Below are 67495 nucleotides of genomic sequence, written 5' to 3'. Positions count from 1 at the left end.
GCGGCAGGGAAAGCCTCCCAATGGTGAAGTACCCCGCCTGTCCCCGCAGCTGCGGATACAAGCCATCAGGGAAGGCTACCCGCACTAATAGCAAGGCTACACGCACAAGGCACTAAATAATTCAGTGTCACCTGAAGGAATGAGCAAGGCGGGAATACTCCCGCCCAAATGAGCCAGTCCGTATGCTTCTGGAAGATCTTTTGTACTATACCTGCCAAGGTATGGACAAAATAGACAAGATCTTACCAAAGCAGCCCATGAACCAATCACAGGGTGACAGCTCACCGACAACAGTACGAGGAGGAGCATGCTCTAGTACTGTTTGTCACTATTAGCCGCTGCCTACTCACCAACCCTTGTCGTGGCACGCACATAGCCTGCAGTTGGTGGAAAGGGAACAGTACACAGCCGCCATTGTCACTATCAGCCGCTGCCTACCTACCAACCAGCATGGCACGTGCGTAGCCCATAGTTGGTAGAACAGGAATATTATACAGCTGGCTGTACCTGCTTGGAAACCTACCTTCGGCTATAAATACTCCAACACCTTGGAACGGTATGATCATCTGGTATTTTAACTTCACTAGCTATTTCTCTCAATATACACTTATATTCAGAGCAATCTAGTCTGATTCTCACGCCGGAGGGTGGTCACAAGGAGGAACCCCCCCTTCTCAGTGACGAGCTCACGGTGTTTGTTTTGCAGGTCATCTGAATAACATCCTTCTTTGCCGGACCTAACCCTCGTGGGAAACATCTATTTAACCCCCAGATTATCCGTAATCTGCCCGGGGTCGATTAGTGTTTCTTCATCTTGTTAAATATATAAACTATAAAGCATACCAAATAAACTATTTATAAAGTAAATGAGTCAAAAGTATCACCTCTAGCCAACAAAAAATGTTAACCTATATGAATTTGAAGATTAATTAATCATTTCATGATCCATTTAAGTGAGTATTTAGCATAATCCAATTAATTGGTTTTATAATCTGATCACCATACTCAAGTATGGCCCACGAAAAAATGGATGATGTGTAAGCCATCATGAATCCAAACTTCATACGATCTCCAACGTCATGCATTCCCTTTGAAAGATCCAAATTTGCTTCTTTTCCATCTTGTAGGCCCGAGTCACCCCTCCATGATATTTCATTATTTACCAATTTACCGACTGCAAACAAAAATAATAATAATGTCAAATTAGAGTGTGTTCTAAAATCAACCCCTCATATAGTTGAACTACTTGTTTAGAATTTCTCGTATTGGTCACCTATATATATTATACATAAGTATTTATATTTTACAAAAAGTTCAAAAATCAACCCCAATATGATTAAAGCCCCTGATTAAAGTAAAACGACGATTCATTGTTAGAAACATTTGTGTCCACGAATCGATACTTGGTTCTTACCAATACTATTTTACATATACGATAGGTACACTTGCCTATTTTGTGTGTGTTTTAGTCTTAGTAGAACTCATTTTTATAAATTTAAAACACGATGTTGTGCAAAAGCTAAATATCCAACCCATTACATTTTATAAGCACGCGTAGCACACATCATTAAACAAGTTATTGGGGGACGGGAGGTATGCATAAGTCAGATTCATGGCACACATTATCAACCTGATTGTGAAAGACGGCTTACGTGATTAGGCCACCCCAATTGAGCGGATAAGAAACGCGATTCGATATATCCGACATTCTCCGAAAAGACTATACGCATTTAAAAGATGTGTTAAAGAAGAAAGGATTAGAAGTAAAGCATTATTATGTTTGGATATGCCCACCATATGGAATTCTACATTTGACATGTTGGACATGGCCGAAAAATTTGAGAAAGCGTTTCAAGCGTTTGATTTGGCACACCCCAAGTTTTAAAAATGATTTGGGTGATGCTCTTCCTAAAACTACAGATTGGAGTTACGCGAGAAAGATAAGAGATTTATTACAATTGTTCAAGCTTAAAACCACCAATGCTTCTGCTACTAAACATGTGACTATTAACATGTTTTATAGTGAAATAATGGATATCTACAGGCATTTAAGAAAAATGAGAGATATAGACCTTGAAAGTAAACTTATGGCTGATAAAATGCGGGATAAGTTTGACAAGTATTGGGGGACTAGTAACAAAGGTTTTAATTACATTATCTACTTTGCCGCTATATTAGATCCTCGGTCGAAATTGCGTGTTTTATCATTTGGATTTGAGGAAGTATATAGGGCTGAAAATAGGAAGGAGACAAATGATGAACTTAAAAAAAGGATTAAGACAACGGCTACATTTATAACAGATAGACTAGAGATAGTGTTTAAGCACTATGAGTATGATTTAAATAGTGAAAGGCCAAGTTCAAGTCAAGCTTCTCAAAAGGCAAGTAAAGTTGCGGGTTCAACAGATGGATCGAGTAGTTTTTTTGCTCAGTTTAAATCGGCTGGCGGTTCTAGCTCGTATGAAACTAAAAAAGAACTTCAGAAGTACCTTGAGGATATAGAGGAGCCTGATTATGAGGGATTTGACATTCTACAATGGTGGAAATCTTCGTCTTCAAAATATCTGATAGTAGCAAAAATGGCGAAGGGTACGTTTACCGTTTACTAATAACTAATTTTTGCCTTTTAAATTAACTTATCATCCATTATAATTATTGTAGATATATTAGCTATCCCGGTTTCTAGTGTGGCTTCGGAGTCCGCTTTTAGTACGGGTGGGAGAGTTGTGGAACCATACAGAAGTTCTTTGACCCATTCACTTGTTGAGGCATTAATATGCACGGGGGATTGGATTGGCACGTCAAGCAAGAAGATAATCAATGAAAGCCGACTGATTTTGACGATATCTGAAAAGGTAAGTTTAGAATACATACACTATGCATGCATGCCCTTTTAGTTCGTTTGTGTTGTATTTATGTTTATTAATATATGAATTTTTTTTTGTAGAAATTTGTGAGAAAGCGGAACCAGGTAACATGAATACAGGGGTCGAATAATCGGTGGTTGTGTGAAGTGGGTTTGAGGACCATTGCTTAAATATTTGAGATTTGAAAAACATGAAGGTTGTTCGTTTTTTTATTATTATTATTGTCGGTTTATTTTGTATTTGATTACAATATCAAGTTATATTGGTCTAGTTATATTGATCTGACGTCTGACTCAGATTGTTTTTACCTTTGCTATATATATATATATATGTCTGTATATTATATATACAAAAACATTAGCCTCACTCCTATCACTTGCATACATTATTTTTCTTGCACCAAAATTCATTCTACAAATTGAAAACTTCTTGTCAAATGAAGTGCAAGTCATCGGTGAATCTAAATCCAAAGCACAAAAAAGGTTTATGGTCACCTGATGAAGATAAAAAATTAAGAGACTACATCCTTAACCATGATCTTGTCTGCTGGAGTTCTGTCCCCATTATTCCCATTAATGCTGGTAATTTAATATTCGAACTACTTAAAGATAACATCTTTTCTAGTGTCTTGATGATCTGCTTAAAGATAACATCTTTTCTAGTGTCTTGACAGTCTGAGTATGTTCTTTTGGCCCGTTAGCTAAAAGATGATAATTAGAAGTATGATATCTTTTAGCTCACTCGTTATCATCTTTTAGTTTTTGTTGTACGAACTCGTTATCATTTTCAAAGAATATTATCATAAAAATATTTACCGGTGTTTTAACTAAGTGTTAAGGTTTGATCAATTTTTTTTAATACAAATTACATATAAGAATATAAGAACAATTAAATGAACCATTCGTTAAGAAAAAAATGTGTCGTCACTCGTCGCCCATGTTCACTGGTTATCAGTTTAAGCGAATGAATTCACTAACATAAACGATGGACAATAACTGAACATAGATAAACTGAAATAGATGAGTGAACACCAACTAGAGGTAAATGTCAACAATAATGTGTTGGGCCTAAAATGCGATTAAAACTATACTCTAAAAAACTTATATCAATATATTAACAAACTTATACCAATAAACATAAACTAACGAACATAAATGGACGTAAACGAACAAACATAACGTAAACAAACAAATGAGACGTGTTCATATACGTCCGTTTAACTAAATGAACAAAATTTTTTGTTCATGTTCGTTCATTTATTAAATAAACGAACATAAATGAGCGGTTCACTAACTTTGGTACCTTTGCTTTAAATTTTAATTGAGAAATTTCTTTATCGGGAATGATTTGCTTAACAGTTAACACAATGTAACTACCAAAAAAGAATAAATAATCATCAAAACTGTGTTAACCAAATGGGTTGGCTTCTAAAAAGAACAACAAAAGAACACAAACGAACTTACAGATAGTTTTAAAACAAATGAACTTACAAATATTTGGAAAAAAAATAAAATAGAATATATCTATAATATATATAAACGAAAACACAAAAATCATAGGTGTCGCGATGTGGTCGCTCCCCCCCTTTTTTGGAGTCACCAGATTTGCTTGGTTTTTAATGGAGGCTCCTCATGCATTTGACCCGAATTCACGGGTATGGGTCTTATCAACCCATATATTTCTTAAACGAGTTATAATATCTCATTAAATTAAAAATTAATTTCACCAAATATTTGATATAATGATCTTATAAGTAGGGACACACTAAAAATTAATATTTGATTTATTTAAAAAAAGATATGTATTATTTATAATTAAAAAACCAACTTGTGGTAAAAAAAAATAAACGGGTCTTTGGTCTCATCAAACCCATATAGCTTTTAAACCGGGTTATAACATCTCATTTATTTGTGAAACAATTTATCATTAAACTATAAGTATATTATTAACTTTATACAATAAAAAAAGATAAAAATTCAGAAAATAAATAAATATTAAAAACAAATAATATAAAACAGCCACCGTAATACAGGGATAAAAACTAGTAATATATATATATATATATATATATAATATATATATATATTATTGTTAATGATAATTTTGGAAACCCCCTCCCTCTAAAAAAAGGAAAATTCACCTTTTTAAATATTTTTAAAACAAGTAACTAAATAATTGTAAGGTTTAAACTAACTAGCCCTAGTATATGTCGGCTGCCCATCCTACATATACATATAATTTATTTTCTTTTTCAATTATCAATAGCTCAATTAATTTCATATTTGCATAGTTCCAGACTTTACAAAGGTATATGTTCATAATTTTTTTATTTGGTTGCTTTCATATGATCAAAATCAAACCAAATATCAAATAAGTTTTGTTCTTTTTAATTCAATATAGATGCCTCCAACTTGAAAAAAGTTATCTGCAATTTGGTTGGATTTTGAGAGGTTTACTGAAGGTAGGAAAAAATCAATTTGCAAGCACTGCTCAAGTGTTTTTAATGCTAACATAGCTATAAACGGAATAGCATCATTGAAAAGGCATTTAGCTAGATGTCCACAACTCCCTGGTAATCAAGAGGTCGAATAAAAAATGGTGGCTATGTATAACTATTGAAAAGATGATGATTGAGTTTCTTTTTTCTTTTTTATCTTTGTGTTTGATTTGAAGTTTGTTATGGATCATATTTGTTTTTTTATCTTTGTGTTTGATTTGAAATTTATTACGGATCATATATGTTCTTCATTAAAAAATTAATCGATTAAGTCCAAGTTTGATGACATTATTTATGTTTTCATGTTGTGTTTAACAATTAGTTGATGTGCATAACAATTAGTCAACGCAAGGTAGATTAACCGAGGTCGATTAACCAGTGGCTGCAAATGTTTTATAATAACTTTGTTGACTGTGGATGTCTTAAATTAGTTCATTAGTTCATTAGTTCAGGAAATAACAATAACTAAACGAATGTTCATTGAGACATTTCATCAAACAGTTGGAGGGTGTAGTGAATCAAACAATAAGTTAAGCCTATATTGATCAATTAAACACCAAAAATGAGAAATCATACTGTTCTAATTAGTTATAGAAGATGAATCTTGAAGAACATTCAACATCAACTTCAAATTAAATTTTTTTTTTTTGTAATCTTGCATGAAGGATTGAAGGTAACTATACCTGATGAAGACTATGTTAATGGACTGACTTATACATGAAATTGAATCCATCATTGCCTTGATTCATACATAACTGGTTCAAAATATTGAAGATTATTTGTCGGGTTCGGTCGTATATGCGAAGCACCGATAAACCGATTGGATGAAGACCGATACCCGATAATTCCCATCGGTTCAGGCGCCGGTCTTTTATTCTCAGTTGGATCGGTCCTCGGGTCGGGTTATACACTTCGCACACCCCTAGGACATAAGACACATAACACTCAACCATTGAGACACTCGCCGATTGATGAATGTACCTTTGTCTTTCGGCCATCAACGCTACTACATGATGCCTGATTAACATTCTGCCACTTTTTACGTTATTTTCACGAAATTAGTAAAATAACGTCAAAGTTAGTGCAATTTCACTTTTGCCCACCTGAGCCCCTCCCCCACACACACACATATATATATATATATATATATATATATATATATTATACGTGCGCACCGCAACCATGACATACATAAAAGCAAAACAAATCAAATAAAATATTAAAAAAATTTCTTTTGTGGCAACCAAACCTCAACATCTTTAGCGGGTGTTTGGGATTGCTTATTTTTACAACTTATAACTTATTAACTTTTTAAAAAGTAATAAAATGTTTAGGATTGTTTTTCGTGTGAGGCTAAACATTTTTACTTATTTGGTTTAATCAAGCATTTTTCAAAACAAATCCAAATCCAAATCCAAATCCAAATCCAAATCCAAATCCAAACACGTATAAGAATCCAATTGGGGTTTGTGTTCCCTGCCCTAGTAAAGAGTTTAGGCAGACTGAATAGCTATTAATTCCATCATCGTCCATCCAGTGGTAGGTTGAATCAATCGGATCACATAATAATATCTATGGGCAGACAGAAGGGAGATGCAGCAAGAAGCAAAGCACGTCCATCCAGCAGCAGGCAAACCTTCTTTCTTTCTTTCTTTCTTTCAATCATCTAATTCGATTATATATTTAACGATTGTTCACATGCAGTTTAGCTGCTTCACTGCTACCTGCGGGTGCCACAGCCGTTGGATTTGGAGGCTATGTCGGCAGTTCACGCCTTCTTGATACTTGTTCTTCTATGCCTACTACTTCAGATGCCCCCCTTATTAATGTAATTCCATACTTTTCTACCATATTCTCTTTATACTTTCACTTCGGTTTGCAACTTACAAATATTCACAATTATTAATATATTCAACTGCATACTCTTTTCTTTTCATCTCCACTTTCAAGATTCTTTCAATAATTAATAGTAATGGCAATGTAGGATATTGACGCTGAATTGGCACATCAATTGAAGAGGCTTTCCAGAAAAGATCCAACTACAAAGGTAATTAATCTTCATATGCTACGCTTTCACCAACCCTTTGTGCTTTATCTTTTTATGTTCTATGCTACATGGTGGCACTTAATGACTCACTTTTGTGTTCTATGGCTCTACAGCTGAAGGCTTTGACAACTTTCTTGACACTGCTTAAGGATAAATCTGCAAAGGATGTATTACCTGCTATTCCGCAATGGGTATGCGTGCTTTTTTTGTATTGTTTGATTGGTCACACATTTACCAATATTTGACTCACAAGTATCCTCAGGCATTTGAATACAAGAAACTCTTGATGGATTATAACCGAGAGGTTCGCCGAGCCACTCACGACACCATGGCCACACTCGTCAGCACTGTTGGGTTAGAACATTTTATATACTATGTTGAATATCTCATGGATATTTGTGTCATTACATTTAAATTAATTGCATGCTACCTTTTATTCAAACTCTATCCCTATGGGGTAGAGGTAAGGCTGCCTACATCTTACCCTCCTCAGACCCTACCATAGCTTTGCTATTGGTGGGATATACTGAGTACGATGATGATGATGATACCTTTTATTCAAACTTAACTCATTTCCAATCTTATTTGTGAAGCATGTTTGTTTCCTGTTTCTAAGCTCTTATCGGTTCTTCCCCCCCCCCTCTTATTCTGTTCATACCAGGAGAGATTTGGCTCCACATTTGAAGTCTTTGATGGGGCCTTGGTGGTTTTCTCAGTTTGATCCAGTTTATGAAGTTTCTCAAGCTGCAAAACGATCATTGGAGGTTTGAAATCACTTGTTATGATACATAAAACTTATTCCAATATAATGAAAAACAAAACAAGTAAAGTTAAGATGCTGATTTTTGACTTTCAAACAGGCTGCTTTTCCTGCACAAGAGAAGAGATTGGATGCTCTAATGTTATGTACCGATGAGGTGTTTATGTATTTAGGAGATAACTTAAAGCTCACTCCACAAAGTATGTCTGATAAAGCAGTTGCTTTGGACGAGCTACAAGAGATGCATCAGCAGGTATAACATTTTCGTTTTTTAATAATAATTTAATACTTTTTGCTTTTGTGAATGTTGGTTATATGGCTGTAGGTTATCTCGTCATCATTGCTAGCATTGGCTACACTTCTTGATATTTTAACAAGCGAAAAACACGGTTCAGAAAACACAAACCCTGAACAAAAAAAAGCGCTTAAAGCAAGAACTGCTGCCATATCTCACGCAGAGAAGTTATTATCTGTTCATAAATGTTTTTTGGTCTTCTTTAACTCTCACAGTTCTGCTATCCGATCCGCTGCATATTCACTCATTGGAAGTTGTGTTAAAAACATCTCTCATGCTCTAACTGAAGCAAACATCAAAACTCTTGCGCCTGTAATACTCGGCGCGTTTCAAGAAAAGGATCCCACTTGCCACTCTTCCATGTGGGAAGCACTACTACTGTTTTCTAGGAAGTTTCCAGAAAGTTGGACAACTTTGAATATTCACAAAGTTTTGGTTAACCCGTTTTGGAACTTTTTAAGAAACGGGTGTTTTGGATCTCAACAAGTATCTTACCCGACTTTAGTTTTGTTTTTGAACTGCGTGCCTTCTAAGGCAATAACGGTTGATAAGTTTTTCTTGGAGTTCTTTAGAAACTTTTGGGCTGGAAAAGTTCATTCCCAGTCTTCAAATGCTGACCTGTCAGCATTCTTTAAGTCATACCGAGAGTGTTTCCTTTGGACATTACAAAGTGCTCAAAGGTGAGTTATAGTTTTGTTTTCTTCTATCTTTTATCTTTGGATTCACTCTGTTGTTGCTTTGATATCAGATATTGTGATGGAGTAGAAGCTATCGCTAAATTCAGGTGTACAATTGTTGATGAGGTGTTATTGAAGCTGATGTGGCATGACTATCTTTTGGTTCCATCTTCTGAAGATAAGTTGAAAAAATTTGACAAGTACCAAGTTGACAATGTACAAGAGTTTGGAAAAAGCATTATTGAGATCCTTTCAGGTTTATTTTCATTGGAACCTAATTTGTTAACAGTTTTTTGCCATACATTTGAAGAGAATTGTCTAGAAGCGTTTCAACAAAGTGAGAATGTTGAAAATCATGAGAATTTGGATAAAATCATCAGATTGTTGCAATTAGTGGATCTAAATGCTGTGCGCAAAGGTGACTCATGGCCCTTATCGCATCTTGTGGGCCCAATGATGTCAAAGTTATTCCAGATGATACAAACCAGTGTAAGTTTCTATGACTTGATTACTATTTTAGTTGTTTAACTCATATTTGTTTATGGGGCATCTATCACATATTTTAGTGAATGAGCTAGTTTTGGCATGCTACGAACAATACAATTTTGGTCAGGGGTCAGTTTTGTGGTCAAACTGAACTAAGTTTCTGTTTAGAAAACTGTTTGGTTTTGGTTTTTTGTTTTTTCGTATGATTTTAGCTTTTGCTTATGGGCCGGTTTTTGGTTTTACATTTTGGCTTAGAGTAATGAATTTTGGGCTTAAAACTTTTGAAAAATTTGGGCTTGAAACTTTTGGCCTAAAACTTTCGTTAACCATCTATTAATGATTCTGGGCATGAAATGTTTGGCCCAAATATTTAATTTGAGAGGCATAACTGAAATCGAACTGTGATTTTTGGTTTTCAAGAAAACATAACCAAACCATTGGTTATTGGTTTGGGTTGGTTATTTCGGTTCGGTTTTGCAGTTTTTTTGGTTTCAGTTTTGGTTAGTCGATTTTTTTACTCACCGAGTCACCTCTATATTTAATATTTAGTAAAGCTTTATAGGTGGCAATTTCGATCCATTTTTTTGTGAATCGGTCACTTTGAGCTGTGTTTTATCCCAAACGAGTCGAATAATTTTTATTCAGCTAATAGGGGGACCCGTCACTAGTTGAAATTCGTCCAACCACCTAAAATGTTCTTTTTGAAAGATTGAGATTGTAATTATATGTTTTAGGTATACTAGTAACACATTAGATATTTATCGAAGCTTTTTAAAAAGTGGACAAAAAATTCGTTTGTGGGGTCAACTGGAACTGTACTAATGACCCGTTTCATTCTGTATTTTGTGATGGCATTAATTTTATGTTTCCTTGTTTGGGATTCATAACCAGTATTGTCTTGAATCATAAAAATATTGACGTTCTTTGTAATGATTTCAGGACTCATCAGACATTGTGAAATTTATGGTTGTTGCGGTTTCCATGTTTGGCCCACGCAAGATCGTAGAAGAAATTACGCGGGAACAAAACGAATCAGCTTGTCTACCAGAGAAGAACAGAGACCTGAGCTTAAATCAGTTTTTGCAACTTTTTAAGGATGTTTTTGTTCCTTGGTGCTTCAAAACAGATGGCAGCTCCACCTTGACCCGATTAGATTTCTTGTTTGCATTACTAGATGCTGAATGCTTTTCTGACCAATGTGAGAGTATAATTTTACATGCAACTGGTAACAAAGATTCTAAGTTTACTTATGTATTGGCACTTGTCATGGAGAAAATGAGAGAGCAAAGTACAAGGATGAAATTGCAGTTGAACCTCTCTCATCATGAGCTTCTAGATTCAACTGCTGTTTCAGTTACTCGTTCTCTCCCCCCCTTTGGATCTTCTGATGCTCGGTTTATCTGGTAAGTTACCAATTATGACATTATTTGTTGTTTCACATGTTATATAATATATATACTCTTAGTTTCTTAACTACCTTTTTTTCTTTTCTCTTCATATATGAATATTATAGTGCTGCCCTTGGAGGTGTGACAGAAGAAGATCAAACTTACTTCGTGAGCGAGAACGCATCGATCAGTATCTTTGAAGAAATCTTCCTGAAGTTAAGATCTTTCATTGGGTCGTCTGACTTCACTTGGGTCAAGGGTGCTATTGAGTTGTTAAACAGTGAGGAAGAGATAACCATCACGGGATGTGAGTCTTCAACACGCGCGGTTGAGATAGCTAGTTTTGCCATGGAAGTGCTTAATGGTAGCTTCTTTAGACTAAAAACTCTAGCATTGCTTCCACAAGTTTTGGCTGCATTGTTTGTGATCGATTGGGAACATAGCTCGTTAGAGGTTTTATGTGAAGGACTTGATGATATGGCACATGCAAAACCCATGGATCGGTTCAATTTCTGTAAATCAGTGCATTCTTTTCGCGGAAAGATTAATAAACTTCTTAAAACTTTCAATCTAGATTGCAGGAGAAAATTGAGCAGTATTCTGGTTCAGACTATCCGCTGTGTTGTATTTAACGAAGATATGTTAGGTATTGAAACGGTTACGTCTTTGGGCTGCGTTTATTTCATGGATGTTGTGGATAATCTTTGTGAAGGTCAAGTTGAGGAACAAACTGTACTGGATGAGCTTCTAAACATGGGTGATTCTTGGCCCTTGTGGGTCACACCTGATATTAAAGATGCACAAAGATCAGCTACTTTGAAAAATGAAAGCAATGCATCTGGTGATCACCGAGTGGCTGCTTTTGTTGACAAGATTATATCCAAAGTGGGCATAGCTAGAGTGATGACATCACATTGTCATCATCGCGCGTGGCTTGCAACCGAGATGCTATGCACATGGAAATGGCCAGGTGGCAGTGTGTTAACCTCGTTTTTACCTTCATTAATACAATACACGACGGGTCAAGATTCTGTTAGTTGTGTCAACCTGTTAGATACCATTGTCAATACTCTCATAGACGGTGCTCTTGTTGAGGGAGTAAACAGTGAAATGAGTTGTTTAAGTATTAATCCAGTCCCACCCGAGAGTATTGAGCAAGTGTTTTTGAGGGCTCTTGTGTCGATACTTGGTACACTTTTCGAGGATAATATTTGGGGAAGAAATAAGGCTTTGGAGATTTTTAATCTGCTTGTGGATAGACTTTTTGTAGGTGAAGCTGTGAATTCCAATTGTTTGAAGATACTTCCTGTTGTTATGAGTGTTATAATTGGACCATTATTTGGAGACGAAGTAAACGATGCTTCAAAGAGAAATGATATACATGATGTCATTGAGGGCTGGCTTCAGAGAAGTCTGTCATTTCCGCCTTTGAACACATGGCTATCCGGACAAGGTACAAGAATTTAATGCACTTTTATCCATTCTTATGTTCCATTTTTTTTCTAGTAGCAGGTTATACTGGTTCGGGTTAGGGCTGTAAACGAGCCGATCTAGGTTGGGCTGGGGTTCGGCTCGCTTATCTTAACGTGCGAAAATGTTGACCTTGAGCCGGTTTATTGGGCTGGGGTTCGGCTCGCTTATCTTAACGTGCGAAAATTTTGACCTTGAGCCGGTTTATTTGTTTTTTTTTAAAGCTAATTTTATATTTTTACACTTATTCATTGATATCTATAAAAAAATAAAAAGAAAAAAAATATAATTTTAAGCAAAATTAATAAACTACAAAATTTGGAACTTATGTTTATTAAAATTTCGGTTATACATAGGGTTATAATTTATATATGCTAAAATTTGGGCTTTAATTTAAGCGAGCCGACGAGCAAGCCAATAGCCAGCTGCACAAGCCTAACGAGCGAGCCAATGAACCAAGCTTACCTTGGCTCAGGCTTGGCTCGTTTATAAAACGAGTTGGCTCTGCTTGTTACAAACGAACCAATTTTGAGCGTGCTTTTTTTAGATTTCTTGAGCGAGCCCCGAGTTGCGAGTTTTTTTAAACAGCCCTAGTGCAGGTTGAAACGGACGGGTTAGGTTGGCTCATAATCAAGTTTTTATCCATTTATTGTAAATAGTTTATGTCTTGAAATGTGATTACAGAAACTATATCATTACAAATTAACAATAGTAAGTAAACTATCTTAAACCTGATTAGCGGGCTGTTGGTTTTAAATACTAACTTTCAACTTGCTTCCCTTTTAGCTATCTTTTTATTTGATCCTTAGGGATATATCATGACCTAAATTGACTTCTACAAAATATTGAATGTGTTTCAGATATGGAAGATTGGTATCTTGTTGTTTCATGCTATCCCTTAAAACGAACGAAACAGTTTAAGCCACAAAGACACATCACCAATGTGGAACGCGGTCTTTTGCTCGAGTTACTCCGTAAACAGCGTCTCGCTTCTACTGCCGACACAGTCAACAAATTACCCGTTGTGCAGACGTTGTTATCCAAGTTAACCGTTGTAGCAGTTGGATACTGTTGGAATGATTTCAACCTAGATGATTGGGAATTTATCTTGTACAAATCAAGATACTGGATCGAATCCGCTGTTGTATTAATGGAAGAGGTAGCAGAGGCTGTAAATGACACCATCACACACGAGCCCACTTCAGATATACCCGAGGAGCTCCAGGTTACACTCTCGGGTTTGGATTCCAATTCCTCTGCTTTAAAACTTGCACAACACGCGCTTATTACGTTTTCTATGTTCTGTGCGCTCATTGCACAAGAAACTGTTGAAACCGAAACCGAAAATGAAATAGAAAACGATCAACATCCGTTAAGAAGCGAAAAGTGGGGCCCGATTAAGGATAAGATTCTACAAGGGATTCTTCGGTTGTTCTTTTCAACGGGTGCAGCTGAAGCGATTGCGGGTTCATATTCTCCTATTGCGGGTTCGGTTGTAGCATCAAGTCGACTTGGTGAGTCTGATTTTTGGGAGTTGGTTTCTTCAAGTGCGGTTGAATCTTCTTCGCATGCACGAGAGCGGGCTATGAAGTCATTTGATTTGTGGGGGCTTAGTAAAGGATCGGTTAGCGCTTTATATGCTATTTTATTTTCTTCCAAACCGGTTGCACTTACGCAGTATGCTGCTTATGCTATTCTTTCAAGCGAACCCGTTGCTGACTCAGCTTTTTTCGCTCAAGAAACTACCTCTTTGTTAAATGAAAGTGAGATTGATGATAAAGATCCGATTTCTTCGTCTTTAGATTCTAAGATTCAGTTGAGGGAGGAGATTTCCGTCTTTCTTGAGAAATCACCGTTTGAGATTATTGAATTGGATTTGGTAGCCCCAGATCGAGTAAGTCCACTCCTTCTAAGCTCAGTACCTTTTATTTATGTGTGAATCTAGGTGTGTAAACAAACCGAAGGAACACGAACCAGGCATGTTCATGTCTGCTTGTTTAACTTTAACCGAACAAAAGATCGAACATGGGCATCTAAACACATGGATTTTCTTGTTTGTGTTCGCTCGTTAAGAACATGAACTGTTCGTTTATGTTAGATCATTAACATTATAAAATGAACGTAAATGAAAACAACGATAATAAATGGAACATAACTGAACATACATGAATGAACATAATTGAGCGAACACCAATCAAAAGCAAACGTGAACATTAATCTGCCTGGCTTAAGCTGTTTATGAACATAAATGAATGAACGAGACATGTGTTCATGTTTGTTCGATTAATTCCATTAGTAAATAAATGAACCTAAACAAACTTCATGTAGAATAGGTCACAAACAGTTCACTGAACATTTGTTTTGTTTAGAAGCATCTATGAATCATTTAATTTGAGTATCATTTTAAGTCAACGGGTCAAACGGGTAAAATGAAAAATAGCTTACAAGGAAACAAGTAGAATGGGTTGAACGGCAAAGTACTTTTTTAATGCAAATATTCCTAAGTCATTTTGTTTTAAAAGTTAAACAATACATGTATTGTAGATGTATGTGAGCTATTAATCATGTACATAGATTTTAACAATACATGTATTTTAATCTTTTGGAGAAACAAAGTGTTTTTGATGTCAAATTTGACTGGTTTCCCAACGACCCGTCCGTTTGCCATCTGTTTCTTTGGAGGCTAATATATTATTAAACTCTACAGGTGCATGTTTTTGTTACTTGGTCATTAATCTCACACCTACTCGCATCACCATCATCTCCTACAAAGGAAAAGTTGATTCAACACATAAAAGACTCATGCAATCCAATGATATTAGATTGCATCTTCCAACACATACCACTGGAATTATGTGCTGCAAGTGTGAAAAAGAAGTTATCTCAGTTGCCACCTGGCATTTCAGAGTTTGCACAATCAGCCACTCAGGCCATCACAAACAACTCTGTCCTATTTGCTGTTGAATCTTTCTGGCCCATTGGGCCAGACAGAATGACATCATTTACTGGTGCAATTTATGGACTCATGTTAAAAACACTTCCTGCTTATGTTAGAGAGTGGTTTAATGATATTCGTGATCACACTTCCTCTTCTGCAATCGAGTCATTTACTAGAACATGGTGTAGCCCTCCTCTAATTGCAGATGAATTATCTCAGGTGTGCTTTTATTTCTCCTTTTATACTTACAATGTTATCTAGCTAGTAAAATATAGCCTGGCGTTGCAGCAGGTTGTTTTTGAAAATCGAAACGTAGATTAAAAAACACTTCGCTGACTTTAAGAATTACGAAAGTGAACTTTAAAACAGCAGAAAAAGTAAAATAGGAAATTTAAAAAGTCCCTAAAGAAAATGAAAAGTTTAAGAAATACAAGCACAACTGTGAAAACCATGAAGGCGAATACTGATAAAAATGGGTTGAAGGCGTGTATTGTTCATAGTATAAGGGTAAAAATGAAACTTTCAATGTTCGATCGGAGTTGGTTCGGTTCGTCACGATACCGATACAGTGCCGATAATCTTATTGCTTACGATATAAAACAAATTCTATTTTGAATACAAATCTGTTTTCAACAAAATTTATACTGATATGTCGAGAGAAAAAAAACATATCTGCGTATTCAGTTTGTTAAAAAAGTTAACGAGTGCAAGTTATTATAGAGAAATCAAAATGAATGATAAATTAGCGGGTTAAAGGCGTATATTACTTTTGGTATAAGGGTGAAAACGAAACTTAAAGAAAACATTATCACTGCGGACGCTTTACTGTTGATATAATTATTTTTATAAATTGGTATGTTTGATAAAAATGATTTATGATTGTCCCCATTTAGAAAGTCAATGCCTGATAAATAATTGTTATTGCAGATCAAGAAAGCCGATCTGTCTGATGAGAATTTTACAGTTAGTGTGAGCAAGTCGGCTAACGAGGTTGTTGCCACATATACAAAAGACGAGTCAAATATGGATTTGGTAGTTCGTCTCCCTGCATCTTATCCGTTACGACCCGTGGATGTGGAATGTACTAGAAGCCTTGGAATCTCTGAAGTGAAGCAAAGGAAATGGTTGCTTTCGATGATGTCATTCGTCCGTAATCAAGTAAGTAGTTAGCGTTTTATGCTTTATATCTGAACAAGTAAATCTTTTAACTAATCTATCTGTTGAGTTTCAGAATGGGGCTTTAGCAGAAGCAATTAGAATATGGAAGAATAATTTTGATAAGGAATTTGAGGGTGTTGAAGAGTGTCCAATATGTTACAGTGTGATTCACACATCAAATCATAGTCTTCCGCGTCGCGCGTGCCGAACCTGCAAGTACAAGTTCCACTCTGCATGCTTATATAAGTGGTTTTTGACTTCTAATAAGTCTAATTGTCCCCTATGCCAGTCTTTATTTTGAGCATCCATCAAAGGTGTTATATGTTTTTGACTTTGGTAGTTTGTTGAGTAAATATTATCTCTTGAATGCGTGTAGAAGGGGTAATACTCTTTTTGCCATAATGAGGAAAACACAGTATTATTACTTTTGAAATTATTGTTAGGAGTAATAGACTTCTAAACTTAGCAGTACCTCGTTCGTCAAGTCAAAATTTTCATCCTCCATGTCTGTCTCTATGCCGCATCGGTCCAATGTCCTTTGTATCTGAAAATCATAAAATACTTTATATTCAAAGTAGAAGTACAATATAATATAATATATTTGAAAGATTAAATAAGCATATGCTCGACCAAGGAGGATGATTTTCGCTTTCACATACTCGTATAACAAATATTTAGTGTTTGGATGTTAGAAGAGCTTAAGAAATACAGGGGATATGTAAGAAAAACTAGACAAAAGGTAGATAAGGCACCATGCGATAAAATAAGAGAGCTTACAATGGCATATTATGTTGTTTTCCTCCTCTAGACCATATCTAGTGCAAGTTGTTAAATGCACATATAAGCGTGCCAACTCAGCTGCTACATCAACTTCCAATAATGCACAATAACAGTTCTCTCTAATCATGACAATGTTCGAATTAGCTTATGATCAGATATGGCCGGATCAACAAAACTAACGAACATCACTAATGAACTAACATGTTTTGTCAATTGTATGAGAAAAGTTGATCTTTGTTACCGAAACTTGAGTTCTTCATCCATCCGTAAGTTGAGTTTGTTCATCATCAAATTTGATACAAACATCATAATCACTAGTTACACTTCCACATCATCATTTTTTATTTTCCTTTCCGACAATCTCATTATTTTGTACCAGCTACTAACAAAAATATAAGTTTTCTTCTTCACGGAAACGAAGCTAGGGTAATAAATAAAGTGATTTTTTTGCAAGTGACACGATTTCCAGTGACCAATTTTTTATTTTCTTTATTATTTTCTTACAAATAACCAAACCATCATCAACCTAAACCATCCTCATCTTTTCTCTCTCTTCTCTCTTCATTCTTTTATATTATAAAATAAATATGAACCCATGGGAACTAAGTAACACAATCTTCCATTTAACAGGTAGCACTCTACGGATAAAAAGCATATTATGATGATGAAGATGGAATTTAGTGTTATCTTCTCTCCATATTCCTATAATTAAGCATCATTATTTTTAATTTAGCTGCAACTTTTTTTCAAGTAATTTTGAGCCACCCATGTGTTAACCCACCCGACACATTTAAAACTGGTTGGACCCATTACCCAACTCGCTCGACTTGTCCATTTTGACACCTCTATACAGGAAAAACAAATAACAACACACTCATTAGTCATTTCTCTAACTCAACATTACGAGTCTCCATAGTCGATTTAAATCACATCCCTACACATAATTATACAAACTTTCACCTCTTAAAGAGCCCGCGCACACACATCAATCTATCTACTTAAAACGGGCATAACTATTAACATTTCGATTATACCAAACATGAACCAAACCGTTACCATTACCTGTATAGATTTCGTTATGCTCTTCATCAAAGTAAAGAGCTGTTATGTCTTCCAATGCTTCTTCAACCATGTTCATTTTAGCCTGCATTGAGCTTCCTTCTTGTTCATCCTTTTAGCCTGCGTTGCTTGAATTAATTATGCATTTCCCAGTCCAGATGTTGCTGATACTTTTCGAACCAGCTGCATCAACAAGCACATGTAAACTTGATGACAAGTATTCCGGATCAACCCGACCCATCTCAACCCTTACCACAAAAACTTGTTTTGAACCTTTACTTGTTTTTTATGCTTAAAGTATAGGGATAATGCATAAAAAAAATTAAAAAATTATTTAAGGTAATCTTTGCTGGTTACCACATCAAAATGACGTGTCAGCATCTTTGATCATGTTGACATGGTGCAAAGAAACTGATCTGCTAGGATTAAACGCACATATGAATCGAACACAAACACGAAACCTTTCCGTCATCTGCCATGACAATGACTAAACGAAAACCTGAATAAAAAAATAGAGATAGAACAACAATAGCACGAGCCTGAACTTAACGACTGTTAACTGAACTTTGTTAAACAGTCAACCTATTTAAACGCAACAGATATACGAACTGTAAATTAGAAACTGAAACTTAAAACTGAAACGATAAAACCTAATAAACACGATTGACACCGGTTTTCCGTTTCTTTAACGCTTCTTCTGTTTTGACGACTGTTCTTAAACAAAAATAGGATCTTGATTCAACTGTTCTTGGCTCGTTGTTCGCTCAAAGATGATCTTAACGAAAATAATTATCACTAGGCTAAACTGCCCAAACCATAGCCGACCCACTAAAAAATAAACCAACAGGTTACTCGGTCAAAAAATTAGTCTGCTTCCCAAAACACAAATTAATCTCTTTCTAAGATGCTACTATAGTTTCTTGACCCAAGAAAATATGTCATATGGCTACTACCAACAACCCAAGAAATATCAATTTCCAAATCCAATCTACTCTAAACAAATCGAGCTTCTGCCTGTTTGTTAACTGATATGATTAAATAAGATTAATTTTCTTAGTCCAGTTATATTGTTGAGCACGACCCCAAAAAAGATCCCTTGTCTAACAATTCATCAATCTTGTTATAAATATATATTATTATGGTTACAATACCTAATATAGATTAGGCTTTTTCTTCAAGTTATTTACTCTTATATATACATCTCATCGTATCTCCTTATAAGACACAATTGATTAATGAAATCTTCATCTTTCTCTCTACATCTCTTTCTCATCTTCTTTGGCTATTAGGCTTGTTTCACAACACGTTATCAGCACGAGATGCTTTTGGAGTTGGAGTTGGATCGCATCATCATAAGTATGAAAAAGCTTATGGAAGGGGAGACCTCTCATCGACTTCGTTCGCCCATTTAGGTAACATTAAATTCAAAACCCAACTATTTATTATTCAGCACATGTATGCTTTTGTTTTAGAACAAAACAAAAGAAATCACATACTATGTTAATAAAAACATCATAAAAACCTTTATATTCAAAGAATCCCTATCCCTTCATATATAAATATAAAAATAAGAATAAAGGGAGTTTGGGGATGCATCGTATTAACGCCCTGCTTGCGGTGCGCGCATATAATGTATATATGTGTGAACCCTCGGGTGGGCAAAAGTAAAATTGCACTAATTTTGACGTTATTTTACTAATCTCGTGAAAATAACGTTAAAAGTGGCGGAAGGTTAATCAGGCATCATGTGGTGGCGTTGATAGCCGAAAGACAAGGGCACATGCACCGATCAGCCGGTGTCCCGATGATTGAGTGCTATGTGCCTTATGTCCAAGGCTTGATGCAAAACTACTATCGAGCCGGGGGTCTCACCGGAAGCAGCCTCTCTATCCCTATGGGATAGAGGTAAGGCTGTCTACATCTTACCCTCCTCAGACCCTACCATAGCATTGCTATTGGTGGGATATACTGAGTACGATGATGATGATGATGATGATGATGATGATGATGATGGGATGCATCGTATTAGTAAGTTGATGATTCTTCTTTGAAGTCTAGTATCATGTGATTACGATTACTTTGTTACAAATAGTGTATTAATAATAATAATAATAATAATTTACCAATTATATAAATATAAAATTTAAATATACTTTGTGTATATGAATTATTAGACTATGATTTATATATTTTCTATCAATTGATACTGCTAGAACATTCATCATTCGCAGCCATATATACATATTTTATTTTTCTTGGTGTTTACAAATTAGTAGATACCTTCTATTAAAATTAAATATATTTAGCATAAATTATCTAACTAATTACCTTGTTTGACTCATTATATACTTTTAGTTTATATGCATAATGAATTTATTGTTCTAGTCTCATCTTACTATGACGAAGGTATTGTTTCTCAATATATGCAAAGATATCTTCAAAGTCTATTTTATTTATTTTATTAATAATTTAGTAATGAATAGTTTGCATAATAACTCCTTATTACTTAAAAGGAATTAATTTACTTTGACGAATAACTGAATGCAAATATAAAATATGTTTGTTAATGTGATTTACTACATTTAATTTCTTGATGGACATGAATCAAAAGTTTATTAAATATTGATCTTATCAATATTTATATTGATGCGAATCTAATTGTGTGGTGATACTTAAATTTGGAACCCTTTTGTTTATGGATCAGTAGAGTTTCTTACTCGCATACTTGTATCTAATTGATTATAGTCATACTGATCTTTGAAGACATAAAATTATTGGTTTAGTTCTCTTAATTTATGTGATTTCGTTAAGGTGGTTATTAATTCAAACAAACTATAACATGGTTATAACTATTGAGTAGCTAGCATTTTTTTTAGTTGCTATCTGACTATAGCTTTACATAGAAAAAACAAAAGATGATCAGGACTATAGTACTCAGATCCTTAATGTTTCTCTTAAAAGTTTTACATGCAAAGTTGTATCTTAACATTAATGTCTACTATGCATCTTAATATTAATGTCTTTTGTCTAGTTAACTATAGTACCCATTCTTTCGGTTTTAAAATTCTTAGTTGTTACATAGTTGATCTGGATACAATATGTAAATGAATATTATTATTGTTATACACCATACTTTAAATGTGCACGAAAATTTTATTTAATAATATTATTAAAACAAACAGCCTTCAGTGGAAACTATAGCAACGCTAATTGTGGTTCATATATTTGTTTATATTCCAAGTTAGAGTGTTATATATTTATAAATAATGTATACTTGCGATTGATGATACCTTGATATGCTGAGACATAAATTATATATATTTACTTATAAGTGATGAACATTTTTAATATAACTAGTATTTATATGGTGACATGAGTGTTATAAAGTTATGTCTTTATGTATAAATATAATATTCAGTAAAATAACTAAATCAAAGTTATGTTTTATTATCACTCTAATGAAAGAGTATAAATATATACATTGATATGAAACTCGAGATATCATTCTCCCTAAATCTCATTGTTGAAGGTTATAAAATATTAACATGATATAAATTACGTGACTCATTCATGCAATTACTTCTCAATACTTGTTATATGAAGAGAAAATTAATCATGAGGAAAAATCGGGGACAATTTTCATTAGTCAAACCTCAAGTATGCTCATAAAGTAGCATACCATTAAAACGTATAAAATGTTTGAAGTGATTTTGTATCAGTATGCTTGATGAATATGGAAAAACCGTGAAATTGGTTTGGTTATACTCCATTCCGTGAAGTGAATGTGACTATATACTGACTGTTGTGATCATTGGCATAATTGAAAAGATTGTAAGGATGATCATACTAGTAATGAGATCGATAACCAGAAGTGGCAAATGGATTGATCACATATGAGAAAAAAATATGGAAATACAAATATGTGAAATCACTTGATTGCTTGAAGCAACAATACAATGTTCTCTCATATTTATAGTCTTGTATTAAAGAAGCATAATACATATACGATCATAAACCTGAAGTTTATGTGAAATTTATTGAAGAACCAAAAGATTCTTCATATTATACATGTAATATTGCTCTTAAGGGAAATCATTTATTTACCAACAGAAGGGTGTGAATCCCTAGATGTTATGGAATTGATAAAATGATACACATATCCTAACATGATACCATTTAGTGTTTTGAAAATCGATGCATCGTCTAAATGGTTATCAAGATCGCAACTTCATGTTTGCATGATCTATGACTTAGCTAATAAGATAACAAGCATATTATTCCATATTGGTATATTTACATTTGGTTATAATAACGAATTTGATTCCCAAGTTAATAATGATAATTGGAATAAGTGTTGAACTTAATAACATATTACGTTCTTACATAAATTGTTTTGTTAAAGACGATCACTCAACGTCTATAATTGGTTGCAAAGGCAACTATCACGAGAGCAAATGTTCATGTTTGTATTTGAGTACACATGATTTTACATGTCTTAAAAACTAATCCACATCAAGCCAACACGTTATGATACTTCCTTCCCATTGTAACTGGTTTTTGGTCAGTAACCAAGTATTTCTCATCTAATGTGTGTTATATACTGAAATTAATCCACCACAAGACACAAAGATGAGGCCACAAAGAAAGTTGGGAATTTATGTCGATATATATGAGCCGTTAATGTGATATTTGTTTATAGCTCATTAGTTTTCAATTATGTGAATCAACATTCCCAACATTAGGGGGAGAAATAAAGCAGTTAGAAAGCGAATTTAGTTGGAATGAATTGTCATTGATCCTCAAACTAAATTATATGAACTAAAAGTTCAAAGACTAATTCATGTATAAAGATTAGCGAATCAATTACCGGCCGATTCACTGACCAAAATATAGTGTCTAACTATAACACCCTGGCTTAAACGGAATACGCCCGGGTGCGAAGTACAGATTGCCCAAAACACATGTGACACTATTAAGTGGCAATAATATCATTAATTCATTGATGATTCAAATAACAAGTACTTTTGCAAATAAGAAAAATTACAAGGAAATAAACAAGTCAAACACTTTATTATTGATAATCTTATTTCTAGTGTCTTCTCTTGTTTCATCCTCTAATAAGCGTACCTGTAACATATGTATAAAATAATGTCAACTAACTTAATAGTTGGTGAGTTCCCACAGTTTTTATATAATACATGAAACCATACAATTCCATGAAACTCGTGAAAGCAAATAAGGTCCTTTCCAATTGGGATTGTGCACCAATGTACTCGGTTAATGAGGCCATTTTCCACTCATAACAACAAGGTCTTGAGTGCAAAGGGGGGCGTATGATCATACTATATTGAAGTAATCCATGAGCAAGTAATATTGAGCAAGTAACAAGTAAGCACACAAGTCCATGTATGAATTGTAGTTTGTAAGCAAAATCATAAACAATTGGGTTTTTGTAGGATACATATGCTACCCCCAAAACAATAAAAGAGTAAAAAAAAGGGGTGTGTGAGAAACTCACCTTTGAATTGGGATGACAAACTTGAAAATGAAACGAAAGCGCTTTATATGAAACCAAACGATCGAATCTCATGAGCTAGAAATAATAAAAATACAAGAATTACTAACTAATTTTAAGGAAAAATAAAGGGTTGGTTTTAAGGTACATGTTTTATTATTTACATATAATTTTACCCATTTTAAAGTATTTTTACTAATTAAGTCTACCGGATTTTAATAAGTTATAATATTACTTATAAGGTGAATATTGATTATAATAATATTTACAGAAATTTAGCGTTGCCGGTATTGTTTTATTAGTATAAGCGTTTGTCGGTTTAGGATTTATTATATATATAATTTATATAATTATTCTATGAGTTTTAACGAGTGTTTCTAGGTTTGTAAAAGTTGATTCTGAACAAATATGCTAACGGAAACAAAAACAACTTTTATTTAACTATAAAACTAATTTTATTTATTTTTGTATGATTTATAAATATATATATTTAATTTATTAAAACTAATAAAAAAATGGTTTGCTGTGACCCGGGTTCGAACCCGGGTCTTTGTAACCAAACAACACATACACAACCACTGGACCGGTTGAGCTTCTTGTTTAAAAGATGAAAGGACATAATTTTAAACACCATCCCAACTTCATCTTCTTCACATAAACCCTAGATTTCAATACTTCAAATCCATTACATGTTTGATAGATTTAGGTTTGGGGTTTTGTTAGACGGATCAAACTAATGAAAACCCACCTATCAATTATCTCTATTGATGCCGGAAAGTGGCTAAACTACGAGTTGGCCGGAATAAACTTGAGCGAACAATTCAGAGATACTAACGAGTTTGTTTGTGAAAGATTATGTCTGTAGCACGTTTAGAAGGGTAATAGGATGCTATTTACAGTGGTAATTGATCCATTGGGTGTTTAATTTGAGTTAATGAATTTCTAATTATTTTCCGGCGATTTTGGGGTTTAAATCCGAACGTTGGGTGTTTATTACGCGTAATTGGTTTTGATTAAGTGGTAATTGGTTTTGATGCGCTTAAATGGTCGCCGGAAGTCCGCCGTCGCCGGCCGGAATGTGCCTCGCGGGAAAAACGTGAGAAAAGAGAGAGAGGCGGCTGTAGGGTTATTTTTAATATTATAATATATTTTAAATTCCAATTTTCACTTTAAGCCCCTCATATTTGAAACATATATAAACTGTTTTAAACTTTGTTTCACTTTGAACCTTGAACTTTATAATTATACATAATTGCTTAAAACTTGTTATTTTTATAATTTCCTTAGATTGTTTGCGTTTTATACCTGACAAATGTAAACCTTGATTATTTTATAGACTTTTATAGCTCGAGGATTCGTTAATTAAATTAAACGAATAGAAAATGAACGAGTAATAACTATAAATCGTCGGAATTAATATTAAATGATAAACGAAAAACATGAATTTATTGAAACGACATAACGAGTCGGTTTAACGAATACAAATACAAATATGAATATGAATAAAAATTGACAAATGTCACAGCATTCGCTACTTTTGAAAATTTCGTCCCGAAATTAAGTAGAAGAATTCGTAACAAATAGATGAGGATACTTTCTTCGCATTTGGTCTTCCCGTTCCCAATTGAATTCAGCGCCATGCTTGGATTCCCAATGAACCTTTACCAAAGGTATACGGCTACGTTTAGTTTCCTTGTCTTTGTGATCCATGATTTCCACCGGTTTCTCGACAAAGTGCATTGCTTCATCGATACGCACTTCGTCGAGTGGTACATGGAGATTTCCATCAGCAAGACACTTCTTAAAATTTGAGACATGAAATGTCGGATGAACGTTAGAAAGCTTTTGAGGAAGTTCGCGTGTGTAAGAAACACTTCCAACACGAGCAAGAATCTTGAAAGGTCCAACAAATCGAAGAGATAGCTTGCCTTTCTTGCCAAAACGAACAACACCTTTCCAAGGAGATACCTTGAGAAGGACACGGTCACCAACATTAAACTCGAGAGGTCGTCATCGGTTATCAGCGTAACTCTTTTGACGACTACGAGCGGTTAAGAGGTTTTGTCGAATTTGAGCGATTGGATCAGTAGTCTCTTGGACAAGTTCCGAACCGGTGATTTGGGTTTCACCAATTTCACTCCAACAAATAGGTGATCGACATTTACGACCATAGAGTGCTTGGAATGGAGCCATACGGATACTTGAATGATAACTATTATTGTACGAGAACTCAATCAGGTGAAGATGAGAATCCCAGTTTCCACCGAAATCCATGACACATGACCTAAGCATGTCTTCAAGCGTTTGAATCGTGCGCTCGGATTGCCCATCAGTCTGAGGATGATAGGCAGTGCTAAGATCCAATGGAGTTCCCAACGCCTTTTGAAGTGATGACCAGAAGTGAGAAGTAAAACGACTATCACGATCGGAAATGATACGCAAAGGTATACCATGACGACAAACGATACGCTGAACATAAATCTGAGCGAGTTGATCAACCGAAAACTTTTCATTGATCGGAATGAAATGAGCAGACTTAGTCAAACGGTCAACTATAACCCAAACACCGTCGTGACGGTTTCGAGTAGTCGGAAGCTTAAACACAAAATCCATAGAGATATCCTCCCATTTCCAAACAGGGATGTGTGGTTGAACGAGCAAACCAGATGGTCGTTGGTGCTCGACCTTAACTTTAGCTCAAGTAAGGCATTTTCCCACATATAATGCGATGTCTTTTTTAATATCGGGCCACCAAAATGTGGTCCGCAGATTAAAATACATCTTATCCGCACTGGGATGAATGGAATATCGAGACATATGAGCTTCGTCCATGATGAATGTGCCAAGATCGTCACGATTAGGAACCCATAAACGATCGAGGTAATACAACAAACAATCGCGCTTAGTTTCAAGTTGATTCTCGACACCACAGGACATTTCATCATATATATTACCCTCGGTGACAGAGACATGTTGGGCTTCAAAGATACGAAGTTGGAGATCGGTTTGAACGGTCACACAATGAAGCAGAATTGATTTCACATGGGTCTTTCGACTAATAGCGTCGGCTACAACATTCGCTTTACCAGGATGATAACGAATTTCGCAGTCGTAGTCTCTAAGTAGTTCGGCCCATCGTCGTTGCCGCATGTTTAGATCTTTTTGGTCGAAAATATGTTGAAGACTCTTGTGGTCTGTGAATACCACGCACTTACGCCCTGTTCTTGAGTTTTTTTTAAGTAGGGAAAGGAAAGGAAAATTAAGGATAGTTAAAAAATGGGTGTTCTTGAGTTTTTTTTAGGATGGAAAGGAAAGGAGTAGGAGGAGTTAGGAGGGATTAAATTGGTGTTTTTTCACAATAAATTGTCCTCCCAATAATGGGATGACTACTAAGGATAAGTTTTTTCCTAATAAGTTATCATTTCCTTTCCTCCAATTTCCTTCCAACTCAAGAACACATCTATTAAAAAAAATTTCATTCCCTTTCCTTCCCTTTCTTATCCTTCCCTCTCATTTCTTTTTCTTTCCATGGTTAAAAAACTCAAGAACAAGGCGTTAGTGCCATAGAGGTAATGTCTCCAAATTTTCAACCCGAATACAACGGCACCGAGTTCGAGGTCGTGCGTTGTATAATTTCTTTCATTAACCTTAAGTTATCGTGAAGCGTAAGCGATAACTTTACCTCATTGCATAAGGACACAACCGAGGCCTTGGTTGGAAGCATCGCAATAGAAAACAAAATCCTCATTGCCATCGGGAAGTGCGAGGATCGGTTCATCGCAAAGCATGCGCTTAAGAGTTTGAAAAGCTTCATCTTGCTTTGGTCCCCATACATAAGGTTTATCCTTATGAGTTAGAGAGGTTAGGGGCAAAGAGATCTTGGAAGAATTAAGAATGAAGCGACGATAATAACCCGCAAGACCAAGAAACGAACGAACTTCTGTAGGAGTGGTTGGAGTTTTCCAATTCTTAACGGCTTCGATTTTGGCTGGGTCAACGTGGATACCCTTCTCGTTTACTATATGCCCCAAGAACGGAATTTCCTTTAACCAGAATTCGCACTTTGAGAACTTAGCATAGAGTTGTTCCTTCCTTAAGAGATCAAGGACGGAATGAAGATGTTTCTTGTGCTCAGATTTGGACTTGGAATAAATAAGAATGTCGTCAAGAAAAACAATTACGAATTTATCTAAGTAAGGTTTGCATACGCGGTTCATGAGATCCATAAACACCGCGGGTGCATTGGTTAGCCCAAAAGGCATAACCATAAATTCGTAATGTCCATAACGAGTCCGAAAAGCGGTCTTGGGTAAGTCATCTTCATGCACACGTAGTTGATGATAACCCAAATGTAGATCGATCTTTGAGAAGCATGAAGCTCCTTGGAGTTGATCAAAAAGATCGTCAATACGAGGCAAAGGATAATGATTATTGATTGTGAGTTTGTTGAGCTCACGGTAATCAATGCACATACGGAAGGATCCATCTTTCTTCTTGACGAAAAGCACGGGTGCGCCCCAAGGAGATGAACTAGGGAGAATGAACCCTTTATCCAAAAGTTGTTGGAGTTGGTTAGACAATTCTTGCATCTCAGAGGGTGCAAGACGACAAGGAGTCCTTGCAACCGAGGTTGCACCAGGCACGAGATCGATTCGAAATTCCACATCACGATTAGGAGGAAGACCAGAAACATCATCGGGAAACACCTCGGGATACTCACGAACAACATGAATGTCCTCAATTTTTCGTTCCTTCTTTTCCAAAACATGGGCCACGAATGCTACATACTTCTTGCGTAAGTACGTTTGGGCTTGAAAACAAGTGATAAAATTTAGGCTCTAGGAAGAAGGCTTTTCACCAGAGACACGAAGAATTCGACCATCGGCAAGCGGAATACGAATGAATTTCTCGAAATAAACAATTTCAGCAAGATGAACAGATAGCCAGTCCATGCCTACTATGATGTCAAAACTTCCCAATTGCATAGGAATGAGGTCAATTGAGAACTTGTGGCCATTTAAATCTAACTTGCAATTTCGAATAACCGAGTCAATTGATATAGATTTACCATTAGCTACCTCAACAAAATACGAGTTTTTTTTAGCTTAGATAGGGTTTTAGCAAGTAAAGGCTCAAATTCAAAAGACACAAAGCTCATATCGGCACCGGTATCAAATAAAATGGTTGCAAAGTGGTCATTTACGAGGAACGTACCGTTCACCACATCGCCGCTTTGCTGACCTTGATTGGCGTTAATCATGAAAGCACGCCCACGATTGTCTTGAGGAGCTTGTGCAGCTGGAACGGCTTGACCAAAATGTGGTGCAGGAACTTGGATAGCTTGATGCGGCTGCACTTGAGCTTGATTAGCCAACAACAGTGGAACTTGCGGTTGATAAGCTTGTTGGGTTTGATAGGTCTGCACTTGGTATAACGGAGATGGTGCAAGCTGAAGCGAGTTTACAGATGCGAGTCATGGATACGCGTTGCGAAAGTGGTTAGGATCACCACAATGGTAGCAAGCTCACACTTGGTTCAATGGTTGGGCATAAGACACATGACGGGGGTTTGGTTGAGCCAATCTTGGAGGAGCAATGACAGAGGTTTCTCGGCAAGTCGCACTAAGGTGTCCAAAACGGTTGCAACGAGTGCATTGACGACAAACGGAAAAGGCGGGATGGTGTCGTTGGCAGGCGTTGCACAATGGATGGGGTCCATTGTACGACTTTCGAAGAGGTGGTGCAAGGTTTGGTTGGGGTTGAGGTGTGGTTTGTTGGGTTAACGCATAGTTCTTGCGCTTCTTGCCATGGTGGTGTGAGGAGAAAGCAGGCTTGGATGACTCGGGTTTCGATTCTTTGGACTCGATAGAGGGTTTTATCAGCAGGTTTCTTCGATTTCTTTGATGTCAAAGTCCCGGCTTTAACATGATTATCAGTTAAGGTTGCAGCAAGGTTAATCGCGTCACCAAGTTCTTTGGGAGCACTACTCAAAACACTATCTTGGATTTGTCTCGGTAGTCCCCGAATGTACTTATCGATGGCACGCGAAGTTGGGGTAACAAGGTGAGGTACCAGCACACTGAGTTCATTGAAACGAGAAGTGTAAGTTGCGTGCTTACCACTCTCTTGTTTGAGGTTCCAAAACTCAGCTTCCAAGTTCATAAGCTCACTTGGAGGGCAGAATTGTTTGGTCATCAGTTCTTTCAATTCATCCCATGGCATAGCCATGGCTGCTTCGGCACCACGGGTTGTCTTTTCCTTCACCCACCAGGTAAGTGCCCCATTTTCGAAGACACTTGTAGCGAAACGGGTTCGCTTATCATCGGGACACTCAATGTGGAGAAATTTGCTTTCCATTTGTTCATACCACAGAAGTAGGGCAGTGGCACCTTCAGTCTCATCAAACTTCGGGGGTTTGGTGCTGGTGAAAGTCTTATACGAACAGTGAGATGGTTTAGGCTCGCTTGAAGCAAATGCGATACTAGCAGAAAGGTTCTGGTTAATTTGGGTCATCATATACGGAATGACCACGACTAGTTGTTTGGTGATTTGAGCAGTTAACTTGCGGCTAGAGGTTTTGGAAGAACGACGCTTGTTGAAATGGATAGACATTCTGCGAACAATAGTAACGAAATTCGTGAGACTCGGATAGGGTGTGGTATAAAAGAAATTCCTTGTTAAAGTTTGATTTAAAGAAATAATTAAATAAGTAAATATTTAAATACATAAAAATAAAAATAAAAAAATCATAACAATGGTAATAAATCTTGGGTGGACGCTTACAGAATTCCAGTTTAAAACACATTGTAAAACAAAAAGGAGTGCAACCATATTCTTTTCACAAAGAGAACATAGTCACGGTGAAAACTTAAAGTTGTGATTCATATGGCGTTGAAAGTGGTATGCTTTGGCCTAATAGGATTCATGCTCTTTCCTAACTCTCCAGGTAAGCAACTGGGTCCCGCGTCTGATTGGGATTTATACGCATTGCTTATCCTTAGGTTTCAATAACCTTGGTGACAAGAGTTTCGGAAAACAGGCACGCCCCCTTCCAGTTACTACATACCCGCCATAACGAACCATCTTTAAGAAGAATAAATATCGGAACACCACAATAAAAATCGATTATTGAAGATGTTAGAAAAAAAAATCTTTGCTTTTAGACATAAGCCTTGGACTTGTGTGTGCTTGTGTAATTTAAGTAATTGAATCATCAGTATAATGGTGACAAGTACGTGCTTTGAACAATCACATAAGGCCCACATAATATTTCTAATCATGCAACCTAAACAAAGACGGAATCAATAATAAACAGGGTAGTTGCTATCAATAATCAAAGGTAACTAACACACGCAAGATTCACTCAAAAGATTTCCATTCATACAAAGTTAATCATACAAAAGGATAATCGATTTAGGGTTTCTTGAAGGAAAGTTATGTCCGTACTATTCTAAGACAGCCGTCACACTCAAATATTCTTTATGAATCAAAAATGAGTCTGTCTGCCTTAGGAGTCGTGCCCTAAATTATTCCTTTTATAGGTCTGACACCTCCTTAACAGCTGTCATTCCTTCTAGAAACCCTAAATACTATAACATATTCAAATTACATATTCAAAATTATCTTAAGTGTAAAACAAGTCTTCCAGGTAGGCTTTGCATCAATTTTGTCTTTCCGAGTAGGCTGTGTGCTCTGCCATCCTTCAGAACTTGGTAACATAGAAGTGTGTCTGGGATCAGTTTCCGGGTAGACTTTACTTGAAGAGGTAAAATACTCACCGGGTAGACTTCAATCTTCTTGACTTTGCCAGACTTTGCCCGACAAACCCTTACGAGCAAACTTGTTCTTCAATGGTCCCTTCAACCCTTTGCTAGAGAATAGCTTATTAGCAAAGTGTGCTTGGTAGCACAGTTCCTTGCTTGAGTTGAACCTTGACTGATGTTACTTAGAGATATTCCATTAAAACATAAAGCCTACTTGGACCACTGTATTATTAAAGAATACCATGCCCGGTCTTCCAATCACTTGGCTTCATGAGCTTGGTTAGCCTAAAGCTTACTCGGGAGTGAGCTTTACTTAGCTATGAAGAACATACTTGCTTGATAAAGTGATCCTTGCCCAGACTTGCATAAACTAGTGAACCTTGCCCGGTAATACACTAATTTGCAAACCCTGCCCGGATATCCACTAAAGAAGACTTCAAGAAGATAACCTTGCCCGATAGACAAAATATCGTACCCGGCTAAGTAAAAGCTTGCTCAGAAGTCTAAGGTGTGCCCGGTTCCATACTTAGTCATTTCTGAGGAGGTTGAGAAGATTCCAATCTTCAATCTGATCAGTTTTGGGTCAAATCTTGACTCAACAATCTCTCCCTAGATTGGAACACCTCAGCTGTCCCAAAACACCTCTACAGTTACTTACACAGGATTAAAAATACACATCAAATTCAAAATCAAATTACATATTCAAATGACATAAACAATTACATATTCAAAAGCTGTCCGAAGACATTACAAGATAAAGCCTACTCTACGAGTCTTGTCTCTTCCTTTCATTGTAGGCAGCTTGTCTTCTGTCAACTATTACTGATGCAGCTCTTAGCTAAAAAATATCAAGGATTTGGTAGTGAGTGTGATTTTCTGGAATGGCCAAATCCCTTATATCCATCAGATCTTCATCATGCAAATAAGTCAAGTCTTCATCTCTTTTGATTATACCCAGTACCTTTCCATCAGAGTTTCTCAGCACATAATGACCAACATCTTCATTATATTCAATCTCAGTTATGATGCCATTTCTTTGAACTGTGTAGTTGGGGCGTGTCATTCTTCTTTGAAGATTGATGCATGTATTCATGTTTGAGAAAGGATTCTTATCTCTGACATTCATCTTGTAGTTCATTTCAGCAATGTCCATTTTCTTCAACTTTCCAGTCCACTTGGATCTGTGAAATTGGATAGTTTCTAGCTTCTTTTTTCTTTTAGGAATCTGAATCCCTTGTCAGCTTCACCTTTTAAGAACTTAGAGAGATCATTCATTTGTCTTCCAGCCATCTTATTTCTGTTTCGATAGTCATACAAATTGAGTGTTGCCATTCTTTCCAGTTGTTCTTGAGTGTACTCATAAAAATCGCTCCTCACAACTATGTCTCTAAGCTGTCTGCTCATCATAATCACTTTCAATGTATCAGTGACAGAGTCATAGTAGAGTTCTCTTGGAAGATACACATCAGACAGTGGTCTTTCTGTTCTTTGAGATCCGTCCCTACTAGATTCACCTCTTCCACCTCTTGGATATCTTCTTGAAATTGGCGGCCTGAAAGGAATAGACTTCATGGGTTTTCTAGGCCCCAAATTGAAAGTTTTTATGTAGATTGACTCTACCATTTCAGGTGGAATGTGAATAAGTTCATCAATATTGTGTCCTGCCACTTTCCAGAGAATTTTTATCATTTTTATATCCCAGGATTGTTTGACTTTCTTGCAGGCACAAATACTCCGTCAACAAAGCTTCTAGGGTTCTCACTTTCCCATAGAGCCTTTTCCCAATCAGCCTTTTGAATGTAGAAAAGAGTTTTTAAATCTTCCTTTTCTAAGGCATCAAATGAGGCTTCATCCATTCCCCTTTGATTAATCATTATGCCCCTTAGAATATTGATCATCTCTTCATTCTCCCAAGGAACAATTGGTTCATCTTCAGGTTCAGGCTTGACTTCTTGTGGGGTAGGGGTTTCAACCGGCCTGACTTATTCTTTTAACTTTTCCCTCAAGGTTTGAATTCTTCTTTTCTTTGTTTGAGGTTCATCAGTTGGTTCAGACTGCTTGGATGAGCTCTCAGTTTGTAACCTCTTCAATTTTTCTTTTCTTTTAAGTTTATTATACTGGTCCAACACTGATTCTCTTGATAGTTTGTCAACTATTTCAGGCTTCAATCCCTTTTCCAAAAGGTATCCACACATACCTCCAAAGTTATTTTTCAAAGTTTCCATCTTTTCAATCTTCTCATTCTCCTTGACACATTTTTCTATCACTTTTGCTCTTTCACTGTTATAAAGGTCTTGGAGTTTATCAAATTTGAAGTGTGTGAGATCCTTTTCTGAATAACCATGCCTTCTAAGATATTCTCTGTATTTCTGATCATCTCTGTTCTTTTGTTGCATGGATCTTTTGATCTTTTCATTTTCTTCCTCAAGTCTCTTATTTAACTCATTATCATTCATATGAGCAACACTTTCAAATTTCACACCAAGTGCCTTCAGCTTCATAATCAAAGGATTGTTCATTTTGGCATTCAACAAACTCTGCTCAATGTTATCCCTCTGTTTATTAGTCATTGTCATATTTGGGGACTCAACATTGGCAGTCTTGGCACCTTTTCTATGATCATTATTGTCATCATCATCAGATTCATCAGACTCATCCTCCTCCTCCTCAGTTGAGTCATTTACTGCATCTATCTTGGGCTCATCAGAAGGTGGATGATCTGGGATTGGCACATTTGGCACCCCTTGCATGTGTTCTTCAGGCCTTAAGGTTTGCAAAGGTATTGCCCTGACTGGACTTGCCTCATCATCAGAAGTCTCTACAAAGTATTTATTTTGATTATCCCATCTTCATTTCTTTGCAGACTCAGTTCCTTCAACTGGCATAAATGATTCTGGTCTATCCCTTTTTCTTGAGTATTTATTTCCATACTTGGGATCTCCACACACTCCCATTCATCTGGGTTCTGTCTGATGTCATCTTCAATCTGTTGAGCCCATTTCTTTGCAGCCATTGAGGCAATGGACTCACCAATCTCCTCTTCAGTCATCATTTCAGTATTCAAATTGGTAGGTTCAGCAATTTCATTTGACTTCTTTTCAGGTTGGCTTTGGAGTTGAAACATGCTAACCACCATAGCTAAGGAATTTTCTTCTTCCTTATTTCTTTTCATATTAATCAAAGCTTCAATCACATCTTGATCAGCCTTATATTTATTTATCATTTTAGCAATATTGGCCTGAGTGATCAGTGCTTCCTGCTCTGCCAGCTCCTCTGGAGTCAAAGTTTGGGCCAGGATTTCCCTTTCCCTTGTTTCTCTCATAATATTTTCATGTTCTTTTAAGGCAGCAGCAGCAGCTTCAGCATCATCTTTAAACAGAATATCTTTCTCAGGATAAGCTTTAACTGGCTCTTCTTCTGTCACTTTTTCTTTACCTTTATCCATTCTTTTCTGCACTTCTTCCTCTTCATTTTCTGGAGGGAAATTATCAATATCTCTATATAACTCATCCATTTCCTCATCATACTCTACAGTCTTGGAGCTTTCATGTTGTTCAGATTCAGTGAGTATTAGCTCCTCAGTAGCAGCATCTTCTTCATTTATCAAATCAGTTTGAATGTCAGTTAAATTATCACTTACTACATCAGTCAAGACATCAGTATCTTCATCATTTAACATTTCAATATCATTTCTAGTCTCTTCTTCATTTCTCATTTCTTCCTCCTCCTCACTCCATACCACAGTCATAACTTCATCATTCACATCATAATTTTGTTCTCCTATATCAGAAGAATCTGCTTCATAATCAACATCTTCCAATCTCCTTTCATCACTTTCCTCACCATCATCATATGCATTCAGGATGCATTCAAACCATTAACAGTCTCTACACCTGTTTCCTTCTCAGTTTCAACATTTATTACATCATCAGCAGTCATATTCACATTCTCCTCCTGTTTTGGGGCAGCTGAGGTTTTCTCAACCTCCTGCTCCAGGGCTTGAATTCTCATTTTTGCTCTTACCAACTGATCTAACAACATCACATTTTCCATGGTCACCTCCTCATTCCTCTTTCTCAATTCAACATTCTCTTTTAACAAGTTCAAATTTCTTTGGAATAAGTCTGTGTCAGTGGGTGGTGATGTAGAGAAAGGTTCATAATCAGGTTGTTCTTGAGTTTGAAGTATGGATTGTGGTGGTGATTATGTATGAGGTGGGCTTGGAATAACTGGATCAGTGTGAATTAGGCTAGTGGTTGGTGGTGTTTGTGGTGTTGGGGGATAAATGAGTTGGTGTGTGAATTGATGTTTCAGGATGGATCAAGGTTAAGGATTGGGTAGGGGTTTGAGTGGTTTGATGTGGTGGAGTGTGTGGTAGTGATGGTATAATGGGTTGGTCAATGGGTAATGGTGATTGTGGTGGTGTTGGAATAGGTAGGTCAGTTGGTAATGGTTGGTGTGGTGGAGTTTGTGGTGGTTGTTCAAGTTCTTCAAGTTGCCCCCCCTGATCCAGCGCAACATCATCCATGGCTATTCCAGCCCCTCCTTCATTTTCATCATGATCATAATCTCCATCTTCAGAACTATCATCATCACCTTCATCATCATCTTCCTCTTCTTCCTCCTCTGAGCTTAACTCAGGCACCGGCATAATTTCCAACTCATGGTTCAACAACCATGGTAAAATTTCAAATGGAATGTTGGGATTGAATCTATTGGCAACACCCAGATTTCTAATTCTTCTATATGTGTCTGGATTCTGCAACTGATATGTCATACCAATTGTGGGCAAATCTTGTAATTCCCTATTAAAGATTATCTGTAGGAATCTAGGGTATTGCAGGAATCTTTCATCTTCTTCCTTCTTCAAATTTCCAACCATGCCATCAAATATCATCTTAGAAAAATTGAAAGGCAGATCATATATAATACCAACAGTGGCATTTGCTAAATCACGAATCATTAGAGTCCATGATCCTTTTCTTGGAGCAAACCCCTGTATCACATGGTGAATTAAGAATCTATACAACATAGGGAACATTCCCTTTCGAAATTGTCCATCATGGACAGTTCCCTGATACCCCATCGTCTGCTCAAAGATTCTCATAAAATGATCAGTATTAAAGTTTATATGGTTATGGTCATCATCACGTAACTGCAAACACCTTCTTATCATCCTTTTTGTTACATGTATTTCATGGCTTGCAACAGTTGCTTCGATTATTTTCCCATTTATGTCATCAACAAGTCTTGCAGATCGGCATAAATCTAGTGAATGATTTCTGTAGATGATTGGTCATCCCGTGAAAGCAAACCTCACGTTGGATCTAGCCATCCAAGTAATCATTCTCTCAACTGGCTCATTGTCAGGAGTGACCTCTAGCAGTGCGCACATATTGTGCTTTGGTTCAAAGGCATATTTAGGTTGAACTTATTCTTCTTCTGCCATATCTGAACATCACAATCAAACACATTCAAAGTGAAATTAGCATAAAAGTTCATTACTTTAAGCAATTTCAAGTTATAAATTTGAAGAAGAAAAAATGAAATTTTATTAAGAACCTGTTCTTCGACAAATTAATAACCTAAACACAAAAACAGAGTATTAGCATATAAATACATAATCGAAGCCCATTATAGTCTAATCGTTATCGGAAAACACATTATCATTGCTTACCGAGTCAGAATTAGGGGACTGATTAAAATTAGGGTTTGTATTAGAGATGAATATGATAAGTCGGTTTGGGTTTCTTTGAGAGTAAGCAGTTGCAGTGAAAGGAGAGAGAGAGAGAGAGGGAAAATAATGTTGAAAATATCCCTAACTCCCTCTTATATACCTTTTGAAAGTGGGTTTCAAATGCATTTTGTCGTGTAGTGATTTATTAGCTGTCAAACATAATAATCTTATCCAATTTAAACCTTACCCGATAAAATTAAAAGGTTAAACTTTGCCCGGAAAAATTTTCATTATTAATTGACAAATTTTACCCGGCATCTTCCACTTAAAAACCTTGCTTGGTCAAGTTAACTAATTTAAAGTCAAGTAAAGATGAAGAAAGCTTACCCGAAATACAAGATTTCTAGAGAACTTAATCACAAGACAAATAATCAAGTATAAAATATCAAATAAGCATCCTTGCTAGGAATCAATTAAGATACCCAAATAAATTTCTCAAATATAAATTGAGTAACTCAATCTAGCATAAACCCTACAAGAATCAGAAACATATTCAATCAAGTATACTTTGATGTATAATGTGCTCGAGCAAAGTGTGCCCGAACAGCCTTCGTTACAAAGTATACCCGAATAACTTTTCCTAAAGTATAAAGTGTGCCCGAAATGATATCTAGCAGACAGTGTACTCGGAAAGTCAAATTTTGAAATTACCAAGTATATTAAGGGACCAAACGTGTACCCGGAATATAAAGTGTGTCCGGAAGAAGTCTGCCCGAAAACACTTTTAATTTCAAAGCAATCATAATCACAAATAATACATAGCATGCTCGGAATTAAACATAAAACACCTATGTGTGCTATAGTCTAAAATTTCAAAGTTTGCTAGGATAATCATATTCAAACATCAGGTATGCCCGGGAACTAAACTATACAGTTTAGTTCACCCGAGAAACTTCAAAACATCAAATCATACCCAAAAATGAAAAAATTAGATAAAAACATCTAAGTGTGCCCGGATAGGTTAAAAAGTATAAAACCATACCCGTAAAACATATTCAATCATAAACAGTCAGGCTTGCCCGGAAAGTGACTAATCTTAGTAAACTCTACCCGAAAAGTATCGAATACTTAAAAGCATGTCTGAAAATAGTAAACTTAGATAAAAGTATCTAAGTGTACTCGGAAAGGTTATAAAACATTAAACCTTACCCGAAAATACATATTCAACCATATTCAACTGTTTTATGCCCGGGAAGGTTAGAAAACATTAAACCTTTCCTGAACTAACATATTCAACCTATTTTAGGCAAAATGCAACACTTTTTGACTTAAACCACTTGTCAAAGACATTTCTAAGTTACGTATCATTTCAGATCATAGTTTAAGAGCAAATGGTGCATTTAGAGATCAAATTTCAGTTATGTTTCTCTTCAAAACAATTTCTTTTATAAACTGAAAAGATCTCAAGAATGGGATCATATTGACTAAGTAGCTTTCTCAATATTTCATTCTCAGCATTATTATGACTACAAAGACATGTCAACAGCAGGTCTAGACTTAACATGATTTTCATTTCTTTGGTGATATGATTAAGTTTCAATTAAGTTGCAGAAAATTTAATGGATAATACATGTTGTGTTCTGATGCTCCTATCTATCCTCAAGGCTTATTTGGCTTTCTTCAAATCACCCCAATTTGACTTTGACCCCCTAGTTTTGGTTAAAAACTTTTAATGACTGAACAATTTTTGTAGAAAATTTTTAGATTTTGCTTTTCAAATTTACAAACATATGTGAGGTTGAACGTTGGACTTACATGCCACGCAAATTGGACTTACATGCCTTTCATTCAGGATGTTTAAAGGACTTATATGATTGCCTCCACCCTTGTAGTTCTGGAATTAACCCTCATGTTTGTATTTTCTTAATAAAAATTTGTGAACATATATCAACTTTTGGTTGATTAAATATTTAAAATTAAAGTAGTTCACAGCTGTTCTTTGTCATTCTTTAAAAGATGTTTCAATTTTGGGTAACCAAAAACCAACAGGCTTGTGTATGACTGGATAATCACTTTTCTGCCTATCATTTGAAAAGATTTATCTAGGAACATGCATAGACAACAATGTAACTCCACATAAATCATAGCATTTTCTTTATGTTTATATCAACTTAGATTTTACATATCGTGAGAAAGCAACCATACATGTCAATAACTGAACTAAGAGTCATTTTAGCCTAATAAATCCATATGATTGGCTAAGTAGTCAATGTACTATCATTTCCCAATTTAAACAGTTTTAAATTCAGACACCCCAATATCTTCTGTTTGACTGGTAAATGGCTGTTCTGTTTGACCACAAGTGGTCAGCAGGACCAAACATATATGTGAGTATATGTCCTTTCAAATCAGAATTATTGACATGGTTCTAAGTGAATGAATAGAAAACAAGTTATAGATTGCCCCAAATGCCTTCAGTTTTCCAGGTTAATGGCTATCCTATCTGTCTGAAAACAGATGACAAGACCAACATATACAAGTATATGCCTTTCCAACTTGAGCAAATGACATAATTTTCAGCAAAAGTAACTTTTGAGACTTTTTTTTGAAAATCCTTTTAAGCTTCTTTAAATCTTGAACTAAATAGTATTATCATATCTCATCACCATTAACAACATGCTCATGTTTGACCAAAATTTGTGATTATGAAAAATTCATTAGAAAAACTCATTTTATCATTTAATTTTGACATAAAACATATTTTGACACAAACAATTGCAACATAATCAAATCTTAATCAAACTTAACATTATTAAGACAAACAGACATAACTATCATTCAAGGTCTAGCATATCCTAATAACATTAAGTGATCAGATAATTCACATAATCAAGCATTTAAGCAAAAATGTCTGATAAGCATATAATCAAGTATTTCAAATCAAGAGCACTTATCATGACATCACAACTACACATCAACTGATAAATATGCAGAAGTATCAAAGATACCTAATTTTGCACATAAAGTCAAATAGGGCACATATCAGTCAACATGAAAAAGTATCATATTCAAGCATATTCCCTCAACATTCAGTTTGTGAGACCTCTAATCATATAATCAATTAACACATAGAGATACACACAACTCAACACACATCATTATTCAGACCTCATCAGAGTTGATCATTCCCAAGGCTTTCAAAAGAACGTTAAACCTGGTTCTATCAAGTGGTTTGGTGAACAGGTCTGCCAAATTGTCACTTGTATCAACTCTTTGCATTTCAATCAAACCTTTTTCACTACAATCTCTGATGAACTTGCAGTCCCAGAAAGAAGTTCATTTCTCCCATAGAGCTCATGTTGTACTTGGACTACATTACCTCTTCAAACTCCATACACATTTGTTCATTTGTTGAACCAAAGATGATATCATCCACGTAGACTTGTAACAGTAGCAAATCTGATCCCTTTCTTTTGTAGAAGGTAGTCTTGTCAATGGCTCCTATTTGAAAACCATTTTCAAGAAGATGATTTGACAGCTCATCATACCATGCTCTAGGAGCCTGATGCAATCCATAAAGGGCTTTATTTAGCTTATACACCCTGTTTGGATACATTGGATCCTCAAAACCTGGAGGTTGAGCAACATACACCTCTTCATCAATCTTCCCATTTAGGAATGCAGACTTAACATCAAGCTGGAACACCCTAATGTTCTTTGAGGCATCATATGCAAGGAAAATTCTGATAGCCTCAAGTCTTGCAACAGGTGCAAAGACTTCCTCAAAATCTATTCCTTCTTCTTGAAGACATCCCAGTGCCACAAGTCTAGCCTTATTCTTAATCACCAAACCCCTTTCATCCCTTTTGTTTCTGAAAACCCATTTTGTACCAATTGCTGATCTATTTCTTGGCCTATCAAACAGATCCCAAACATGTAGATCTCTGAATTGTGCCAATTCCTCCCGCATTGCCTCCACCCAACTGTTGTCCTTTAGAGCTTGAACAATGTTCTTTGGTTCTATTTGGGATAGAAAGCAGGAGTATAAACTGATGTTTGCAATTTTAGAGTGGCTTCTTGTAACTCTTTCATTTATATCTCCAATGATGTTTTCAGAGGGATGATTCTTTTCTACATAGGGAGTTTGAACTATCATATCAACAGAAAAAGTTGTGTCAAGATTTGATTCATTGATTTCTGGTTCTTCAATGATCAAATCTGTTTCAGCATCATGAAACTCTGGTGCTTCGTCATTGTATTGTCTTGAGGTAGATGCACCATTGTATCCTAAATTCATTCTTTCAAACAAATTTTGAAATCTTGCAGTAGTTGTAGCTTCTTCAGTTGTTTGGTTGCTTGGGTTCTCCTCAGTCTGAACTTGATCATTCTCTACTTCTTGATTGCCTTGATTGAGATTTGCATGATCTTGTTCTTGGTCAACAATGTCATTTGAGATACCCTTGATAAATGTATACTCCTTTTCTTTGCTAGCAACCTTCTTCCATAACCCTTCTAAGTCCAATGTTTTCTTCTTTTTCTCTTCAAATACACTGGTTTTGTAGAATGAGTCATAAAAATCTTCAGGATAAATCTTGAAAGACTTTATCAACTTTTAATGATCAAACAGCCATGCTGCACCATCAACTGTGTTGAACTGATTCTCATTAAAGATGATGTCAGATGATTCAATAACACTCAAATGGTCTTTCACATATACTCTGTAGGCTTTTGAGTGTGTAGAATATCCAATAAAGAAGCAATCCAAGGATTTAGTTTGAAACTTGTTCAAGTAATCCCTGGTGTTTAGAAGAAAACATTTGCATCCAAAGGGCTTGAAAAGCTTGATATAAGGCTTTCTATTGTTGAAAATTTCATATGGTGTCTTGTTATGCCTTTTGTTAACAAGTACCCTGTTCTGAACATAGCAAGCAGTATTGATGGCTCCAGCCCAAAATGTAACTGGTAGATTTGCATCTGCTAACATGGTTCTTGCAGCTTCAATAAGTGTTCTGTTTCTTCTTTCTGCAACACCATTTTGTTCAGGAGTTCTAGGAGCTGAGAATTTTTGAAATATTCCATTTTATGTACAAAAATCTTCCATTACTCCATTTTTGAACTCTGTGCCATTGTCACTTCTCATCATTTTAACTTTCTTATTCAGTTTGTTCTCAATCATTATTACACATCCCTTAATTAACTCTGCAGTCTCATCCTTTGTACTCAGGAAATAAACCCAAGTATATCTTGAATAATCATCAATGATCACAAGACAATATCTTTTCTTCCCTATACTTGGCACACTTACAGGACCAAAAAGATCCATGTGTAGTAGTTCAAGTACTTGATCAATTGAACTGATGAGCTTTGACTTATGATTTGACTTGTGCTGTTTGCCCTTTTGACATGAACTGCAATGTTCTTCCAGTTTGAACTCTCTTGTAGGTAAGCCAATGACATGCTCACCTTTAACAAGTTTGTTCATATTCTTCAGATTCACATGACATAGTTTCCTGTGCCACAATTTTGACTCATTTTCAGTGTCTTTGGAAACAAAACATGTACCACCTCTTGAAACAACTTCCTTCATGTTGAGCTCATATAGGTTGCCATTTCTAGGTGCCATCATCATAATCATTTCAGGTGGGATTACAAATTCAGGTTTTAAGATGAAGCATTGTGAGTCATCAAAACCAACTTTGTATCCCTTATCACACATTTGTGATATACTTAGCAGATTGTATTGTAAACCTTCAACATGAAACACATTATCAAATGAAACTTTTCCATTTGTTAAAACTCCTTTCCTAACTATCTTTCCACCATTTTCATCACTTCCAAATGCCACCGGACCTTCAAGCTTTTCTTCATAATTAACCAGTGACCTCCTATCACAAGTCATGTGCCTAGAACATCCACTATCCATGTACCATATGTCTTTCAGTGGAGTGGACTGTTCCTGCACAAAAGAAAAGTTTTGTTTAGTTAGGTGATGAAGTGCAAGTCATTTCAACTTGCAACTCATCAGTTTCAATTTCAGTGGCTGCATTAGAAGTGAGTGTTGTTGGTTCAGGATCTTCATGAGTCAACTCAAGGTTGTCTGAGTTATCTGTTTCATATCCACACTCTCTTGGAGTTTTTACAAATGAGGTTGTGATTTGTGATTCTTCTGATGCATTGTCATGTTCTTGAATTACATAATCTTTCTTTTCTGAGTCTTCTTTTACATCAACAATTCTTTCCACTTTAGTCTCATCCTTGGGTTTCCAAAGAAATCCTTCTGGTTCATGTCCATGTTTTAACAAGAACTTCTCATCACCTGTTAGTTCTGTTGATTTCTTACTTGAAAATACACCTTTATTTCTTGTCTTTCTGCTGGTAGGTGAACCTTGAGAATTATCAGACTTGATTGATTGTGTATCTTGTTTGGGGCTGATTCTCAAAGGTTGAAAGTTCTTCTTGACAGCTTTCTCATGCTTCTTAGGAGACATACTTCTTCTTACTGATTTAGTCTCTTGTTTCTTTGATTTAACTTCAGTTTTCTTCTCACTTCTTGTCTCTTCAGCTGATTTCAACTCATCTTTCTTTGTGGTTTCATTTTCACACACCTTTCCTTTTCCCAGGTATGCTTCATACTTTTTCTTGTACTGAACAAAGTCTTGGCCATACTTTGTTTCATCTGGGACATGAAAGGGTTTGAATTTGAATCTTTCATTACATGAATCTGTGTGGTGACCATATTCATCACACTTTTTGCACCATACCTTTCCTTTGAATACTTCATGCTCTTTTGGTTTCTTGAACCTTTCACTTGGTTTAGGTGACTTGACTCCAAGAGTCTTTTGAGTCTTCAAACTATCAAAATCAATAGAGAAGGGTACAAATTCTTCAATTTTGATGTCTTGTCTTTCAACTTTGCTTTTAACAAAGATAATTTTCTCCATAATCATAGGTTCCTCATCACTACTTTCTTTGTATCTTGACTGCCTCTTCTCATATTCTTCCAATGTTTCCACCTCTCCAATGTCCAGTACTTCATGACTATAAAAGACTGGATAAACAGGGATAAAGTTCTTAATTTCAACAGATTCAGTTACCTTCTTCTTGTTGTTTTGCTTTATCCTTTCAACACAGCCTTGCTTGGAGGCCTTATTGCATTGTAGCTTACCTTCTTCTTTTCATAGCTGTCATAAGAAACATGCTCTCTTCTTATTTTCTCATTCTGTTTTTTCATTCTAGGTGTGACAGGTGGATACAAAGGAAGTTTGTCAATAGATTCAGGTTTCTTGTATCTTCCTCCTCATTCAGCTTCCTTGATTTGTTCATCAGTGATCTGATCACTCAAATCACTCAAATCATCTTGATTGAGATCATCAGAATCAAAGTCATCTTCAGAGACTTGTACTCCAATTGATTTCTCTTCTTTCAATTCTTCTTTCATAACAAATTCACCTTCTTCATTCACATCAACATTTTTGTACAAATCAACAAATTCTCTTTTATCATCAAACACTTCTTTGAATTGTTGCAGATAGGCATCTCTCTTCTCTTTGTCAACTTTGGGCATAAAATTGTTGTTGAATGGAGGTGGAACTGCTTTGTATTTGTTTTCTTCTTTCACTTGATTCAGAATTCCACAAATATTTTCAGTGGAGATCAAATTCTTCAAGAATTCATTTTCAACTTGCAGTTTTGTATTCTACAGCTTTTCATCAACTAACATTTTCTTTAATCCATCTATCTCAGTGATGTATCTGGTTTGAGTTCTGTAACTGATCATGCAGTCATCTTCCAAGCTTTTATTCTTTTCTTCACTGATCAGCTCACTAGACTCATACCCATTTATGATACTTTGTTTTATAAAACACTCACTTTCCAGCTTGCCTACTTTTGTTTTTAGTTCATTGATAATTTCATTTAAGTCAACAGTAGGAGCAGAGTGTACCTGAGACGATGATCCAACTTCTTTCTCAATCAATGCCATAAATGCCACATTTGCTCTCTTGATGTCATCTGCAATGTCTTCTTCATGATTACTCCAATCAAAATTACCCTCATGCTGTGAAGTTACAGCCACATTTCCTTGATTTCTGGGTTGATTTTGGTTGGTTGGAACTGAATTGTTTGGAACAGTTTGAAAATTCCGATTGTTGTTCCTTTGAAAGCCTTGATTCTGTGTCACAACTTGTTGATTATTGTTCATTGGAGGCTGTTGGAAGTTGTTAAAGTTGGGGTTATAATTGTTGGAGTTGTTGTTATTGAAGTTGTTGTTCCTTGAAGTCTGTTGAAACTGTTGATATTGATGCTGCTGATTTCTTGGTTGATTTTGGTATTGATTCATCTGAAAGTTTCTTGGCATGTTGCATTCTCTGGCAAAGTGACCAGGTTGTTGGCAGTTATAGCAAATGGCTTTAGACTTATCAAAACCAATTCTTTCATTAGGTCCTGATAGAAGAGATATACTAGTCCTGTTATATAGCCTTTTGCTTCTAAGAGCCAACATGGCTGCTTGCCATTTCAAACCCATGTCCTCCAAATCATCTGCATCTATCTGCTCTAGATCATCCTGTACAATGCTTGTATGAACCATGTTCTTTGCAACAAAAGCATTATAAGACTCAGTGAACATTGAGAGCAAACCATGATAATCTGATCCATGACTTCCATTACCACCAACATATGGTCCATGTCCACTAGCCATTGAGGCTGAATCATTTTCTTCCAAGAGTTGGACATTAAACCTCTGCTGGTTTTGTGAGTTGCTTGAACTACCACCAACAAAACCCTTAGGTGTATCAACTACCACCAACAAAAACCTTAGGAAACAATGGTGCATCTACCTCAAGACAATACAATGAAGAAGCACCAGAGTTTCATGATGCTGAAACAGATTTGATCATTGAAGAACCAGAAATCAATGAATCAAATCTTGACACAACTGTGTCTGTTAATATGATAGTTCAAACTCCCTATGTAGAAAAGAATCATCCCTCTGAAAACATCATTGGAGATATAAATGAAAGAGTTACAAGAAGCCACTCTGAAATTGCAAACATCAGTTTATACTCCTGCTTTCTATCCCAAATAGAACCAAAGAACATTATTCAAGCTCTAAAGGACAACAGTTGGGTGGAGGCAATGCAGGAGGAATTGGCACAGTTCAGAGATCAACATATTTGGGATCTGGTTGATAGGCCAAGAAATAGATTAGCAATTGGTACAAAATGGGTTTTTAGAAACAAAAGGGATGAAAGGGGTTTGGTGATTAAGAATAAAGCTAGACTTGTGGCACTGGGATGCCTTCAAGAAGAAGGAGTAGATTTTGAGGAAGTCTTTGCACTTGTTGCAAGACTTGAGGCTATCAGGATTTTCCTTGCATATGCTGCCTCAAAGAACATTAGGGTGTTCCAGCTTGATGTTAAGTCTGCATTCCTAAATGGGAAGATTGATGAAGAGGTGTATGTTGCTCAACCTCCAGGTTTTGAGGATCCAATGTATCCAAACAGGGTGTATAAGCTAAATAAATCCCTTTATGGATTGCATCAGGCTCCTAGAGCATGGTATGATGAGCTGTCAAATCATCTTCTTGAAAATGGTTTTCAAAGAGGAGCCATTGACAAGACTCTCTTCTACAAAAGAAAGGGATCAGATTTGCTACTGTTACAAGTCTATGTGGATGATATCATCTTTGGTTCAACAAATGAACAAATGTGTATGGAGTTTGAAGAGGTAATGAAGTCCAAGTACAGCATGAGCTCTATGGGAGAAATGAACTTCTTTCTGGGACTGCAAGTTCATCAGAGATTGTAGTGAAAAAGGTTTGATTGAAATGCAAAGAGTTGATACAAGTGACAATTTGGTAGACAGACTCATTTTTGATTCATAAAGAATATTTGAGTGTGACGGCTGTCTTAGAATAGTACGGACATAACTTTCCTTCAAGAAACCCTAAATCGATTATCCTTTTGTATGAATGGAAATCTTTTAAGTGAATCTTGTGTGTGTTAGTTACCTTTGATTATTGATAGCAACTACCCTCTTTATTATTGATTTCACCTTTGATAAACAGTAATCTTTCTAATTATAGCAACCCGTCATTAACTCCCTTTTCGACACATTTATTTGTGTGAGTTATGACATGATTTGAGTAAGATCCAGCTAAAATCGGGGACCTGACAATTCCATTACCACGTCCATTCCATTCCATCGTCCATTCCATTACCCCATACCAAACAGACCCTATGAGTCATCAATTGCCAGCCTCTTATTCTTCTACCATGTTCCCCCGCTCAAGCCAGCTGTCTCATTCTACTCACCTGCGTGCATACTAAAAGTCAGCTACGCTGAGTGAGTTCTAGTGAATCATACTACATACAACACGTTCATAACTTCATACTTTCATACCTACTTCATACTTTCATACTTTCTTTAGTAACATACTTACTTACCTTCATACCTTCTTTCTTTCATATTCATACATTATGTTTTAAAGAGCATTAACCCCTATAAACTTCGCATATATTGTTAGGGTATGCAACCCTGTAACCTTTGCATATATTATTAGGGTATGCAACCCCGTAACCTTCGCATATATTATTAGGGTATTCAACCCTTTAACCTTCGCATATATTATTAGGGTATGCAACCCTTTAACCTTTGCATATATTATTAGGGTATACAACCATTTAACCTTACATTACCTTTCTTATCATTAACATTATCACATTCATACATACCTTTCATAATATCATACATGCGATATTCATACATACATTCTTTAACATACTCATATCATACTTGCTACGCTATACATTTCTTAATAATACGTGCAATATCCGAAGATCATTTACGTACTACCAAGCATACATTCATAATATAAACATAAGTATCACATTCATCATTAAGACATACACATACCATTTAAGGTAAGTGTATTAACATTCACATTGAGTATGCGCACAGCCCCGAAAACATAACAACGAAATGGGGCTAGAAAGTCACCTGAACTCGGTTACGTTCACCGTTAGTAGTTATTCCTTTCTTTATCTGTGCGTGACTAATTGTATAACAATTACACGTATCAATTAACTATCCCTACCCATATCGCGTTTCTTGTTTAATTATAACCCTTACGAAAGGGGATCCAGTGGCAGCGCCCCTGGCAGCTGGGTTCTAGGTGCGGCAGCCCCTAGCGAGGTCCAAGCAGTAGAGCCCCTGGCTGGCGTTAAACTGCCAGGTCAGCTTGGAAAAATTTTATTTTCATTAACTGTCTTAACACATTTTCCAATAGGATTTTAATATATTATCTACTTCACTCACTTGTTCGCTATAACGAATTAAGCCTAATTCGTTATATGAACATAGCCTGATTCATGTCCTAATTCGTTATCAGAACATGGCCTGATTCGTTACCTTATCTTAGCGAATTAGTGAGTAACGAATCACCTGATTCGTTATCTTACATGATCTGATTCGTTATCCTAGTTCGTTAGCCTAATTCGTTATCTTGACGGGACTTGATTCGTTATCTTAATATAATGAATGGATAGATAACGAATTAAAGGTTCATTCGTTATCAAGTCGCACGAATGAGTCCCATTCGTTATGACCGTGTAACGAATGACTAGTAATAACGAATTACCAACAATTCTTATGCAGACTTTGACTTAGGCTAAGTCAAAATCGTCAAGAACACGAACTGGTCAACATACACCGGATCTAAATTAAACCTTCGATTCTTAACAAAACATCATGATTTAGGTATCAATGAACTCGGAATCATGGCGCCTACAAACCCTAATAATCAAACCTTCCAAATATTATGTTTCAAAGGGTGCGACGGTTACATATATACATACGGTTTCTTCATACACGAATTAACCCATCAAACGTTAACCAGTTTCAGTAGGTTTTGTTTCGTTGGATTCGTTTTTACCACATATACTCAGATCTAGGATTATTAAACGAATCCGAACATAAATGAACAATTTCTAATTATAAACGTACCTTAAACGAGTCGGTTTACGAACAAAGTCTAGTTTCGATGTTGTTTTGGTTCGTCACAACGTTTAAGCACCAACGGGTTCGGGTTTTCGCCTTCGGATCTTGGCTCGGGTTATAGGATGGTGTTTGTGTGTGTTTTTCATGGTGTAGGCTATGGTGTAGAGATGTTTAAAAATGGAAAGGATTAGGGTTTAAGGGATATTTATACTCCCTTAAGCCCATGGACCTAAGGCCCATACCATCTCTTATTCCATCTTTTAAAGTCCAAGCCCACCTTCTATAGGTTTATTTATTTAAACCGCTAAACGACACAGTATAAAATAAACGAAATTTATTTTAAGTCTTCCCTCCTTAAAGAGGTTTCGGGGACTATTACATGAAAAGATTCGGGTAAAACTTGCGCATCTCATTCTCAGCTTCCCAAGTAGCATCTGAACCCTTACGATGCTTCCATATCACTTTCACTAAAGGTATAACCTTGTGACGAAGTTGCTTCTCCTTGCGATCAACAATCTCTATCGGTTGCTCAATGTTGTTCAACTGTTCATCAACCTCAATGTCCATCAATAGCACGTGAGACGTGTCATCGGCTAGACATTTTCTCAGATGAGAAACATGGAAGGTTGAATGAATTCCTTCTAACTCATCAGGTAAATCCAGCTTGTAAGCTACTTCACCCACACGATCTGCAATATTAAATGGTCCAATGTACCTTGGACTCAACTTTCATTTTTTCCTAAAACGAATAATTCCTTTCCAAGGCGAGACCTTGAGCATCACATTGTCACCAACGCTAAACTCAATCGGTCGTCGTCGCTTATCAGCATACGACTTTTGTCTGTCTTGAGCAGCTTTCATTCTTGCCTTAATCTGATCGAAATTTGAAGATGTTTCTTGAACCACTTATAAACTTCCCATTTCTTTCTGACCAATCTCTCCCCAGCATACAAGAGTTCTACAACGTCTACCGTAAAGCATCTCAAACGCTGGCATACCAATACTTGAATGGTAGCTGTTGTTATAGGAGAACTCTGCCAGATGCAGATAATCATCCCAACCTCCTCCAAAGTCTAAAACACAAGCACGTAGCATATTCTCAAGGGTTTGGATTGTCCTTTAAGACTGTCCATCTATTTGAGGATGATACGCCGTACTGATGTTCAACCTCGTCCCCAAAGCTTCGTGGAACTTCTTCCAAAACCTCAAGGTACCGAGTATCTTTATCAGACACGATCAATAACGGTACTCCATGCTTAGATACAACCTCTTTGATGAAAAAACTTGCTAACGTTTCTGACGAGATAGCCTCTCGTATAGGCAGAAAGTGAGAACTTTTGGTCAAACGATCCACAATCACCCAGATGATATCATGATGTTTAGCTGTCCGAGGTAGCTTAGTTATGAAATCCATGGTGATGTGTTCCCATTTCCATTCTGGTATCTCCAAAGGTTGCACTTTCCCATAAGGCTTCTGATGCTCTGCTTTTACTTGTAAACAAGTTAAGCACTTACCGACATAATCTACCACATCATTATTCATTCCTGGCCACCACTAGTCTCTTTTCAAATCTTGGTACATCTTCGTGGTTCCTGGATGAATCAAATACCTTGACTTATGAGCTTAATCTAGGATTCGAACTTCCGTGGCGTGGAATTCACGTACGGTCAAACCTAGCTTAAACACCATGCGTGTTTTCTATCAACTCGTCTTGCTGACCGAAAATCTTCTCTTTCTTTACTAGCCTTTCATCTACCAACACTTCTGACTACACCTTGATGATTTCTTCAAATAGACTTGAGTTCATAATCAACTAGTATGACTTCACTGTTGCAATGACTTCCTCATTCTTACGGCTTAGCGCGTCAGTGACCACATTAGCCTTTCCAGGGTAGTACTTGATATCGCAGTCGTAGTCCTTTATTAATTCTAACCATCTCCTTTGCCTCATATTCAATTCTTTCTGCTCGAATAAGTACTTTAAACTCTTATGATCTGTGTAAATAGTACACTTAGTACCGTACAGGTAATGTCTCCATATCTTGAGAGCATGCACTACTACTACTAGCTCTAAATCATGCGCCGGATAAGTACTCTCATGGAGTTTCAACTGTCTAGACGCATACGTTATCACTTTTCCTCGTTGCATCAACATGCAACCTAATCTATGATATGAAACATCTGTACAAACAACCAAATCCTCGTCACCATCGAGTAGAGCAAGGATTGAAGCTTGCGTGAGTCTTATCTTTTGTTCCTCAAAAGCTTCTTCTTAAACTTACCCCAATTGAACACTACAGACTTTCGGGTCATACCAGTCAACGGTGCGGCTATCTTGGAGAAACCTTCGATGAATCTCCTATAGTAGCCAGCTAACCCTAAGAAGCTTCGTGTGTCAGTCGGGTTCTGCGGAGTCTTCCAATTTTTAATCGCTTCAATCTTTGCTGGGTCCACGGTAATCCCTTCAGGATTGAACACTTGACCTAGAAATTGCACTTCTCGCAACCAGAACACGCATTTTGAAAACTTAGCATTCAACTTCTCTTCCTTCAGAATCTCCAATACCTCTCTCAGATGATCGGCGTGGTCTGATTCGTTCTTTGAATAAATCAGTATATCATGAATGAAGACAATTGCCGACTTATCCAACATCGGCCGACACACCCTATTCATCATGTCCATAAATGTTGCGGGAGCATTCGCTAGACCAAAGGACATCACGATGAACTCATAGTGTCCATACCGCATTCGAAACGCTGTCTTAGGGATGTTTTCCTCTTTCACCTTCAGCTGATGATAGCCTGATCTGAGATCTATTTGTGAGAACCAACTTGAACCTTGCAGTTGGTCAAACAGATCATCAATCCTTGGCAATGAATATCTATTCTTTACCGTAAGCTTGTTCAACTCATGATAATCAATGCACATTCTCATACTTCCCTCCTTCTTTTTCACAAATAACACCGGTGCACCCCACGGGGAAATACTTGGTCTAATAAAACCCTTGTCGAGGAGTTCTTGCAGTTGGGACATCAATTCTTTCATCTCGGACAAAGCTAGATGGTAAGACGCCTTCGCAATGGGCTGGGCTCATGGTACTAAATCTATTTGGAATTATATCTCTCTCCCCGGTGGCAACCCCCGGAAGATCCTCAAGGAATACATCTGGGTTGTCGCGCACGATAGGATCATCTGTCATTTCTTTCGTCTCGGACGTAGCGTTGACAACATATGCCAGGTAGGCACCAGCACCCTCGCCTTAACAAACCCTTGGTTTTTATCATTGTAATGACATTAAGCCCAGAACTTTCCTTTTCACCATAAACCGACACTGCGCTACCATCCACGGACTTTAACCTTATCATCCTACTCTTACACAATATTTGAGCTTCATACTCAGACAACCAATCCATTCCCAAAACCACATCGAACCCTCCTAAGGTCATAACATACAAAGTAACAGGGAACTCATGTCCCTCTAACTCTATCTTACAGTCCTCAACCATTTTCATTATTTTAACCGAAGTGTCACTAGAGGTTTCTACTATAAAAGTTTCAGACACTCGACAACATTTCATTTTAGCTACTTTTCTAAATAGCATAGCCACGAAACTTTTGTTCGCACCTGAATCAAACAATACTGAAGCGGAAATACGGTTTACTAAGAACGTACCTGTCACGACATCTGGAATCTACTTGGCTTGCTCTTGGGTCAACATGTAGGTCCTGGTCTTTGGTCTTGATGGTTCAGCATCCTTCTTCCCGCTTCCTCCAGTTTCAGTACACTCTCTGGCCATGTGGCCCATCTTACCACACCGGAAACATGCCGGCTTCTCGCTGCACTCATGAGCATATTGCCCCACCTTTTCGCACTTATAACAGGCGTTTGACCCTACTCTTAACTCTCCTCCATGCGCCTTTCCACATTTATAACAGACATCAGATCCTTTACCCCACTTGCACTCTCCACCGTGCATCTTCCCGCAGGTCTTACACAACCTCTTCTCTCAAACTCTCGGCTGCTTGTTCTTAGGGTTACACAATTGAGTACCGGGTTGTTTAACAGGAGTGACTCATTCTTATCTTTCTTCTCTTCTCCCACCACAACATCATCCACAGCCAGGTCTTCATAAACCATCTCCGCGAGCTCGACAACAGAATCAAAAGTACCAGGTTTATTCGCCCTGACTAGTATGCGAACATTCTGTGGCAATCTTCTCACATAGCACTTGGTTCTTTTAGCCTTAGTGTTAACCATATCGGGCACCAACCTAAACATGCTGTTGAACTCTGTGCTATACTCTCGGTGTGTCGTCCTTCCCGCCTTCAAGTTCAGGAACTTCATCTCCGCCTTCTCAACTTCGGCGTCAGCACAAAACCTTTTCTATCACCAACTCTTTCAGATCATCCCACCTCATTGCCTTAATCTCTTCCCGACTCTTCCTCTGTTCAACAGATTCCCACCAGTACATGGCTTCATCACCAAAATATTGGGTAGCATAACCCACAGCTTGGTTGGGACGACATTTGCTGATTCGGATAACCTTTTCCATCACAGTTATCCATTGGAGAGTAGCGATTGCGTCTCCCAGACTAGTTAGCTTCGGCGGGTCACAACCTTTGAAAGACTTATAGTTGCACCCACCTCGGCCTCTTTTCCTATCATCGACTTTCATCGACTTAACCACACTTGATTCCTCTTTCTCCCTCTCATCATCCTTCTTACTCTTCTCCCCCAGACTTCTCAGCTCTTCCATGGCTTCTTGCAGACCCTTCAGGAGTCAAGTTCTTTACAACAATGGCTACAGATTGGACAATGGTTGCTTAAACTGCAGGGTCAAGTTTATACCCTTCGTTGTTGCTTGGGTTTCGTCCAGCGGTGCTTCCTTCATTTTCCGTGTTGGAAGTTGTTTTCTACAGACGGTGGTCGGACAGTACGTGGCCTGCCACGACGTCCAGTGCGACCATCCTATTCCAACAGTTGCCCTAGCTCCAGCCATCGTATTCTGGAAGGGAAAACACAAACATCATCACTCAAGGAACTATTTAGAACAAGGATAGTCAGGCTAGCATGAAATAACAATGGCCAGCTGTGATTAGCTGATCACGTTACTCTCCGTGTCCTATAAACTTCCCTTTGTGAGTCCACTTGTGCTAGTTCTACTTCTAACTGTTAAACATTCAAATAATTCACATAATCATACACTCCTATCTCTAGCAATTAAGCTAACTTTATTACACATTCTTACATTACACAAGAAATTAATCATATGCTTTACCTTTACTTAGCTTGCTTGAGTGACACATGGCTTTCTTGAACTGACATCTTCTTTCCTTTCTTACTTATATCCCATTCTCTGTTCGAGTCTAAGCATGTAGGATGCTTAAATCTCTCGAACTTTGATCTAATAAAAACTTGTAAGGTCTCGTTACCGGCGCCCTACTTTGGACATGGGATTTACTCATAAACACAATTCTAAATTTCAGAGTTAATTAAAACTTTCGCGGAATATAAAAACTTTCATTAAACATTACATCATAATTCATAAACATGTCTTTAAACATCCATTCTTGTCTTTCAAAATTAAAACATCAATTAAAACACTATGAGTCGTCAGCTGCCAGCCTCTTATTCTTCTACCATGTGCCCCTGCTCAAGCCAGCTGTCTCATTCTACTCACCTGCGTGCATACTAAAAGTCAGCTACGCTGAGTGAGTTCTAGTGAATCATACAACATACAACACGTTCATAACTACATACTTTCGTACCTACTTCATACTTTCATACTTTCTTTAGTAACATACTTACTTACCTTCATACCTTCTTTGTTTCATATTCATACATTACGTTTTAAACAACGTTACGCCCTATAACCTTTGCATATATTGTTTGGGTATGCAACCCTGTAACCTTTGCATATATTATTAGGGTATGCAACCCTGTAATCTTCGCATATATTATTAGGGTATGCAACCCTTTAACCTTCACATATATTATTAGGGGTATGTAACCCTTTAACCTTCGCATATATTATTAGGGTATGCAACCCTTTAACCTTTGCATATATTGCTAGGGTATGCAACCCTTTAACCTTAAATTACCTTTCTTATCATTATCATTATCACATTCATACATACATTTGATAATATCATACATGCGATATTCATACCTACTTTCTTTCACATACTCATATCATACTTGCTACGCTATACCTTTGTTAACGTTGTGTGCAATATCGGAAGATCGTTCATGTACAGTCAAGCATACATTCATAATATAAACGTAAGTATCAAATTCATCATTAAGACATACAATTACCATTTAAGGTAAGTGTATTAACATTTACATTGAGTATGCACACAGCCCCGAAAACATAAGAAGGAAATGGGGCTAGAAACTCACCTGAACTCAGTTTCGTTCACCGTTAATATTTATTCCTTTCTTTAGCTGTGCGCGACTAACTATATAACAATTACACGTATCAATTAACTATCACTACCCATATCGCGTTTCTAGTTTAATTATAACCCTCAACGAACGGGGGTCCGGGTACAGCGCCCCTGGCAGCGGGGTTCTAGGGGCGGCAGCCCACTAGCGGGGTCCAAGGATCAGAGCCCCTGGCCGGGGTTAAGTTGCCAGGTCAGCTTGGAAAAATTTTATTTTCATTAACTCTCTTAACACATTTTCATTAGGATTTTAATTTATTATCTACTTAACCCACTTGTTTGCTATAACGAATTAAGCCTAATTCGTTATCTGAAGATAGCCTGATTCATGGTCTAATTTGTTATCAGAACATGGCCTGATTCGGTACCTTATCTTAGCGAATTAGGGAGTAACGAATCACCTGTTTCGTTATCTGATTCGTTATCTTACATGATTTGATTCGTTATCCTAGTTCGTTAGCCTAATTCGTTATCTTGGTGGGACTTGATTCGTTATCTTAATATAACGAATGGATAGATAACGAATTAAAGGGTTCATTCGTTATCAAGTCGCACAAATGAGTCCCATTCGTTATGACCGCGTAACGAGTGACTAGTAATAACGAATTACCAACAGTTGTTATCCAGACTTTGACCCAGGCTAAGTCAAAATCGTCAAGAACACGAACTGGTCAACATACACCGGATCTAAAATTAAACCTTCGATTCTTAACGAAACATCATGATTTAGGTATCAATGAACTCGGAATCAAGGCGCCTACAAACCCTAATAATCAAACCTTCCAAATATTATGTTTCAAAGGGTGCGACGGTTACATATATACATACGGTTTCTTCATACACGAATTAACCCATCAAACATTAACCAGTTTCAGTAGGTTTTGTTTCGTTGGATTCGTTTTTTACCACATATACTCAGATCTAGGATTATTAAACGAATCCGAACATAAATAAACAATTTCTAATTATAAACGTACCTTAAACGGGTCGGTTTACGAACAAGGTCTAGTTTCGATGTTGTTTTGGTTCGTCACATACGTTTAAGCACCAACGGGTTCGGGTTTTCGCCTTCGGATCTTGGCTCGGGTTATAGGATGGTGTTTGTGTGTGTTTTTCATGGTGTAGGCTATGGTGTAGAGATGTTTAAAAATGGAAAGGATTAGGGGTTTAAGGGATATTTATACTCCTTAAGCCCATGGACCTAAGGCCCATACCATCTCTTATTCCATCTTTTAAAGTCCAAGCCCACCTTCTATAGGTTTATTTATTTAAACCGCTAAACGACACAGTATAAAATAAACCAAATTTATGTAATTAATTCTTATCGAAAGTAGGATGTTACATTTCATACCATGTTGGTTTGAACACTAATATCGAGATTTTGATTATGAATCTCCTAACACAATTAGTTGTTTTGTACTTTCATCCACGCACATGGCCTCTTCTAGAGGTGTGAAAATTTCATGGATTTTAGCCATTTTTTAGGTGGCGAGGGTGCAACCATAAGATTGGATGTTGTGAGCTTTATAGGGGGTGGTAAGGGGGTTTGTAAAGTCCAAGTACCGCATCAGGACTTTATAGATAGAGCTTTAAGGGAGGGGGCTTTATCCGGTTTAAGCCCCTTCAAGGGGAATGGGGTGGGGCCATGATGCTTTCACTCACGCACGTGCGCACGCACACACACACACACACACAGAAGGGTTGAAATAAAAACACATAATTTCTGTTAAGAGTATGAAGGGCATAAAATTTGAAGCTAGTAAACTGTGTGAGCATATTTAAGGAACTATGTAGCATAAATCTTAGAACTTAGGAAACTATTTGGTATTTTGGAAAGTATTTGGTATTTTAAATACTAAATTATTTTTAAAACATTCTAATCATTAATTAAAAAATCAATGTTTGTTCTTTAATATTAAAGAAATAGGAATTGTGTTTTATTTTTTTAAGGAAAAATCGGCTCAAATTGACATAATAGATTTGATTCTGGCTGAAGTTGACCACCTATAATCGATTCTTAGTAACTAGACAGAGTTAACTAAAGGCGCCTCAGTGCCATACCTTGTAGCGATTACTTGGGGAGTACTCGGCCTTGGAGACCTACTTTTACAACATTGCTTAATACCAATTGTAGCTGCACTTGAAACATTTTAGGTACAATTTAGTTAATCTGTATCCCTGAGGTCACGAAGTTTAATATCATTCATACTATTTTTAGTGTGTCAAGTAGGTTTATTTTATTTGTTGGATCTGACAACCTTTAGACATAGGTGTCGATACCTTTGCTAAAAAAGGTTGAATCCTAGGTTCAACTGCAACTGAGGGTGGCATGTTCATGACCAGCTAGAGCTGTCAAAGGTCGGTTAGCCGCATGAGGTCTAATTCTCCGGTCTCTTTTAAGGTTGAGAAACTGCGTTTACTATAGCAATACTTCTCAAAGGTTCAATGGGTTAACCTAGGGTCAAGGGAGGAGGCAAAGGTGAAAGAGTCATGCTAGGCTTTTCTTGAAAATCGAGCCTTATTGCGACTCCTTTTGCTCGTTCTTTTTCGACAACATCATTGAGTAACTTTCTAGCTAGAGGAAGTTCCTGAAAATGCTCCCAGGATTAAGGTCTATCCATTATATAGACAACGAAGTGTTTATATCCGGCTAATGGTCGAACCCCCTAGAGGAGAAAGAGTTCTCAAGTGAGAATAGTCTTGAAACGGGGTTCAACGGCGAACTCTTCCATGGGAATGATGAGTTGGAACACGTATTCGTTTTCGCACTAGTTTTAATAAGAAAACATGCTAAAAATATAACGTTTATATGTTTAGAATTAGCATATAGTTACGCATTTTTGTATGTCCAGATGCCTGTGCATGAAAGGTGCTGAAAACGAGGCAAAAGACTGAAAACCAGCTCTTACATGAAATTGCACACATCCGAGTTGAAACAGATTAAAAAAATAAAATTTTGAGCAGAAGACTTCCTACACGTTTCCGGGGGGGGGGGGGTGGGGTATCTATGTCCCCCACGGTGTGAGGGGGAATCCAAAATATCAAAAATCAAGCCCCAACTAATTTTGTCGGGGGATTATCGTGGGGAAAGAAGATATGCCACCCCTACCCCCGCGACGCGCGATAGATTTTTTTGTCAAATAAGTTTTTTGCAAAAAACCTATCTAAGGATTTTTTAAATCCAATTACGCCACAACATACTTCCAGCCACAAAAACGTACTACTTAGGGCGATTTTGAAGAAAGAGAAGATTCTGGTTCATGAGATTCAAGACTGGTGTTCCCGTTGGATTGCTAAGACGAGTACCGGGTTTGTTTCAATTGATTCTATGCAAAACTTGCTATATCAGACCATGTTTGCTATTAAGTATGATGTTTTGCTACTCTTAGACACGATTATTGACTAAAACCATTCTTATATTGGCTTGTGATGAAGAATTGTTGATTGTTTGGGACTTAGTCGGGATTTTTTTGGTTTTGTTTTGGGATTTTTATTAATTAAAAATTTGTTTAAGTTTGTAGGACGTGCTTATTGCATATCTACTTCTGATTGAATGCTTGAATCTTGTATCACATATTACATGGTTGAATATATTTCGATAATAGGCGCATGTTCATTTTTTACCGTGTGTTTATGACACTGGGAGAGTGATCATGGATTCATTTGGTTTCCTAGGGTGTCGTATCTTTAGATCTCGGTTCCTTTAGAAAAGTCCCGTAACCGGTAAGTCTAGGTTGTCACAATATGGATTCCTTGCCTAAGTAGTCGTTTCTCTTATTTGAATTTGCCAAAGTGTTAGATTTAGTAATTCTTTTTCTAGTATAATTTAATTTCATTAATTAGATTAAGTCTTAATTAGTTTTAAAAAACAATATAGACAATAAAAACAAATTCTCTCAAATTATTAATCATCTAGCTTTTAGTTATAGTTTCGTCATACGATTGTGTACCTTGGGTTCCTTATTCCAGGACTTCCTTTAGCTCTTCTACATTCTAAGGGTACCATTGTCATTAGTGGTCTGGTTTAGGATTTTATAGGTTTTTTTAATAGGTGCGTTTGCTCATTTAATTGCTAAAATTTATACACCACTCAGGCACATCAAGTTGTTGGCATTGCTGACAAGGACACACTTGGCAATAACAAAACCAGATTCTTTTAGCTTTTGTATTTGTTTTTAGATTCAATTAGTTACAATTATATTCAAATATATAGTTTCCCTTATCTGTTATATCTTTCCTTGATCAAAACGTGAGTGTTTAGGGATAAGTTTGGGTTCTCATTGTTTATATATGCTTTTTAGTGTATATGAGGCACACGTTCAGTAGGACCAACGGAGTCTGCTACATCTGATGAACTCGAGAGAGATTTTCATGAGCGCCAAAGGGAGCTTCGAGAGATTAAATGTGCTTTAGGCGAAAGGCAGATACACGTTACCCGCTCTTACTTCAGAGATGTGTGATGCAAACCCCCATAGGCGCACTATTAATTCTAGAGCGAATGAGGAAGTTACAAGAAGAAGATCTGCCGTCACGCGCCCTGCGATGCCCGATGCAACCAACTGGCAGATTCTATCTAACGTGATGAACTCCATTACCAACTCTTCCCAATTCCATGGACTTGAAGGCGATGATGCTCCGTAAAATTTGAATAAACTCACTCGCATCTTTGACATTTTCATGTCTCCAACATCACTCCTGTTTCCATCTACCTTCATCTTTTTCGTTCTCTCTATCTAGTCAAGCCTTGTTATGGTTGGAAAATCTTCCCATGGTTCTTTCACCATCTTGGATAATCTACAAGCCAAATTCTTAAGAAGTATTTTCCACCATCTAAAGTTTCACATCTTCGTGATAAAATCTATTCTTTTTGTAAGAGGTTCCACAATCTGCTTTGTAAATGGTATGATCTGACGAGCCCTATTCTTTGGTTTGGGAGAGGTTCCACAATCTGCTTAGTAAATGCCCCAAACACGGTGTCTAATTGGGCCGTAGTCGAAAAAGTTTATAACATGCTACCTTTTGAAGTGGAGCGAAGATTTAATATTGCGGCAGGAGGAAACATGTCGAAGAAGAAGGATATCGATGATGTGCAGAGATGTTTAATAGTCTCACGATAGCTGAGCAGCAAGAGTCGTCCACCTGATAGGCCACTAAAACCACCACCTATTCCGCTAGAGGGCTTTATCAAGTCACCAATGAAACATGCATAGCTGTCGCTGCCCTTGAGGAAATGCAAAAAGAGATCAGGGACTTTAAAAATATTGCTCAGAAATATGAAATTTGCCGCGAATGGCATGCTGTAGTGTTGATTTTTCGGTCGATCAACAGGAGCAGGTGGATTTCTTAGGTAAACACAATCGGGGCCCAAATTTTTCTCTGGAGATTCGGGATGGAGGAATAACTCGAATTATGGTTAGAGGTTAAAAGGTAATGCTCGGGAATTCCAGCAGAGGCAGGAGCAAAATCAGCTAACTCGAGCTCAGGAAAGAGCATCAATATGGATTCGGGTCTTAAAGAGTTTTTAGCAAATCAAACGAAGATGATTAATCACCATATAGACAGAGATCAGAGCACACACTAGAGACTGGATGAGCACGACACATTACTAAATAATCAGTAATCATTCTTGGATATATAACGAAAGATGGATGAGCTAATGAAGCAGATGTTACCTAACAAGCAAGTCGGATCATTTGTTGGCACCACCAAATTTAACCCGAAGGCACAATTGAAAGCAGTGACAACCCGCAATAGCAGAGGAGGCAATAAAGAGCAGCGGTTGGTAGATGACGAGGTCTGGTGGGTGAGGATATAGCGATGGAGGCTTATGTGAGGACGCAAGAGAGGCGAGTCCCATGAAGTACTGCGTTAAACGATGAGTCTCTGGCAGAGAAGGTTGTTGGGAAGAAAAAGGTTGGCACAAAGAAGACTCCTGCTCGTCCTAGGAATTAAAATTCCTTGAAATCTGAAAGAGACAAATTCCTAATGTATCCAAGATCTTTACAAATAATTCTGGACTCTAAATTGCCTGACTTGGCTAAACAAGGAGAAGTGTTGGTATTACAAGATCCTAATGTGTTCAACATGATCAGAAGGTTGGTTCTTACAAGTCATTTTAATCAAAATGTTGAATATGATGGGCTCCCATGGTTGTTGGATCCAAACATTGATGTTCTTGGATAAACAGAACCTTAGAATGTATATGTTGATGAAGAAGTTGAAGATAATGATAGTGATAATGACAATGACGATAATCAAAATGGTGGTAATGATGGAGTTGGTGATAATGCTGTTGAAAATATTGATGAAGTTATTCAAAATGTTGTTAATGGGAACGATGATACTGAACCAATTGAACAAGAACAAGCACAAACACAAGTTGAAACTAATTATCTAGAACCTCCGATACCTCCACAACCACAAGTACAAGAACATGCCGAAGACGAGCAAAATTTTGAAGAAAGGGTTGGTAGATCCCCATCTCATGTTGAGGGGGAGAATGAAACTGCCAAATCCAGTTCAAGTACAGTGAATGCAAAGGTATATGTTGAGTTAATGAACACTAATTTGAACCTAGAAATGGAGAATTTGAAATTGGCTGACGAAAAATTTGAACTAAAAGACATCTTGAAGAAGCATTCAAAGAAATTGAAAAGCTCAAAAGATCAAAGTTGAGGTTGAGAATCCCTCAGATTCACCAAAACAAGGGGAGAGTGCTATTAACTTAATAGGCAAACTATACGGTGATTCAAGTGATGAAGGTGATGATTTGATAATAATGAGAATGATGGTGATTTAGATGATGATAATAATGATGTTGAAAATGTTAATTTTGATGGTATAAATGGTGTTTACCATGATGTGGATGATGAGATTAAATCTAGAGACTGAGGAAATAAAAGTTTGAGATGAGGATCTGGAATTAAAATTTTTTTGATGACACTGATAACGTTCTTCCTCAAGGTAATGGAGATGAAATCTATGAGAAAAAGAAGAAAGATAATGGGAAGGGACTAATTTCTAATAATGAAGATGATGTTGAAATATGACCTCAGTCCCTAGACAGTCGTATGGAGAACATGTTGGGTCTACTTTTAGTTGGTTTGTACTTAGTTATAATTTAATATAATTCGTGTTTTAGGTTGGGTATGTAAACCGAGATCCTTTATGGATCTCAGTGGGCTTTGGGCTTTGTTGGGCTAGGTTGTTTAGCTTCCCTATATATAGATTACATGTGTACAGGGTTTCGGTTGGTCGTTCATTGTGTTGTTGGCTAAACGAGTATTGTACTCAAGGGCTTAAGCACCCGACGTTTATATAACGTGTGTTTTGAAGCATCCCATTGTGTTCTTTACGTATTTGCTTATTTGTCTTGAATCATCTTACGATATATTCCGCAATATCTTTGAGGTGTGTTGATATCCTATTGAAAGATCTGTCTTTGGGACTTACAATTGGTATCAGAGCCTTTGACCTATTCAGGCTCTTTATTGTGATTTCAACGGATTCAAGATCTAAGTGTTTGGTGGTTTGGTTGTATTTCCGGCGAGTTGTTAATCGGTGAAGAGGAAATGGTTTTGTTTTGGTAAAATATTGTGCTATCTTTGGAGTTAGTTGTTACAAAATTCAACTGATTCTCCAGTTCTCGTCCAGTATAATCAGTTCTCGGGTAGATTTGAGGGTTTTCGGCCAATCTTTCAAGTGTTACTTTTGTAATCTGATCATTTTCGGACAGTATTAAGAATTCTCGGCCACATTCCTTGGTTTTCGGCCACATTCCTTGGTTCTCACTCAACTTCCTTGGTTCTCGGTCATCATTCCTTGGTTCTCGGTCAACATCCTTGATTCTCGATCAACGTATTCAGTTCTCGGTCAACTCTTGTTCTCGGTCAATGCAGACTGTGAACATAGTTGAGCCTGATCCATCATATTTGGGCCTGGTGTATTGGACTTTTGAATTTTTGGAATTAAATTACTTTTGGAATGATTAAACTAAAATGGATCAACTGATTAAATGTAACGGGTCATCCAATGCTTCACTTCATCAAGAACTAGATTCCATAATGGGGACCACTACTCGCGTGCCCCGTCTGCTGTCTCATGAGGGGTTTAGCGAGTGGAAGTTTTGTTTCGAGAAGTATGTTAAGATGAAAAGATGCCAAAATATGGAGAAGCATAGTTAGGGGTCCCCAAGTCATCGCTTACCAGCGTGAGAACTCTACTGAAGTTGCTGTAAAGCCTATTGCTATGTATGATGATGATGATCTTGCTAAAATAGAAGAGGATGAAAAAGCACTTTCAACCTTGACTATGACACTCTCACCTGAGATTGCCCTGGGTTTTAGAGAATTGCAATCTGCTAAGAAACTATGGGAAGCACTGATTGAGGTGTATGAAGGAAATGAGGACATGAAAAGAAGTCATCAAGATCTACTACGACAAAAATTCAATATGTTTAATCATGTTCTGGGAGAGTCGTTAGAAACTCAGCTTCAAAGGTTCATAGCTCTTGTGATTGAGATGAGATCTGCTAGCATCAATTTAACAGCTGCTGAGACATACAATAAGTTGGTGAACTCATTACCTCAAAGTTGGGACATGAATGTTGTGGTCATTAAGAAGACAAACGATCTCAACAAACTGACACTGTCTGAGGTTATGGCTATCATCAAAGCATGTGACATGGACGACAAACAACGTGCTATAAATCATGCAAACTCCTACAGCGCAGCTGGCTACAATGTTGCTTCCAATAATGCACTAATCTCACAAGATAACTTTTCAATGTTCAAGACTACTCTGGGACAACCGAAATTTCAACCTCAAGCCAACTTCTCAATGTTTAAATCCACTAAGGGGCAGTGTCAATATTCTCATGTTTCACTCATGTTTCACCACAAAAAGCGCCAGTGTTCTTTGCCAAGCCTGGTCAATCTCCTACTGTTAATGCTCAGTCTCAATCATCGGGCGTTTCTCCTAGTCAGAATTCCAACCAAGCTCCTTCTATTTCAAATGAAACTCAAGAAAACATTGCTTTAATGGCGGGATTCATGAACTGTTACAATGCCTTTCTTGCGGGAGATTTGGTTCAACCTGTAGTGGCTGCTGAACTTGATCAAATCCATCCTGTTGATGTAGAGGAAATGGATATCTCTTGGAAAATCGCCATGGCAGTGTTTCGGGCCAAGAAATTTACTAAGAGAACATGAAGAAATAATTGGAACATGCCAAATAATCAGAAGGTGGGTTTTAACAAAGACATTCTGAGGTGTTACAACTATCACGAGCCGGGTCATTTTGCTCATGAGTGCATTAATCCAGCCAAGGAAGGAAATATGGAAAGGGTGCTGGTTCACGTGGTTAATGCTAGAGGAGAAGCTGGGGGTAGCTCAAGTGATGGTGAAAGGGGTTTGGTTGCTTAACAGGTCTCTCTCAACATAAACAATCAAACTGCAACTTTGTTCGTTTTGAAGAGTCTGAAAAAAAAATGCTGTTGAGGAACAAGTCAATGAACTTCAATTTGCATTTATAGCATTCACTTCTCCTTGCTCTTCTGAGGTAAGTTCTTCTTTATGTTCTCAAGCTTGTATTGATAAATTAGATATTTACAAATCTCATAATAGTAACTTTCTTAGAGAAATGGAAACGGTAAAATCTAAAAATCATAAGGTTAAGAAAACTGAAAAGGATTATTTGGATAAATAGAGGCACAGACAAAGGACTTTTCTAAACTAAAATCTGATTTTAGTTTGAAATGTTGCCACCATAGAGATGCCAAACAGAAAATTGTTGAATTAACTTCTGAACTGGAAGCCTCTAAGTTAGAAGTGTTTAATCTAACTGAAAAATTTAAAAGGGCTGAATTTGATTTTAGAAAGTTTGATGGCTCCAGTAAGTTAGTTAATTCCATGATTGAAAATCAGTTATGGTGGAAAGAGAATGAGGGTGAGGGTATAGGATATAGTCAGGTACCCCCACCATATAATGACAACTACACAGGTCTTCCTTTTAACAAAGAGCAGGAAGAAAAGGTTAAAGATATGAAGTATGGTAAACCTGCTAATAATGAAAGGATCGACTCAGTAGAAACTACTGCGTCCATTTTAAAATTGAACGATTCTGATGTGTTTGCCTCATGTGCAGATAGAGTAATCATTGAGGATTGGACTGATGAGGATGATGAGTCTCGTGTTTCAATTAATAAAGACATTATTTCTAATGTTTCATTAAAATTACCTATTTTGAATTCTGTTACTCCGACTGTTTGTGTGGGCTCTGTTTTTAAGATCAATGATACTTATGTGGTTGATTCCGATAAGACTTTAAATTCTGAAAATGTGATTTCTAATAAGTTTAAAATATCAAAAAATTCCAACAAGTACTCTTCGCCTAGGTTTGTTAAAGAGGGATGCTCTAATGGCAAACAAGGCAGTAAGTTAACTAATGTAACAAGTGTCAAGCCTCAAGTAAATCAAGCTGGTCCACACAATCGGTCCAGACAGCGAGTTGCCCAAGATAATTTCTATGTAAAACGTCAAACTTGTTTTAACTGTGGCACTCCTGGTCATATTGCCAGAAATTATCCACATCGTCCATATGTACCTTATTATGGATTTTATCAGAGGAATTTGCCTTATATGCCTCATAATACCTACAGGCAAAACTTTAGGTATAATCAGGCTAATTCCTCTAACGATGATTAGAACAGAAACAAATCTGGTTGGTTTAGTCCTCATCAGACCAAGCCTAACATGTTTTGTAAAGAGGGTAGAAAAGGTGCTTCGGTCTCTTAAACGAACACGAATTCTGTACCGAAACAAGTGGAAAAGACAATATCATCTATTTCTAGCCCTCAAAAACCAGAGATCAAGTCATCCATTCGTATATCTAATGCCAGATCTTACAATGGTAGACATAAATGGTTGCCTAAGTCTCCGGTAAAACAGTCTTTAAATTCAATGTTAGATGATAAAAAGGACATGTCATGGCAACCTGTGACAACCTTAGATGAGTCAGGGTGACCCAGTGTAACTATGGACTGGGTACCAGAGTTTTAAAAACAACTTCAAACCGACCAGTTGAACAGGTTAAATCGGATTTCACACCACATGCCAGTATTTTGAGTCCGGTAATTTTGGCCGGTTTGATAGAACATCGTACCAACGGGTTTTGTCTAAAATACCGGTTTTTACTGGCAAACCGGTTCTATGTCCAAGAAATTTTTGATATTTGTAGCCCATATTTTTTGAAAATTACTTTTAACCCGACAATTCACATTCAAACGTGTAAACTTAGGACTATTTTTTAAAAAAATTGAGTGCTTTTGCATTATGTTTTTAATATGGATTAACTTTTGGATTATTTTTTTTATGAGAATCATTTACTTATGGACTATTTTTGGATTGAAGTTACATTTATAAGAAATTACAAGGTAATCTATTCAACCAGTTGAACCTTCCGGTATAAATCGGTTCAACCGGTTGTACCATTTTTTAACACAATCCGGTACAAGTAAAATACCAGTTTTTAAAACATTGCTGGGTACCAAGGTCTAATTAATCTCGCACATAGTGCAGGAACAACTATGGAGGAATATCATCAAACCTTGGTATGTTGATAGTGGCTGTTCCAGGCACATGACAGGAGACATTTCCCAGCTGCACGACATTCAAAT

The 67495-nt window shown here is 36.8% G+C and overlaps 2 protein-coding genes across 2 annotated transcripts; both read left to right on the top strand.

The window, feature by feature from the left end:
- Positions 1-2030: 2030 nt before the first annotated feature.
- On the top strand, positions 2031-2980 carry LOC143589045 (zinc finger BED domain-containing protein RICESLEEPER 1-like). Its single transcript, XM_077069905.1, has 3 exons — positions 2031-2589; positions 2662-2855; positions 2948-2980. Exons 1-3 carry the CDS (start codon positions 2031-2033, stop codon positions 2978-2980), a joined length of 786 nt encoding a protein of 261 aa, XP_076926020.1.
- A 3929-nt stretch (positions 2981-6909) lies between these two features.
- On the top strand, positions 6910-16984 carry LOC143589044 (E3 ubiquitin-protein ligase listerin-like). Its single transcript, XM_077069904.1, has 15 exons — positions 6910-6994; positions 7069-7192; positions 7349-7411; positions 7525-7602; positions 7674-7765; positions 8073-8175; positions 8272-8424; positions 8497-9146; positions 9215-9632; positions 10569-11032; positions 11143-12470; positions 13348-14381; positions 15195-15644; positions 16353-16583; positions 16657-16984. The coding sequence occupies exons 1-15, from the start codon at positions 6939-6941 to the stop codon at positions 16882-16884; spliced, it is 5472 nt and encodes a 1823-aa protein (XP_076926019.1). The 5' UTR covers positions 6910-6938; the 3' UTR covers positions 16885-16984.
- The last annotated feature ends 50511 nt before the right edge of the window (positions 16985-67495 follow it).

Source organism: Bidens hawaiensis, unplaced genomic scaffold (genome assembly GCF_021521415.1).
Source record: "Bidens hawaiensis isolate Kalapana, Puna unplaced genomic scaffold, B.hawaiensis_p1.1 tig00037195_1, whole genome shotgun sequence".
NCBI classification, from domain to species: Eukaryota; Viridiplantae; Streptophyta; class Magnoliopsida; order Asterales; family Asteraceae; genus Bidens; species Bidens hawaiensis.
Note: the sequence above shows the minus strand (reverse complement) of the source record. Positions and strands in the feature narration are given on the sequence as shown.

Bases quoted from the DNA above. Each gene is read 5' to 3' on its own strand.
- LOC143589044 (XM_077069904.1), top strand. From the start codon at position 6,939: ATGGGCAGACAGAAGGGAGATGCAGCAAGAAGCAAAGCACGTCCATCC. The intron at 6,995-7,068 runs GCAAACCTTCTT...GTTCACATGCAG, and splicing joins GCACGTCCATCCAGCAGCAG to TTTAGCTGCTTCACTGCTAC. The intron at 7,603-7,673 runs GTATGCGTGCTT...AAGTATCCTCAG, and splicing joins TACCTGCTATTCCGCAATGG to GCATTTGAATACAAGAAACT.
- LOC143589045 (XM_077069905.1), top strand. From the start codon at position 2,031: ATGGATATCTACAGGCATTTAAGAAAAATGAGAGATATAGACCTTGAA. The intron at 2,590-2,661 runs GTACGTTTACCG...TAATTATTGTAG, and splicing joins AGTAGCAAAAATGGCGAAGG to ATATATTAGCTATCCCGGTT. The intron at 2,856-2,947 runs GTAAGTTTAGAA...TTTTTTTTGTAG, and splicing joins TTTTGACGATATCTGAAAAG to AAATTTGTGAGAAAGCGGAA.